Source organism: Nymphalis io, chromosome 16, assembly GCF_905147045.1.
Source record: "Nymphalis io chromosome 16, ilAglIoxx1.1, whole genome shotgun sequence".
Taxonomy (NCBI): domain Eukaryota; kingdom Metazoa; phylum Arthropoda; class Insecta; order Lepidoptera; family Nymphalidae; genus Nymphalis; species Nymphalis io.
The window spans coordinates 5583538-5655626 of NC_065903.1; the positions used below are offsets into that span (position 1 = coordinate 5583538).

The 72089-nt window shown below is 35.0% G+C and overlaps 2 protein-coding genes across 2 annotated transcripts; both read left to right on the top strand.

The window, feature by feature from the left end:
* The first annotated feature begins 6640 nt into the window (after positions 1-6640).
* On the top strand, positions 6641-19279 carry LOC126774426 (uncharacterized). Its single transcript, XM_050495952.1, has 5 exons — positions 6641-6720; positions 11869-11918; positions 12658-12840; positions 17843-17973; positions 18543-19279. The coding sequence occupies exons 1-5, from the start codon at positions 6696-6698 to the stop codon at positions 18919-18921; spliced, it is 768 nt and encodes a 255-aa protein (XP_050351909.1). The 5' UTR covers positions 6641-6695; the 3' UTR covers positions 18922-19279.
* Positions 19280-31330: 12051 nt separating this feature from the next.
* Positions 31331-37191, top strand: LOC126774425 (uncharacterized). Its single transcript, XM_050495951.1, has 5 exons — positions 31331-31410; positions 33734-33783; positions 34763-34945; positions 35824-35954; positions 36219-37191. The coding sequence occupies exons 1-5, from the start codon at positions 31386-31388 to the stop codon at positions 36595-36597; spliced, it is 768 nt and encodes a 255-aa protein (XP_050351908.1). The 5' UTR covers positions 31331-31385; the 3' UTR covers positions 36598-37191.
* The last annotated feature ends 34898 nt before the right edge of the window (positions 37192-72089 follow it).

The window sequence follows — 72089 nt, forward strand, 5'->3', positions numbered from 1 at the left end:
TAATAATTGTGTTTTGAATTTTGAATAATTTCGGTAACCAATTTCTTCTGCTTGTCCAAATCTTCATTTATAGTTTTATATCTGGGGTCAGATTTATTTTTTAGCTGCCATAATTTATTTCTTTTATTTATTGCATCTATGACATCCCGGTTGATCCAATCCTGTTTGGGTGGGTTTAATACCTTGATTTTTTCATTTTTCATTTCCATTTTTAACCAAATGTGGAGTGTGGTGTATAGGATATAGTGAAATAATCTTATTTGCTAAATTTAACCCAATCATAGAGAAATACAAATTAAACTGTTCACATACTTCCGTCTCATCACCAATAACGTTGGAATCAATTTGGAGTCTAAGTGGTGATAGTACGCTTTTGATGTTATTGATGGACAGACTTTTTATTAAATTCCACATCTTGGTAGTCTTATTTAAGCAGGTATTAAAGGTTTTAAGGTAATAATTGTGTTTTGAATTTTGAATAATTTCGGTAACCAATTTCTTCTGCTTGTCCAAATCTTCATTTATAGTTTTATATCTGGGGTCAGATTTATTTTTTAGCTGCCATAATTTATTTCTTTTATTTATTGCATCTATGACATCCCGGTTGATCCAATCCTGTTTGGGTGGGTTTAATACCTTGATTTTTTTAACTTTGCTTTTTGATAAACAGGTCAATATTTTCCTCTCCAAGCTTGTGTATGTGTTGTTAACGTTGTCTTTGCTCATCTCCTGGAAAGATCTAAAAAACCTATTGTAGTCAATTGCATTGTATTGTATTCGTTTAATTGGTACTTGTTGACATTTCTTTACTTCTAAGAAAATCTGTTTGTGGTCAGCCATTGCTGAATCTATGATTGCTAAGTGGAATTCATTTTGTTTAACACTTGAGCATACGTGATCCAATATAGTTGTCGTTGTATTAGTCTCACGAGTGCAGTAGTCACGATTGATTTTGTTTAAAATTTGGATAGCATTCTCTCTTAAAGTAAGCTTATAATTACGAGAGAAAATTAATATTTTCCTTGACAACACAAAAACTAAGTGTAGTCAAGGAAAATATTGATAATATAAAACGGAATTAAACCCGTAATACTCGGCCGATCAACGTTTTCAATCCCCGTGGGCTATTTCATTCTCGGCCCTCGTTATGTTACAAGCTATAACAATTTTTACATATCATATTGCGATTATCGAACAATATAGTAACATACAAAGTTTATATTTTTTACTAGTAAAGTTTAACAATGTTGCTTTTATCGCTTTAAGAAAATCTGTTTCAGTTATCACCTCGATATTACACTTTTGAAAATCTAGAATTTTAAAGATATTTCTTTATTATTATACTGTAAAATGTAGTATTTAAGAAATAAACAATAAGCTCGATGTAAAACGTTTTATTATTAGACACGAATATAATATTAAAAAAACACAATTTGAAATAAATCTTTCTAAAAACAATATACTTAAATAAAGACCCCGCCACAAACACTGTAAAAATATAAGTATGTAAGGTAATAATAAAGTTTTATTAAAATACGTAGTTATATTATTTTACTATTCTTAATGTACCATAAGCAACATAGTGTCCATGTGCTGAATTTTATAAATATATACATATATTATATTCGGTTGTTGTGGGTCGAAGGCTGAGTGAGCCAATGTAACTACAGGGAGATAGGATCTTAGTTCCCAAGGTTGGTCCCAGGTCCCAAGGCACATATTAGTAGCTGTTTATACAACTTACAGTGCCAATGTAAGAAACGAGCGATGGTGACCACTTACCTATTTTATAAAAAACAAATACTTTTAACGATTCTAGGGATTCTACATCTATGTATGTAAATCATAAATTATTATATATATATATATATATATATATATATATATATATATATATATATATATATATATATATAATCATTAATATGAAACCAAAAAATATATAAAGTCTATTTATATAATTTTTTATCTTGATATGGTGGATTTTACAATAGCTTTAACAGTTTTGGCAGCCAGTATCGCCGTTTAATAAAATGGAGTCGAATTTGGGGACTATTAAGAGACAATGCGATTAAGCCGCGGGCAGCAGCTGACAATAATACAATTTAGAGCGTTAAACCGAAGCTTGGATCTCAGGCTCATCACCAAGAGATTTCCAACGAGTATCCTATTTACGATTCCTTCTGTTGTGGATTGTTTACAGTAGGCAGACCACGACCATTTTCCTTTAAATAAACTTAAAAACTGTTTTATTTTTGCTGACACAAAAAAAGAGATTATTTAAATTAGGTAAACACAATTATCGTAATATAAAACAATATTATTATAACTTATCTTAACATGATTGCTTATCAAGAAACTTTGAATTGAAATGTGTACAGTATCCGTTTTGAATAACATTGATTTGATAAATTATCTTTTTAATTTTAAGTATAAGCAAGATTATAAGCATTTGCTAAAATTTTAAACATAATATTTTAAACAAGTTTATTGTCTCATTGGTTTAGTAGGTAGCTTAAAACGCTGCGGATCACAGTGGTTAAATAGTTTCTTTCATGTATCTGTCCAGGTTTAAAAGTTGGTTTTATAACATTAAAGTAAAGCTTTTTGATACCTGTGCTGTCCAGTTTACGTAATCGCTTACAGACTGTTGTATATCCTTTGTGACAGCTATAGTTTTTAAGCTTGACCGAGATTCGATAAGCGGATATTAGTAAAATAAATTTTATAAAAAAATTGTTTATCTTTATTTCATACAACAGGTAGGCGGACAGTTAAATCGGCTATCGAATGATAAGTGGTCACTAACGTCCATATACATTGGCGCTGTAAGAAATATTTACCATCTCAACCTTGGAAACTAAGATGTTATGTCCCTCATACCTGTAATTCACCCACACTTCAAATCGGAACACAGCAATACTATATATTGCTGTATGGCGGTAAAATATGTAATGAGTAGGTGGTACATACCCTAAAGAGGTAACACCTAACAACCTAACACCAATAAATAGTTACTTATAAAAATTACGAAGAGTAGCAATAGCGTGTAATTTATTAGAATTTTAAGTGTTATATGTTACTGGTGGTAGGGCTTTGTGCAAGCTCGTCTGGGTAGGTACCACCCACTCATCAGATATTCTACCGCAAAACAGCAATACTTGATATTGTTGTGTTCCGGTTTGAAGGGTGAGTGAGCCAGTGTAATTACAGGCACAAGGGACATAAAATCTTAGTTCCCAAGGTTGGTGGCGCATTGGATATGTAAGCGATGGTTGACATTTCTTACAATGCTAATGTCTAAGAGCGTTGGTGACCACTTACCATCAGGTGGCCCATATGCTCGTCCGCCTTCCTATTCTATAAAAAAAAAAAAAAATGTGTGGCAGCATTTTGTTTCTAAAATAATGAAAAAAATTTATATTCATCGAATTTACATAGTATCGAATACCGATCGTTAACTTGTTATTAACTTATTTGCATGAATATTGAAAAACAAACTGTAATATGGAAACTGAATTACGTCAATGAGTGCTTTTACATTGAGTCAATTAGTTTCTTTGTTTGTTCGCTCTATCTATGTAATGCGATTAATTAAAAAGTTTGTAAAATCATTACGGTCTCAGAAGTTATGATTGTGTAACACAAAAGGAAATTTATATTCATGTTAATAATAAAAATAGACTACATTAAAATATCACAGTATATTTATAAAAATGACAGAGGAATATTGTAAGCTGTATTTTATAGATATTTTTTGGAAAGACGCTCGGAGTTCACATTTTTTAAATTTAAAATAGGTTTGTAGGCTGGTAAATAGGCCACCTGTTGGTAAGTGGTGACCACCACTCATAGAAATTGACTCTGTAAGAAATAATAACCATCCCTTACGTCACTGAGATGATAGACACGGTTTTGATAATTTATAAATTAGCGAATGCCTTTTTACTAAATTAAATTAATGACTTAGAAAATGCTTAAAGCCACCAAAATTACAGATTTCACCCTATTTTCACACTCAGATTTTCATTAAATTCTATGTAGCTGACATTAGAATTTATTATTAATATATATATTATTTATTTCTAGATTATTTGTAAACATAATTAATAATTCAATATTTATTGTCTCAATAAATTGAAGAGTATAATTTAAAACTATGTAAAAATTAGAGGATATTTCGTGATGTTATTAATCAAACGCAACCTTTGAAATTATAATGTAGTTATACAAATAATATTTTATATTAGATTTTTAACTGGATTTACCCCTGCAATGTTTATGGATATAGACTAGCAATTTTGCTTAAGCTAAACTAAATATCGTTCACTGGTATACATTTGAAACGCATATCGTTAGGGGGATGATAAGAAAAGTATCGACTTCCTGCAATAAATTACTGGAGTGTCGTTTAAGTAAATCTGCGTTGGTGCAATTTGTAATATTATATCAATTGATTTAATCTGAAAAGGATGAGATCAACTAGATAGATGGATCGTTAATGCAAGCTTCATACGAGTTTTTACAACGCATGTGAGTTCTGTCATGAGTAGGCACTACACGTTAAACACAAAAAGCGGCTTTGTCACGCTAATTTCCGCTTATGCACCGACGTTTAGTTCAAAACCTGAGACCAAGGATCAATTCTACGGCCAGCTCGATGAGACAGTGCGCAGGGTGAATCCAACTGACAGATTGCACATTTTGGGTGAATTTAATGCCCGCGTCGCTCAGGGCACATCAGCCTGGTCTGAATGCCTCGGTGCACACGGCATAGGCAAGCTTAACGCCAATGGGCAACGATAGTTGGAGTTTTGCTCGAGGCACCAGCTGTGTGTCCAATGATGCGGAAAGTCTCGTGGCACCCCCGATCTAAACACTGACACCAATTAGACCTTGCTCTTACAAGAACGAGGGACCTACGGGAAACGCTCCACACGGGGGCGTTTCACAGTGCCGATTGCGACACCGATCACAGTCTCATTGCTACTAAAGTCCTACTTGTCCCTAAGAGAGTCCATTATTCCAAGCCACTCGGTCGAAAAAAGATAAATCTTTTCAAGACTCGTGACATGGAAGTAGTGGAGTCATTTGGGGAACTCGTCCGCGAAGAAGTTGCAACTTGGATAGTACGGCATCAGCGCAAGTCAAATGGGAAAAAGTGAAGTCTCTTCTCACTGACACTGCAGGCAAGGTTTTTGGGTATCAAAAGGCAAAATCTTACGACTGGTTTCAAGAAAACGAAGAGCACTTACTTCCCTTGATTGACTTAAAACGCCAAGCCGCTTTAAATTTTCGCCTTAACCCTTGCGATGCGACGCGTGAAGATCTCATGAAGGCAAAAGCCTCACTCCAGCGTAGCACGCGCTTCTTTGTAAACGCTTATTAGACAGAGACAGACGCGGGGGATATTAGCGGGGTGTACGCAAGCATCAAAAGAGATCTTGGACCTACTCCAAAAAAGACGACACCTCTCAAGGAAACCGACGGTTCTGTTATAACAGACAGCACCCGTCAGATGGCAAGATGGGTAGAACCCTACAAGGGGCTCTATTCGTGCCCAGTGGATTCAGCCAGAAGAAGTGGAGCTTGCCCGAATCTGGAAACTTGCCATGAGCTAGACGTTGTACCCACCGTAGAGGAACTTTATCTGGCCGTCAAGCAACTCAAACGCGGAAAGAGTCCTGGAAAAGACAATGTTGTCACCAAAGTCGTCAAGCTTGAGTGCCTCTTGCCCATCCTTCATAACCACCAGGCTAAGCGTTGGGAAGAAAACTACGTTCCTCAGGATATGCGAGATGCTAACATCGTCACTCTTTATAAAGGCAAAGGCGATTGCGGCGACTGCAACTGTTACCGCGGAATATCTCTTCTTAGCATTGTCGGTAAAGCCTTTGCTAGGGCCATTTTAGGCAAACTACAAAGGCTCGCCGACCGCGTATACCCTGAGGCACAATGTGGTTTTAGGTCCCAACGGTCAACTGTCGACATGATACTTTCACTCAGCAGCTACAAGAAAAGGGAAAAGTGTAGGGAGCAAGATACCCCCCTAGTCATTGCATTTGTAGACCTGAACAAGGCTTTTGACTCCGTGAGCAGAGTGGGGTTGTACTCAGTTCTTGTCAGAATTGAATGCCCCCCAAAACTCCTAAAGATAATGTAATTGCTTTTGGAGATGAACAGCAAGGCGTCCACTTACACACGCGAACCGTTGGTAGGCTGTACAACATCTTAATGCTCAAGTCCAAACGCCACAGGGAGGACCTAAATCTAAATCTATTTTTCCCTTTAAAATAATTATTACAATCAAAAACACAAAACAAAAAAATAGACTTTATAAAAACGTTTTTAGTCATTAAGTTAATAAGTGAATTTGGACTCATATTCACATTTTTCTACATAAAAATTACATAAATAATTTGACGAATTTAAATATAGGTATTCTCTTAATACTTTTGTCATAATTTTTTATTGATCAGTTTTTTTGGCATTTCAACAATTTATAACATTTACTAAAAACTAAGTCATTATACACGAATACTTCTAAAATAAATAAAACATAAGCGACTTTTGTGTATGTGTGTGTAGCCTGTAACTTTAATGTCCATATTCAATTCTAATCAGTTGGTCTCGTAGCGACGCGTGCGCAAGTACTGTCATATCGCATCATATTTCTGAGATCATATTTATTAGAAATGATTTGGCATATAACAGACAATGGTAAGTATTTGTTTTTAATTACGATATTAATATTACATATTACTGAAATAATCAGATTAAAAAAAAATCAGTTTATTGTTTGGTAATAATTTAATGAACCTTCACTTGGAAATGTTAATCAGGTCAGTAAACTTAACTTTTCTTGACAAAAGCTTAAATTGTTTAAAGTGATTATTTAAAAAGTAACTACAGCGTTCCATTTTTAAATACATTATTAAAGTGTGTATGTGTGTATGTGAAACGAACGGTCGGTTCCGTATAATATTAGGTTATGTTGAAAAATTGTGTATACTTTTACTTGGTGGTTGAGCTTCGTGCTAGCCCGCCTGGGTAGGTACCACCCATTTATCACATATTCTACCACCAAACATCAAAACTTACTTTTGTTATGTTCCGTACTGTACTGTACTCGTACGAGTGCGAGTTTTGTTCCGGTTGGAAGGGTATCACCTCTTAATTCTCTCGGTTGGTGGATGGTGATGTAAGGAATGGTTAATATTTCTTATTTACCATCACTACTTACTATCCGACTGATCTATATTAAATAAAAAAAAAACTATACTTACTACTTGGTACTGGAATATTATTAAAGAGGTTTTATAAACATGTCAATTCATTCAATAATGACATAACGCGACAGCATTTTCGTAAAAACCGTGTTTCCGAATAAACATTGGTCACGCGGATATTGAAATATAACCGGAATATGCTAAAAATCTAAGAACACAATTAAAAATATAACACCACAATATTATATATTCAATTTTCTAAAAATTGCTACCACGACAGTGTCCTCTCCCATAATGACAGTTAATGGCCAGATGTAATTTTATTACAAGTTATATCTAACCGACCGATACAGACAATCAATAAAGAGCTAACACTTCTGTATTTAAATATTAAGACTCAACAATTCCCCATTGATGGGCAAATGCTTTCTATCTATTTGTCCATTGATATGTATATATAATAATAATAGTAATAACCCCCCAGGGGACCAACTTGCCGCGGTGGGGGGCTTATGAGATGTCATGAAAAGTCTCTTGGACTTGACTTTACCCTGTTAAATAAGTAGAACAGGAGATACACAAAATTTAATAACCACTTAGAACCTTGGCTACGTACTTCTCAACTAACGGTCCCAAACCCAAATGGAGATGAATAAAAGAATCTACAATTTACGGCCACTTCCCGGGGTAGGCCGGGGCGCATCTGGAGCCGATACTGGATGCTACAGCATGCGTACCATCGGTGGCGAGGAACTGAGCAGGCGGGCACTCACCAGTAAAAGTGTTACAGCCGGTCGTTGTGAGCTGAACAGGCGGACTCACAGCCGCTCCCACGATGTGACCCTAGCAGAAGATAAAAATGACTCCGATTTGCTTAATGAAATAATTCCATCGACATCGTTACCATTCAATTCATATTAATCACCCATTTCATCTCCACTCTCATGCCATATTTCATCAAACACCATTTCACCTTCATCACAGGATGTTGTGCAGGAGGCATTTGCCATTGAACCTGCACAGACACAAGCCATGCGCGCAAAAGATGGTCGAAAGAGATAATGAATTCATCTGGCACACGTACCTCATTGCCACAAAATTATCTACAAGCAAAATATACCTTGATCATTTACACTATGAATTTTCAAGGAAATTCCCACCCAAGATGCAGGCATCCAGACAGAGATTAGGCGACCAATGCCGAGCTATTGTAAGAAATAAATTACTCTCCCAAGAAACATTAGACCTAATAAAAAAAGAAGATATTGTTTATCTACAACAAACCAACAACCAGGACACAGTACAAAACATACAAACTTATTCAAACATACAGACACACAAACACTGTCATCAAGGGGTACGGCAGAGAAGAAGATGGACTACTGAGTACAACGATACCATTATTAGAAACTACTATAAAATTACAGAGCTAGAAGAAAAAAAGCTTACCGTCAACCCCTTTGTCAAGCAGTAATTGCAGAACACCCAGAATTGTCAGAAGTAAGTGAACAGAGAATATCAGACCAGCTAAGAGTCAGCCTTAATAATAAAATGATTAGTGATGAAAAACTTATAGAAATCCGTGAAGGTATATCGAACGATCTTTGTTTGCGCCGTAACCATTTAGAACATACTTCACAACACGCAATGTTATTACAAAATACAACACCCGTACAAGCACCTAACAACGACGAAGAAAATAACAATCACACATATCTATTCACCCCATCAACACAAACACAAACTCTATTAGACATTGCTGGAAATAATGAACTGAACCAAACTGCTTACTATCCTGCCCTGGAAAAAATTTAGGAACAATACTACATTACAGTACAAAAATTTCAAATCACCAACCAAGTTGCCCGTCCCCACATACCAAAACAAAAAACCTCAAGAAAATTAGCTCAAATTGTTAAAATCATTAATACCGATATAATGCCGCAACAAATTTTAGCAGAACAAGATTTTCAGACCACTCATGATATAATCTATTGTGCAGCATACACAGCAGCTGTTTGCAATGGAACTAAGATTAAGGATACCACTCTTCAACTTAACAACCAACAGAAAAAAGAACCTGCATGGCAGAAAAGGTTACAGAAAAAGATACAAAATCTTAGAAGACATTGGAAGACTTACAGAATATAACAATGGCAATAGGAGCAATAGGCTTATCTTATTAGTGAAAAAGATAAAAAATAAACATCGGATACACTCACAGCATGAAGAGCCTAACACAAACAACGAACATTTCCTTGACACGCTCAAACAAAAACTAAATGCCGCATCTAGTAGGCTGAAAAGATATTTAAATTGCACTCTTAGAAAGTCAAAGCCTTTTCATCTGCCTCACAAAACAACAAACGCACAGATAATCAAGATTTACCATCACGTGTTGGTAGGTAACACAATACATAATTTCTGATCTAGCGTATGGGCAGATCCAGTAAATCACAATAAAGACGCTGCGTGGCTAGACCCGGAAGAAATTGATTCAATCAAACCTATGAATTTCAATTATATACCTTTTGACATATTCGTGCGGGTAATAAGACTAACTGGAAAGCACCTGGAAGTGACTGTATACGCAATTATTGGTACAAAAAATTTACATCAGTCCATACATTACAGTCCACAACCACAGCAACGACTTTATTCAAACACCTACAAATTGCCACACTTCGTCACACAGGGCCTCACGTATATGATACCGAAAGAGACTGACTATCAAAATCCAGCTAAATATCGTCCAATTACCTGCTGAAATCCTACACGAACACATTGCAACTAACAATATTCTTGCCGAAGAACAAAAAAGGATGCCGAAAAAGTAGACCAGGTTGCAAGGAACAGCTTGTAATAGACACAATAGCCATGAAACACGCTACGTCTAGGAAAAAAATATTAATACCATGTATATAGATTATAGAAAAGCTTTTGACTCCGTACCACATAGTTGGCTTCTTTACGTACTACAATACTATAAAGTTCACCCACAGCTTATTTACTTTCTTGAAAGCTCTATGCAAAACTGGAAAACAAAGCTTTAAATCGCAGTACAGGTTAAAACCGAAACGGCTGAAATCCCAATACGCCGAGGTAGCTTTCAAGGAGACGCCCTTAGCCCACTGTGGTTTTTTCTTGCGCCTAACCCTCTCTACCATATGCTGAACAAATCAAATCACGGTTACTCTATCACCACATTAAAATCAGAAACTACTCTTACACACCTCATGTATATGGATGACATCAAATTATACAGTAGCACAATAGCATCATTACATCATCTTACAGATATCACCCAAACTTTCTCAAGCGACATTCACATGGAGTTTGGGATTGACAAGACATTTTCGGTCAAAAATGGAAAATCACCCCAAATAGCTACATCTTAGAATCAGGAGAGATTATTGAACCTCTAGAACCGTGCACTACCTACAAATACTTAGGTTTTGAACAAGCTAGGAAGATTAATCAAAAAGGAACAAAAGATAGTCTTAAAACTAAATACAGACATCGTTTAAATATTCTATTCCAGTCTCAACTCAACTCCCGCAATTTGTTTAAAGCAATAAATAGTTACGCAATTTCGGTACTTACTTATTCTTTCGGCATAATTAAATGGTCTCAATGTAAAGTCCTCAACCTTTAACATATCATTAACACTTCTCTAACTGCCCACCGAAAACATCACCCTAGATCTTGCGTACAGAGAATGACCCTTCCCAGAGGTGAAGGTGGACGAGGCTTAATAGATGTAGTCAATCTACACAACAAACAAATAATATCTCTTGGACACTATTTTCATCAACGTTCGGAACACTCTCCATTGCATAAAACAGTAACACTCACAGACAAACACTTCAGTTTAGAGGGGCTAAACTTTAAAGATCAACACCTACAAAGAAATGAACGTATTACCGACATTAATGAAAAAACTACCTCATGGCAACAGAAATCTCTTCATGGAAGACATCGCCATGTTTTACAGCAATCATATGGTGACAAAGCAGCGTCAAACGCTTGGCTGAGCCTTTATGTTGGCAATTCAGGACCAGGTCATCGACACCCGGAACTAACAGAAACACATAATACGCACACTTTATATCCAGATACATGCCGGCACTGTCATTCTAATCGTGAAACCATTCAACACATAACTTTCGCCTGTAGAGCCCTTCCGCAAACTGACTATAAACATCAACACGACCAAGTGAGCGCCATCATACATCAACATCTCGCACATAAACATAATTTTATAGAAAAGAAAAATAATGTAAGTTCAAAATCGGGCAAGCACCACTGAATATTCAAGTGATTAATTTGCAGTTGTAGTAATTCCTCTCTAGCTCAGCGGTGAAAGAAAACATCGTGAGACAACCTGCATGAGTAATAAACACAATGTTTCTAAGAAGAAAATAGCGTGGCAGACGGTATAATGGGAATATTCTTTCTAGTTCAGATTAATGCAAAATTATGTACATATATTGAAATTTGTTAAAGAATAACTCAGTCTGTTTAACTCTGATGATATCATAACTAGATAGTATTATAAAAATAAAGTGCTTGTGTACAAAATAATTAACGAAGTATTATCGTAATTTTATTCCTAACACAATTTTTTTTTTCTTTACAGGATATAGAATAGAATCCCTGACACCAGCTACCTTTCCCGGTGCATTAAAGGTCAGTGTATATAAAGGAGCATTACCTAACGGCTTTGATCAGTTGTTATTATGAATTGAAAATAAGACAAAGATCCGTCGCAGCTAATTGCATTTTCTATTTATCGTTACATCAAACTATATACATTATTATTTATACTGAAACGAAATCAAAGTATTATTTTCTGTAGAATCAATATTGCGAACAGTCGCAACCTTTGCAATTAATTTGATTCTATGATTATTCTAAAGAGCCTTTTTAAGCTTAATTGAATAAATAATATTTAGATTTTGACTTTATGCAAGTCCATTTACGAAATTAATACCAACCAAAATATATAAAATCCGCAATTACGTTCTTAACAAATTCATTCCAAGCACCAAAAAAATAATAAAAAAATATAAAAATGCAAATAATAAAAAAATAATGCTTTAACGTATGGTTTATGTATAAAGATTAATTTAATTGTGACAACCCGTTGCCAGCGTGTTGCAGTAACGTCTTTAAAATTATCTTTGTCGTGGAAAATGATAAAGCAGTTACATTAAGCTGATCTCGTAATCTGTGTCCTTACTTAATTAGCACGTGGCATAATGTATAAGATTTACGTCCACAAAGACGTGATAGGATTATTATTATTTAACTATTATTATGTAACCACAATATATATATATATATATATATATATATATAAATCCATTGGCTAAATCAATAAGCTCTTTAGAAATTGTAGTACTAATAGTTTGTCGTCTTTATTCAGGTAATAAAGTTAGCATTATGTCAAGATGAAGCCGTATCAATTGGTTCAGAAGTCAATACGAATCCTAAAGCGGCCGAGGAACTACTTGAATTAGGCGCAGACGCAGCACTGGACGGCGTTTCGTTGGTTGCCGTGAATGTAAAGACAGAAGAAGTGGTAGCAGTTGCGTTTAACAAAATACAGGTAAATACACTTTGGTTTACTTCAATTTTATCTTTAAGAGGTATACGTCGTTGATCTTGCTCGTTTAAGCGTTCCCAATAAATATGCTTTGAGCAGACAACACAACCCCGTGCCTGTGTTCACGGGGACAAGTGTCACAGGTATTTTCAGCACAACGTCTCATTGAGATTTGTGCGATCAATTACATAAAAAAAATATGGATAAAAAATATTATGAAAAATATATTAATAAAAATATTGTGACACTATCTGTCACTGTTCCGGAGCAAAAATGTAAAAATGACGAAAACACTCTCTAAGTTGTTCGTAATTTTTACGTTTTTATTTCTATAAAATAGTCTCATTGTCCTACCAAAGATAAGAACGAACTATGGCAAAAAAATGATCACATTTGAAGAAGTGCAACTTTTTAACAAAATACCCTCAAATATAAGGAATTTAAACTCGCTTAACACATTTAAGACACGACTAGCCGCGTATCTTACAAAAGATCATTCGCTTCTAAGCAAGTAGGTACAATGTGTTAAAAGAGTACGAATTAATAAAATGTCGACTAAATGTAACAACGAACGACGAATGTAACATAAACGTTTTACATAAGAATAAAACGGTTATTATTTGCCGAAAGAAAACACAGCATCACATTATGAGGAAGCAATGTCGACTCACCTTTATTGTTGTTCTTAATCTCGTATGTCTTAAGCGGAATCCATAGATGTTCAATGATGGTGGTTTAGAATTGTTGATGGCCTTCAATCCTTGTTACACCATAAAGTTAGAAGATATAGTACTATTTTGCCCACAAAATGTTGCCACTGCTGATTTATGAACCAACATTGTACCATATGCTAAACCTTCCTTAAAAAAAGTATCTGCAAGAAATTGTTTCAGTTACATTAAATTTAATATTTCAGTTACATTAAATTGTAAATTACGAAAGACTTTTTATTTCATTTTGGTATAATTAATATGATTTGTATAACCAAAGAGTAGAAACAGTGATACAGAAATAAAGAACCACACATTTGTAACAATTAGCTTTCAAGTAGATCAATTAAATCGTCTCTATCTACCTCTCGGTCACTACTTGAACTATCATCCTCAGACAAAGTCGGTTTGTAAGGTCGGAGGGTCTCTCCACGAACTACTACACTAAACTTCCTATAGCCCTTCATACCCTTTATACTTGAGATAGTGAGATAGACCTGAGTTTAGCAATAATCCGTTAAGTTTTTTAGTAACACCAGTCACGGCATCTCTAGCTACACCTCCTTTCCAAAGAACCAATTGACCCACGGTATACTTAATATACTGTTTATGTTTTTTGTCGAATTATTTTTTCATGGTGGTCATATTTTTGTCAATACGAAGCTTTGCAGTTTTCCTATTAGCCTGTAGTTCATTAAGTTGATCTTCAGAGGTTGTAGGGAATGACGGATAACGAGTTTTTGTGGCCAAACAATAGATTAAAAGGTGAGAAGCCAGTTGTTGCATTAGGTGTGTTATTGATTCCCCACACAACGTCATCCAGCTTGTTGTCCCATGAGCATTCGCTTTCTGACATGGAATTGAGGCCGTTCAAGCAGAGTACGGTTAACGCGTTCAACTTGTCCATTAGAACAAGGGTTAGCTATTGCGTTTAAAATAATGTTTAAATTGGGTTTCTTCGGCAAATTGCTTAAAATACCTACTCGTAAAAGTTTTCCCCCTATCTGTTATTGTTCTTACTGGATAACCAAACTGAATAAATATTTCTTTTAGAAATCGAATAGACTCAAGTAAACTACAATTTTTAGCAGGTCGGGCGAATACAAATTTGGTAAAAGCGTCTATCACTACCAGAACATAAGTATTCCCTTTACGGGTTTTAGCAAAAGGACCCAAATGGTCAGCGTACAACGTATGCACCCTCCAACCTACCATGATTGCTTTGTTAAATGTACATTGCAAACAACTGTTTATATATTTTCTAATGAATCTCGTCATTCCTTCAAACCAGAACTGAGCCTTAATAGATCGTTCACATTTTTCGAACCCGATAAACCTCGATAATGTTAGTTGGTATCTTCTGGTCTGAACTTCGAAATTACTTCAGTATCACTGGGTGCAACGTGCCGTTTTTTACGCACGTTTTCCCTACGCATGTCGGTAGAGAAAAAAAAAGTCTCTATTTTCATCTTCAGACGAAATTGAATCGCTATTTTTCCGTTTACGTTGCCCCAAGCCGTTTACATATGGTCCAGACATTTTTAACACGATCCGACGAGAGATGTTAATACTTGTGGGCTTTTTGAAATGAAAAACAGTCCATTTATTACACTTAATTTATAATAGACAGCTTAACGTGGTGTCAGGAATTCTTAACACAAATATGTTCCTATGGCGCATCCTACCCACTTTATACAAAAATAATCGGAAGTCAGTTTATGAACTAATAAATTATGGTTTACAACGTAATTTAATAATATGATGATTAACGAAATTATTAATAATGAATTATAGACATAATAAGGTATAGGTATATATATATATGAAGTCGAGATGGCCCAGTGGTAAGAACGCGTGAATCTTAACCGATGAACGTGGGTTCAAATCCGGGCAAGCACCTCTGAATTTTCATGTGCTTAATTTCTGTTTATAATTCATCTCGTGCTTTTCGGTGAAGGAAAACATCGTGAGGAAACCTGCATGTGTCTAATTTCATCGAAATTCTGCCACATGTGTATTCCACCAATCCGCATTGGAGCAGCGTGGTGGAATAAGCTCCAAACCTTCTCCTCAAATAGGGAGAGGAGGCCTTAGCCCAGCAGTGGGACATTTACAGGCTGTTACTTTACTTTTTAAGGTATAGGTAAATAAACCACCGAGATAAATATCATTGGGAGTAGTTATTATATGCCACAACAGTTGGGCGCATATGTGGTACTTGTTAACAATCGCTTTTCTTTACTAGAAATACCTGGCAGAAGAAACCGGGAGTCAAAGAAACTGGTCTTTCTAATATACCAACTCTTTAACTCCTCGATTTGTAAGGTAATTTGTACAGATGGTTTTGTAGGATAATTTTGTGCTACCACTGGTGTAGGGTATTCTAAGTAAGGTAAGGTTCTAGGTAAGGGAGGTCTTTGAACAAAGGGTATCCGAGACCCCGATATTACTTCCAGGATAAAAGGTGTTGTTCCGAGTTCCTCCCACCTTTTTCTGAAATCTCTTAATTGCTTTAATTGCCCTCGGAACCCCTGCTTGGCTTCACCGTCTTGATTGATCAATGGTACGAAAGGAGAATTTTTTACCTCTACTTTACCTTTGCCTCTGGTGTTTTACATGAGTAAAACCTTACCTTGAAAATTAAAGTTCCTCCGAGGAGCCTCATATCTAGGTTTCTTTGGGACCGAGCTAGGAAATGAGCTTGGGGCTGGGAGCTGAAGGACCCTTTCTCTTAAATGCCGCTGTTGAAATTTTTTCTGTTAACACAACAGAATTGAACCATTGCTGCGAACCACCAAAATTCTGAATTAAAGTATGTAATTTAACTTGATCAAATAAACACGTTTCTGAAGAAGGAATATTTCTAAGTGCAAGCTGTATGCATACTTGTTAGGTACCTCTTTAATTAGCCTCTCCCTTCTAGTTTCTATACACTCAGCCCGCTTAGCACATACAATTTGTAATATGTCCTCAGAATTTTAAAAAAATGATGTTCCTTTACCAACTGCAGAGGCAATCTTCTCTAAAAGGGTTGATGCTTTTAATTCTTCCAGGGATTTAAAAGCCCAGTCAACTACTGACTGTAAACCACTACGAAGTAAATCATTACTCTCAAATATTGCATTTGATAAGGCAGCCATAACATTCTCAGTGCCTATTAAATAATCCTTCGTTTTACTGAGGTGGCTACTGACACAATTCATCATTTATTACTAAGCTAGTAAAGCCAGGTGTGGCAGCAAAAGATTGTAATGACTTAGAGTATCTAACATTACGCCAGGTTGGTAAGCCAAAATTTTGTAGTAGCTTTATTTTGTCAACTCTATCCGGAAGAGCTGGTTTTATTAACTTCGTTGCATCAATAACAATAGCAATCTGGCCTAAATTAAGAAATGTGTCCGTAGTCTGAGGAAGAATTAAAATGACTCATTTGAACACTGATTATTTGACACTTGTGATTGGTTTGAGATGATTATGAGAGCCGCCGAGACTCTGCATATAGATGTTAGATAAAAATCCTACCTGATTGATAAGAGCTTCCAAGCGAGGGTCGTCTTCGAAATCTCTTCTTTTAAAAGAAGACCTTTTACTCTCCGTCAGAGAAGAACTTGCAGACGAATCCGAGTCCGACCCGTCTTCATTAGTAATCACTACGTTCGGCTCGTTTTCGTTCATTTTATAACTTATTAAAAATTTAAGACCGTACACAACTTGGCGGCGAGTAACACACGCAATAACTTTGACAGGCCAATTTCCGCCTTGCGGTGACAGACCATAGATATTTCAAATAAGATAGAGGACGAACATCTATGGATTCTATTTAAGACATACGAGGGTAAGTACAACAATAAAGGTGAGTCGACACTGCTTCTTCATAATGTGACGCAGTGTTTTACAAGGCACATAATAACTAATTTTAAGTTTATCATTGTTCTCATATAAGTGACGTTAGTCTATATGGGAATAAATATTCTTTAAACTTAAAAAAAAACCTTAAGTAATAATCGGTAAATAAAAAAAATGAAGCAAAAGCAGCAAGCGAAAGAAAAATTAATGAGAAATAATCTTTTAATGCAACCCAAATAATCCCTTTTTCCGTGAATAACAAATACAATAAACGCCTTAACAATAATAAACTACAGATTGTAAGGACTTCGTTAAAAATTGTAACGGATGTACTTTCAATGTTTTTTAGAACGTGCGCTATCAAAATAATTGCTTTAACTTATTTTTATTTAAAAATAATACAGAACTTTATCGAGTAAACGACAAAAATGTAAAAATGTTTTTAACAGGTTAAAACGTCGGATGCATCAGAAAAGTCATTTTTTGAAATATTTGCCGACGAGCGCTGTACACAGGCTTCATCGCGATCGCTTATAAAATTTATGGCCGACGTTGACGGGAGGTGCAATTTATTTGAAAAGTGAGTATATTAATTTTTTTGTCACTATAATAAATTTCCAAAAAACTAACAACACAACACGCGGTAATTGAAGACACATAAAACTATTTTTTTTAATTTTTTTATATATAGAATAGGAAGGCGGACGAGCATATGGGACACCTGATGGTAAGTGGTCACCAACGCCCTTAGACATTGGCATTGTAAGAAATGTTGACCATCGCTTACATTGCCAATGCGCCACCAACCTTGGGAACTAAGATGTTATGTCCCTTGTGCCTGTAATTACACTGGCTCACTCACCCTTCAAACCGGAACACAACAATACCAAGTACTGCTATTTTGCGGTAGAATATCTGATGAGCGGCTTGTACCTGGGTCCAGACGAGCTTGCACAAAGCTCTACCACCAGTAAATGACCGTTGTATAGATTTAACAATTACGCAACTTAATTCTCACTAAATCTTTTAACTAAAAGTATATAATTGTGAAAAACTATTAAAAATACAATAATTTTATTACATAATTATTTATATTAAAGCCTTAAATTGATGTTGAAATAATATTAATTAGCAATTTACTAATTCCAGGTACAAAGTCGATTGCAGTTTTGAAATCATGTTTTTAGCAACATTTCGGGAACACAGAAGACAAAACCTGGGTACACAACTCTGCAAATGTTCAATAGATTTAGCGAGGAAAATAAAAGATGGCGCCATTACACCTATTAACGTTCATGATCTCGGTCCGGAATATTCTCATTTAAAAATGCGTAAACCAATAGACACATACCCAAAAATTTGTCAAGCAATATTGACAGTCGAAGCGTCCCGGAAAATTGGTAGAACTCTAAATTTTACAGTTCACTTGACAGTATCTCTGTCGGAATTCGTGTTTAATGGAAAAACTTATACAGAGCGGATTGGAGATGAAGCTGCATTTTGTGAAGTTGCGGCATTATATTTGTAATGACTTGTAAATTAAAAAGTGAAAATTACAGTCAGACAAAGCGTTTAAAACAATACAAGACTATTTTCTGTAAGCAAACAATTTCAAATTAAATTCAATTATAAGCATAATAGAATATGAAATCAACGGTAGATTATAATATTATTATTAGTATAAAGATTATTTTAGAAGCCTTTGTAAATCGAAATAGGCCGTTATTAAAGAATGATTTTGATTGCCTGTATTTTGATTCCAATTCAGAAGTCCTGTAAGTACAAGAGACAGCCAGATATCAATCGTTAATATCAATATTCAATATATCGTTTTCAATCACCGTAGGCTATTTCGTTTTCGGCCCTCGTTATGTTACAAGCTATAACTATTTTTACATATCATATTGCGATTATCGAACTATGTCGTAACATACAAAGCTTATATTCTTTACTAGTGAAGTTTAACAATGTTGCTTTTATCGCTTTAAGAAAATCTGTTTCAGTTATCACCTCAATATTACACTTTTGAAAATCTAGAATTTTTTAAATATTTCTTTATTATTATTCTGTAAAATGTAGTATTTGAGTATTAAACTGTGTTTTTATAAGTGTGCGTTTATATAGGTTTTTGGAAATTTACGATAATTTTTTTTTTATTTTATAGCTATATAGTTTGTATTGTTGAAACCTTGACTCTCTTAAATTATAAGTCAGTGTTACTGGCCTAGGCCAAGATTCCAATCCCAGATTGGGCCAACAAAAAGTCGGCAAAAAGTTGAGTATACATATATATATATATATATATATATATATATATATATAAGAAAACATTATAAAACTTTATTTGTATATATATAAGCCGATCAAACTGCGAAGCAGAGCTATAATAAATAGATGTTTATTTTATCTAAAAAAATATTATTTATTATTTATTAATTTTTAATAATGTTAAAGCATTTTTTTATTTTGATTATAACATTACTAATTTTATTACTTTTAGAGTTGGTGTTCGTATAATTATGTAGCCTAAGCCAATTAATTGAAGGAGTAAAGATAAACAAACCTTCAATTTACATATACCATGCGACTTGCATTAGCAAGCTATTAAGCTTTGCTATATAATGTACTACAAACATTAAATGTTTGTAAGTACATTATATAGCCAAGCTTTTCAAACAAATTTTGTCCTTGTGTGTACTTTATGATAATCTTAATGATAATAGAAGATTATTCAACTTATTTATCTAATTTATTTTATTTCCAAATTTCCATCTATTATAATAGATAATTTAAATTCTCGACCAATTATATCACGTTAATCCAATGTAAAAGACGTTTTATTTGTCTTCACTACTTCTTCGATTGGTACAGGCTATAATAGATTTACTAATCTTATAGTTATATAGGCTATAAGATTGTATAATGAATTAAATATGAAAAAGCTATTGTGAAACATAAAACGACAAAAAAGGGTCGATTTGATAACGTACTCTTTGGTTTTGAATAAAACTTGCTAAAGGTTGCTTAAGGTTGAATAAAGGTTATTGTGGAATTCATGTAATCGCATTTTTATTTTTACCTAAAAGAGAATACTTTTTATTTGATCTTAAAGCAATTTTACAATGTACTGAAACAAAAATGGATAAAAATAATAAAATAATAATAATTATATAATTAATATGTAATAATTTGAAAATATTAAAGAAAATATGAGTCATACTTTCATAATGCTAGACCAAGTCTTGCGACTAATATTCGTGTTATCGTATATTCGTGTATTCGTGTCAAAAATAATCGAAAAAGCACTACATAGCCGGCTCACTAAATTTCTCAATTACATTGAATATCTTTAAGAGAAACAGTATGGCTTCAGATCTAAATCAAATACTGTGTCAGCTGCTGTCGATCTAGTGACAAATATAAGACTAAACATCGATAAAAGGAAAATAGCCCTAGGAATATTTATAGATCTAAAAAAGGCATTCGACATAGTAAGCCATAAAATTCTCTTGATGAAGTTAGAGGCATTGGGTGTCAGAGACCAGGCATATCAAATGTTTAAGTCATACTTAACAAATAGGATGCAGATTGTTCACCTAGATAATCACCAAAGTAGGCCTAAAATGATCAATTACAGCGTTCCCCAGGGCTCAATTTTAGGCTCATTACTGTTCCTAATTTATATTAACAATGTACATGAAATGGGACTAAAAGGGGATTTTACCTTGTATGCTGATGATACTAGTCTGTTCTACTATGGTAATTCGATAGATGCTGTGGTTAATCAAGCTCAACAAGATCTAGACACTTTGAATGCCTGGCTCCAATCCAACTTACTGACTATCAATGCGTCTACAACAACTTACATAATTTTTGCTGCAAAAAAAAAGGCAACTTCAAACCCCTGACAATTAACGGGGAATTCATAAAAAGGGTCAATACACAAAAATATCTCGGCTTAGTCGGCTTAGACAAAACACGTAAAAAACTTCTCTCAAAAAACGGTGCTGTGCGAGGTATAATACGATGCCTTCCGAAAAGTGTATGTTATACTATTTATAATTCATTAGCTAAACCACATTTGGACTATCTAATTGAAGTTTTGGGTTCTGCAGCCAAATCAATCTACAAAAATTACAAACAACACAAAATAAACTCATAAAGACTCTATTTAAATACAACTACTTAACAGCTACTATAAAAATTTATAAGGAAACAAAACTAATGAACCTAACTCAAATCTATAGATATAGCACCTGCATTAATATTAGAAAAATCCTTACAAAAGGTATACACTCAAATTACTTTCACGAAAAAAAAAAATATTCATAATCGAATGATTAGAAATGCTAATAACATATGTTTAGGCCCATCAAGGACAAACCACGGCGAGAAAAGTATTTTGTTTGAATATTATATAAAATTAATCTAAATAAATAAAGTTGTTACTAATATGATATAATACCTAATAACACTACACTACTCCTAATTTAAAATAACATTATTTATGGATATATCTTATGTAAAATAACTACTAAAACTACTACTCAACTATGTATGTATACTAAGATAATAATATTGTACCAGAGAATACTGTTAATGTACACTTATTGTAATCAATTGTACATTTTACACATGACAATAATCATGTAATATTAAATTAGTTAATTTATATATGTATATTTATAAGCATTATCGTAAATAAAGACACACAGTATATATTGTGCATTGCCTGTCTATATAATGAACAATCGCACACCAAAATTTAAAAATATAAAATTTAAAAACATCAGATGAGTCTAATGTGTCACCTCATTACTTTGTATACGCACTATATTTATTCATTTTTTATGTTTTCTTTTTACTAGACTACCCTACTTCACGTCACAAACTACTCGTACTTGCTTGCACTGCACCGATATTATTATTATATTATTAGGTTATTGTAACATTCATTGTTTTACTGTGTACGCCTATTCGATTTAAAAAAAAAATTCTTATTGCTCAGTAATTTTCTCTGTAAGTGATTTGAATGTAAATCTTTTGAGAAAATAAATGTCTTTATCTGCCTCTCATTACAAACTTTTTCACGTCACGCTCCAAACATTACACTAAAAATTTAATGAAACATTCTTGACTAACAATGTGAAAATAATCGTCAACAATGTAAGAAAAATTAAGCAAAAATGTTCAAAGTTTCAATAATAAATTTACTTGTGATTACACTTTATTATTTTGTTGAATTATCAAGTATGATTTATGTTACAAAATATATTACATTATTAAGATTCGTTTACATCATTTTAGTTATATTATTCTTTTGAAGCTGAATGTTCGAATTGTTTACGAAGTAATTTATTACACGTGCATTGTAATTTTTGCAACAATACAATTTGTTGTATTCACTACATCAATCAACAGCCAATCATTGTCCACTGCTGAACATAGGCCTCTCCCAAGGTGCGCTAAAGCTCCCTGTCCTCCGCCTTCCGCATCCAGTTGGTGCCCGCCACCTTTTTAAGGTCATCGGTCCACCTGGCTAGAGGGCGCCCTACGCTGCGCTTGCCGATTCGCGGTCTCCACTCTAGGACTCGTCTGCTACAACGGCCATCGGTCCTACGACATACGTGACCAGCCCACTGCCACTTTAGCCTGCTAATTTTGCAAGCTATGTCGGTGACTCCGGTTCTTTTCCGAATAATCTCATTTCTGATCTTTCCTTCAAAGATACTTCGAGCATAGCTCGCTCCATATCACGCTGAGCGACTTTGAATTTGTGGACTAGTCCCGCAATTAGTGTCCACGTTTCGGCACCGTATGTCATGACAGGTAAGACGCATTGGTTGAAGACTTTCGTCTTCAAACATTGCGGTATAGACGACTTGAGGACTTGACGAAGGTTGCCAAATGCTGCCCATCCCAAGCAAATTCTTCGATCGGCTTCCTTCTCGAAGTTATTCCTACCGACTTGTATTATCTGTCCTAGGTAGGTATATTCACTAACAACTTCGAGAGGTTTCCCCTCGACGTATATCGGTCCCGGCACGACATGCCTATTGAACATGATCTTGGTCTTGTCCAAGTTCATACCGAGACCGACACACCGAGAAAACTCGCCTATGCTACGCAGCATTTCGGTGAGTTGTTCCAGCGAATCTGCTATGATGACGATATCGTCGGCAAATCGAAGGTGTGAGATGTACTCGCCGTTTACATTGACTCCATACCCAGTCCAATCCAGCGTCTTGAAAACATCTTCCAACGCATTGGTGAACAGTTTCGGGGATATAACATCCCCCTGTCTCACCCCTCTGCGCAGTTGGATCGCCTTCGTCTTACAGTCCTGGATGTGGACAGTCATTGTAGCGGCGTTGTACAGAGATCTCAGTACCTCGATATATCTCCAATCGATATGACATCTCTGCAATGAGTCGAGCAATGCCCAGGTTTCGATGGAGTCAATCAAAGGCTTTCTCGTAATCCACAAAAGCCATACACAGCGGCTGATAGTACTCTTCGGTCTTCTGCACAATCTGCCAAACAGTATGGATGTGGTCTACGGTGCTGTAGCCTGATCGAAAGCCGGCTTGCTCTGGGGGCTGGAACTCGTCAAGTCGTCTGGCGAGACGGTTCGTGACGACTCTTGAGAACAGCTTATACACGTGACTCAGGAGGGAGATTGGTCTGTAGTTTTTCAAGAGGATTTTATCACCTTTCTTGAAAAACAGTACCACCTCACTTCCGCTCCACGTTCCCGGGGTTTTGCCATGTTGGATGACGGAATTAAAGAGGCTTGCTACCTCTTTCAGGACCGGAGTCCCGCCTGCCTTAAGCAACTCTGTTGTGATTCCGTCATCTCCCGGAGCTTTGTTGTTTTTAAGCTATTCTAGAGCCGCCCTAATCTCGCCTTGGTCAACGACCGGGAGCTCCTCGGAGTATTGGCGCGTAAGAGGGGCGCGGTGGTCATCAATACTGATTCCCACGGGTTTATCCGATCTTGAAGAGAACAAACTGCCCATAAAACCTCTCTACTTCTCCGACAATCTCAGGCCTAGAGGTAACGACCCCACCATTTTCAGTTTTAAGTTTTGTCAGACGCGGTCTCCCAAACTTGCGAGCAAACACTTTCGATCCCCGATTTTGCTCTCCCGAATTTGCCTTGATGGCACGGGTATTGGAGCGTCAGAGATCGCGTCGCGTCAGCGTTTTTATTGTTCGGTTTAAGGCCTTATCTAACAAAAACGATGGTAGTTCTCGTCGTTTTCTCATGAGCTCGAGTGTCTCAGCAGAGAGTTTTGGTGCGTTGTCTCTTCTCTCTGGCGGAAAATACTTGCGGGATGTGTTTTGCAGTATTTTGACCAGCGTGTCGGTTTTCTCATCAACGCTGCTTACGGTTTCCAACGCGATGAATTGATTTTGAAGTTCCATTTGGAACTTTTCAGAGCCTTGAGCAGCTTGGAGCATGGTAGGTCGAAGAGTAGACCTCATCATTCTCGATCTTTCGGCTTTGAAGTCGATATTTAGAGTGCCTCGAACCAAGCAGTGATCACTTCCGGTATTAAACCAATTGATCACTGAATCATCTCTAAACATGTGCCTTTTATTCGAAATGATAAAGTCTATCTCGTTCCTTGTCACGTTATCGGGGCTTCGCCAGGTCCACCTCCTCTGAGGCTTCTTTTGATAGAAAGAATTCATCAAAAAGAGACGCTTCCCCTGCGCTTCGAGAAAGTTTACTAGCATTTGCCCCTTGTGATTTCTACAGCCCAAGCCGTAAGGTCTAGGTCTAGGTACTCCCACTTTAGCATTAAAGTCTCCCATAACAACATTGTAGTGGGCCTTCGAGGTGTCGTTGCGGGTCTTTGCGATGTCCTCGTACATCGCTTCGACCACATCATCAGAGTATGTCGAAGTTGGCGCATATACCTGTACGACCTTCAGGGAGTACCTATCGGAAAATTTTAGGACAAGGTACGCTACCCGGTTCGACACACTACTGATTTCCACAATGCTGCTAATGAGATCCTTTTTGACTAGAAAACCAACACCACCCTGAGAGAGGTTATCACCTTCGCGGAAGTAGAGTAAGTTACCGGACTCTAGAGTTATCGTGTCCTCCCCCTGTCTTCGGACTTCAGATAACCCCAGTATATGCCAGTTTATATGACTTAACTCTACTTCTAATTCGGCGAGGTGATGGTCCAGCCCCATCGAGCGTCCATTGTACGTTGCCATGTGAAGTCGTTTTATATGGTAGCCTGCCGTGAACCAGTGATTCTTAGCACCCCCTGACCTCCCGATACCGCGACCGCTACCTTGGTCGGGCCTAGCGGGCTTGCCGGTAACTGGGGGCCTTTTTTTGGGCGCATCTGCCATTAAAGAGGGTTTGCCCATACTCGCCGCGCTGGGCAGGCGTGTTGGCGAGCGCAGTAGGGGGGGTAAGATGTTTATGGGGGGGACGTTGCTGCCCATCCCCCCTTTTACCCGTCCCTCAGTCGCCTCTTACGACACCCACGGGATGAGATTGGGGGAGTACTATTCTAAGCCGGTACTCCACTACATATTTATTCATTATTTCACTACATATTATATATATAATATAACGTTATAAGCTCAGAAACTACTGGACGGATTTCCAAACGGTTATTTAGATTTAGATGTATAATTTAAATTGAAAAAAGGTTCCATAAAATTCCAAAAAATCGCGTTGTTGTGGATTTTTATTGGTTTGGAACTTATTCATCCTCGATGCGTGGAGTTAGTGCCTACTCATGACAGAACTCACATGCATTGTAAAAACTCGTATGAAGCTTGCATTAACGATCAATCTATCTAGTTGATCTCGTCCTTTTCAGATTAAATCAATTGATATAATATTACAAATTGCACTAACGCAGATTTACTTAAACGACACTCCAGCATTTTAATGCAGGAAGACGATTCTTATTGATACCCTTACGATATGCGTTTCAAATGTTTACTAGTGTATGATATTTAGTTTTATAGCTTAAGCAAAATTGTTAATCTATATATATATATATATATATATATATATATATATATATATATATATATATATATATATAAGTATTTCAGAGCAAATCCAGTTAAAAATCAAATATGAAATATCGGATCGCTCGCGCATACTACCGTAACGCCCCAACGTTTGGCCCGCCTCTGCAGGCCTCCAAATCCTAGGGGGTTCTCAGGGTACAAAGACTCCCTAACCCCGGCAACACTTACGACGGGAGGAGAAGATGCGCATAGCGCCGACGCCTTCTCCCCGTTCTTATTCGGCGAAGCGAGTCAGCGGAGACCCTCTCCTCACGCTCCCGCTCCGCTGCCTCCTTCTGTGACATGACATTTTCACAGAAGGAGACCGTCTCCAACCAGCACCTCTCGCTACCAAGCATGGCGTTTATCACACTCGGCAGCGAGAGGTCTTCACCGACTAAGGCCGCCAGGGACAGGCGCTGAGGTCCCCAAGTGGCACACTCCATCAGAGTGTGGCACGCTGTGTCCGAAGGCGCACCACACTCATGGCAGGAGGGTGTCACCTCCCGCCTCGCTATCCAGTGCAGGTACTTACCGAAACAACCGTGTCCGGTAAGTACCTGCGTCAGCCTGAATGTGAGTGTGCCGTGTCTCCGTTCCACCCAGCGGCTCAAGTGGGGGCGGACCGCCTCCACTGTCACTAGGCCTGCCGAGGGGGACCTCAGGTCCTCCTCCCACCTACGAATCAAGGCTCGCTGGGCTAGGGCCCTGACTCGCTCGGGGATCGCTCGCGAGAAGTGTCGCTGCCGTCCATGACACCGTACGGTACCCACGTATCGCTCTCACCGCTATGACTCTTTGCGGCCTCCGCAGAAGAGCTCTGTTACGAGCGGTGAGAGCATCCACCCAAATAGGTGCACCGTACAACGCCATGGAGTGTACCACGCCAGCATATAAACGCCGACATGGTGTTTCCGGCCCTTCTACATTGGATAGGAGGCGGCCCAGGGCGGCAGCAGCGCTTATAAGCTTCGGGCCGAGTTGGATAAAATGCTGTCTGAAGCTCCATCTTCCGACCAGGATCAGGCCAGATACCTCATCTGGGCTTGCACCTTAATCCCACGTCCCTTGGACGGTGATAGACACCCCTCGAGAGGGACCCCGACGTGGACCGTGGAATAGGAGGGCCTCTGTTTTTTGGCAGAGACCCTCAAGCCCAGCATCCTAATCCGGTCCATTGTGAGTGACACTCCGAACTCGGCCAGGCGGGCCGTATCCTGAAAGGTCCGAACCGTCGCCGTGATGAGGGTGTCATCCGCGTAGCACAACACCCTCATTCCGGGAAGGATGGGGGCCCTAAGGAGCCAATCGAATCCGACGTTCCACAGGATTGGGCCGAGTACCGACCCCTGTGGAACGCCGCAGCCTACCCAACGCCGGACAAGTCACCCATCGCCCCCTTCCCAGACGACCACTCGGTCCCGGAGGTATGCCCCCAACAGCCTTCTGAGATAGAAAGGCACCCCGTGGTATCGGAGTGATTCCCTTATAGTGTCGAAGGGAAGACTGTTGAAGGCGTTCGCTACGTCCAGCGATACCGCCAGGATTACATCCCCTCGGGCCACCGCCTCCGTGGTCCAGGTCTTTAGGGCGTCAATGGTTGATCGATCCTCCCTGAACCCGTACTGAGTCTCTTAAAGACCCGGCCCCACCTCGTTGAGGTGCTGAATAAGACGGGCAGCGAGGATCTTCTCGAAGAGCTTGCCCGTCTCATTCAGCAGCACAATTGGCCTATATGCCGAAGGAGAATCGAGTGGACGTTCCTCCTTCGGCAACAGAACCAACTTTCCTTCCTTCCACAGCTTCAGAAACTGCCCACTGGAAAGACATTCATCAAACAGTTTCCGAAGCCTCCCACCTAGATGTTCCAAGGCGTCACGCAGAACACGCCCTGGAACACCGTCCGGACCCGGCGCTGTGGTTTTGGCCCTCAATCGTTCGAGGGCCATTTCCATCTCTCGCTCCGTAACGTGTGGTGGAGCCGCACTGTCATCTATTACAGAGCGAGGGGGCATACTTGGTGGGACGTGTTCGCCTGGTTGGGGAAATAATTCACCAACCAGTCGCAGGAGGAGATCCGGCGGCAACGTTTCCGTCGCAGGTGCGCCATGTGTGCGGAACTTTCCTCGCACACCACGGTACGGGCGTCCCCACGGGTCCCTGTTCAGGCCCACCAGAAGCTCCTCCCTTGCTCTCTCCTTAGCTTGACTTATCTCCTGCTGCAGCTCCTTATTCAGCTGGCGATAAGTGGCCCACAGACGTCCGCGTCGAGGCCATTGTGCCTGCGACAGCGGACGTATGCCCTCCGCGCCCGGTTACATGTCGCTCGAAGCTCCGCTATTTCGGGCGACCACCAGTATATCTGGTGGCGTGGTACCCTGCGCCGGGTCCTCGGCATGGCCGCATCGCACAACTCCTTTAGAGCGCTGCGCATGCGGTCCGCCAGCTCGTCGACACTGGCACCCTCCCTCCTTCCCGCGGAACCCCACCGCTGCACGATAGCAGCTTCCCTGACCAGCTCATGATCCAGCTGGCCAAGGGACCACCTGGGGAGCGTGGTTGGCACCCTCAGAGGTTCCGCTGGCCTGCAAGAGGTGGAGATCTCAAACCGGATGTATCTATGGTCCGACAGAGTCTCCACCTCCTCCTCTACTCTCCAATTTCTCACTCTGTGCGCCGCGACAGGCGTAGCGAACGATAACTCCACCACGGACCCTCCCTGCTGCCTCACGCAGGTGTGCACCTGCCCCCTGTTAAGTAGGGACAGGCTGGAGTGTAGTGCCAACACCTGGACAGCCCTCCCTCGCGGATTCGTGACAGGATTTCCCCAGGCACGTGATTTCGCGTTGAAGTCACCGAGAACCACTATCGGTTTCGGAGACTGCCTGGACACCGCAGCTCTGACAGAACTGAGGTAGCTCTCGAACTCCGCCAGGCCGCGGTTGGGGGAGAAGTACGTTCATACTACTACGTACTCTCCCCACCCCGCCACTACGTAGCCCGAGCCCCTCTTAATGAGTGAGAGGGAAGGACCCGTACCGTTCCGAGTGAGGACTGCCACGGTGCCGTCCAAGTCCCCTACCCAGTGAGATAAGGGAGGGACGAAATAGGGCTCGCAGGCCACAGCCAGGTCGTTTTGCCACTCCGCCATGGATTGCAGTAGCAGGTCCTGAGCCCCGGCGCGGTGGTTGACGTTCGCCTGGAGGAAGTTGAGTTTGTTTCTCATGTTGAAATGGCTGCTTCCTCTACGGCCTGGCGCCGTCCGACGTTTGTGATGGTGTGATTGCCTAATACCATCTTTCCTTTTGTGATGGGAGGGTTACACTCTCCCGAGCCCATAACGTACCCAGAAAGTCTTCCAGCGTCCGCACATACTGCACAGTGCAGCCTTCCAGTGCAGCTCGAAGACTTGTGGCCCTCGACACCACACCGGAAGCAAAGCCCACCTCGTTTCGCCTTGGATGGGCAGAGTATCTTCGTGTGTCATGTGCCTCCAACTCTGATAACTAAAAAGACCCTTGTGCCTGTGCTCACTGACTCTTCCTTCAAACCGGAACGAAGACAAAGTAAAAATTACTACTGCTTCAGAAAAGAAAATACCAAACTATAAAAGAACCAGGGCAATAAAGAACAGGTTTCTTATTAGGTTTTTAATTTTCTTTATCGACGGCTTAATACTAACTTACATATCTATTTATAAATGATTAATTTAAATTGTGTATCCAAAATCTGAAAAGAAGTCTAGACAAAACAAACGTATACGTTTTGATTTTTTTACGTACCCGCCATTAGAACTTATAACGCGTTGATAAATAGAAGTAGTATAAATCGGTGCATTAAAACCGGTTGGTTGACCAGACGTCGCGTCCCGCCTCACACCCTCGCGCCCTCTTATTTGTCATAAGACGTTGAGGACACATCCATATGACAATAGTGTGTGGTAGTGTTAAATGGCTGTGAAATTCGAATCGCGTAAGATTTAAAAAAATTACAATTTCTATTTGGCTAGAGTATAATTTTCTACATTGTTGGTTACACATTAAAGAAAAACCTTGTATATCATACATGGTTATACCACTGATGTTATGGAGTCCCGAAACCGTAAATGAATATTGTGGTAGTGTATTATATTGTAAAATTGTTATTACCATACCATGTTATAATGTAGTTTGTATTTAGCTTTTACAGTTACTTAGTAATCCTCACTCTTTACCCGGTCAGACGAGAATTACATGTTAGTATATGTATGTATGTGTTCTTATTAAAGGCACTCGCTCGGTTACTATAAGGCTTATCTTGAATGAATAATGACGTTTCACACGCTTACAATGTTATAACATAAAACAAACTCATAAGATTTATATCTATGTATGCTAAATATATTTTCCCTTTAAAATAATTATTATAATCAAAAACTCAAAACCAAAATCCAATCAACAGCCTATCATTGTCCGCTGCTCATACATAGGCCTCTCCCAAGGTGCGCCAAAGCTCCCTGTCCTCCGCATTTCGCATCCAGTCGGTGCCCGCCACCTTCTTAAGGTCATACACCTTAAGAAACCAAAATAAAACCAAAATAGACCTTATAAAAACGTTTTTAATCATTAAGTTAATAGGTGAGCTTGGACTCATATTTACATTTTTCTAAATAAAAATTACATAAATAAATTGACGAATTTAAATATAAGTATTCTCTTAATACCTTTGTCATGATTTTTTATTTATCAGTTATTTTGGCATTTCAACAATTTATAACATTTACTAAAAACTTAGTCATTATAAACGAATACTTCTAAGATAAAACATAAGCGACTTATTGTGTATGTGTGTGTAACCAGCTTTACCGTCCATATTCAATCCTAATCAGTTGTTCTCGTAGCGACGCGTGCGCAAGTGCTGCCATATTGTATCGTGTTTCTGTGATAATATTTACTAGAAATGATTTGTCATATAACAGACAATGGTAAGTATTCGTTTTTAATTACGATATTAATATTACTTATTACTGAAATAATCGGATTCAAAAGAAAATTCAGTTTATTGTTTGGTAATAATTTAATGAACCTTTACCTGGAAATGTTAATCAGGTCAGTAAACTAAACTTTTCTTGATAAGAGATTAAATTGATTAAAGTGATTATTTAAAAATTAACAACAGCGTTCCATTTTAAATACATTATTAAAGTAATGTGTATGTGAAACGAACGGTCGGTTGTGTATATGTATATTAGGTTATGTTGAAAAATTGTGTATACTTTTACTTGTTGGTTGAGCTTTGTGCAAGCCCGCCTGGGTAGGTTCCATCCATTTATCATAATATATTCTACCACCAAACATCCATATTTACTATTGATGTGTTCCATACCGTACTGTACTCGTACGAGTGCAAGCTGTGTTCCGGTTGGAAGAGTGTTACCTCTTAATTCTCTAGGTTGGTAGATCATTGGTGATGTAACGACTGACCTATATAATATTAAAAAAAAACTATATTTACTACATGTTATTGGAATATTATTAAAGCTGTTTTCATAAACATGTCAATTCATTCAATAATGACATAACGCGACAACATTTTCGTAAAACCGTGTTTCCGAATAAACATTGGTCACGCCGATATTAAAAGATAACCGGAAAATGTTAAAAATCTTCGAACACAATTAAAAATATAACACCACACTATTATATATTCACCAATAACACGAACAATTTTGATATAATATAATCAATTATGATATCATTTACGATTTATATATAAAATACATTGGTCCTATATTGTTAAAAGTATTTATTTAATAAGATTTTTCTGATTCTACTCGATGGTTTACGAACATATAATTAATAATATAAAAATATCTTCAAGAGATTTACAGTAAAAAATCTCGGTTTATAGATACTAGTTTAAGCTGGTCAGAAATAAGACACCTTTGTCGATGTTACGTTATTTATTGTTCGATTAATAATTTTAATACAAAAATATAATTGGTAATTCCTCCAATTTTCTAAAAATTGCTACCACGACAGTTGTCCTCTCCCATAATGACAGTTAATGGCCATATGTAATTTTATTACAAGTTATATCTAACCGACAGACAATTAATAAGGAGCTAACACTTCTGTATTTAAATATTAAGACTCAACAATTCCCCACTGATGGGAAAATAACGTAGATCGTTTTGAATAAAACTTAATGCAATTGTCGTCTAAATGTTTATATGTATGAACTCGCAGTAGAGCAGTTTTCAATACAAGACAATGCGGTATTGTTCGGTGTAGCTTCAAGTCTTGTCCAAAGTGCTTTTTAAAACAGATGTCCGAAAAATACGTCGTATGAATTCTAAACAGCCAGTCTGTCATTCAAATAAACATATTTCAAGCGTTAGCTTAAACAATTGTTTTGTCTGAATTAATGAAACATGAATAATCCTTTAAGCTATGTAAAATATATTTTATAGATATCTTATATAAATATGATTATGTTTCTTTATGTTTTATATAAATATGATCATTTTTTGTGTATAGATTAACTTTAACTTACACGAATATTAAGTTGGTTGTATTTTTATCGCTTATATTCTTTATTTTTGTATGTTCACCTTAACCGATTAATCGGAAATTCTTTGATAATTTGAGCTTTGTTCTATTGAGTTAGGTCCCCAAATTGCACCATAGTATATTTTTATTGTCATACAGATTGCTAGAACATCTGGAAAAATATGTTTGTTAGATCCATTTATTGATAACATTGTAAATATTGTATTTGATTCGTTATAAATTAAGTTTTGCGATAATATGACAACCGATTTCATTGTATTAAACTGTGTTATATGAGATTTGAACTCAATACATATTTTTTCTATTGATGGAAACCAATGGAGCCGAGATGGTCCAGAGGTTATTAAACCAAAGATTCAAAGAATCAATGAAATCAAGTCGGGCAAGTGCTACTGAATATTCAAGTGATTAATTTGCAATTATAGTAATTCATCTCCAGCTCAGCGGTGAAAGAAAACATCGTGAGACAACCTGCATGAGTAATAAACACAATGTATCTAAGAAAAAATTGCGTGGCAGACGGTATAATGGGAATATTCTTTCTAAATTCTAGTTCAGATTAATGCAAAATTATGTACATATATTGAAATTTATTTGTTAAAGAATAACTCAGTCTGTTTAACTCTGCTGATATCATAACTAGATAGTATTATAAAAATAAAGTGCTTGTGTACAATATAATTAACGAAGTATTATCGTAATTTTATTCCAAACACAATTTTTTTTTCTTTACAGGATATAGAATAGAATCCCTGACACCAACTACCTTTCCCGGTGCATTAAAGGTCAGTGTATATAAAGGAGCATTAGCTAACTGCTTTGTACAGTTGTTATTATGAATTGAAAATAAGACAAAGATCCGTCGCAGCTAATTGCATTTTCTATTTATCGTTACATAAAACCAAACATTATTATTTATTCTAAAACAAAATCAAAGTATTATTTTCTGTAGAATCTATATATTGCGAACAGTCGCACCTTTTCAATTAATTTGATTTTGTGATTTTAAAGAGCCTTTTTAAGCTTAATTGAATAAATAATATTTAGATTTTGACTTTATACAATTCCATTTATTAAAATTATACCAACCAAAATATATAAAATCCGCAATTACTTTCTTAAGAAATTCATTCCAAGCACCAAAAAAATAATTCATTTCTGCAAATAATAAAAAAATTAATGCTTTAACGTCTGGTTTATGTATAAAGATTAATTTAATTGTGACAACCCGTCGCCAGTGTGTTGCAGTAACTTCTTTAAAATTCTGTTTGTCGTGGAAGATGATTAAGGAGTTACTGATCTCGTAATCTGTGTCCTTACTTAATTAGCACGTGGCATAATGTATGAGATTTACGTCCACAAAGACGTGATAGGATTATTATTATTTAACTATTATTATGTAACCACAATATGTATATGTATTTGAGACCATTATTTTACATCAAAGAGGTCTTTATAGAACACGTAAAGACTATGAGAGTAAGTGAATTGAGAATATGTCTGTTGAGAATGTTCTATAAAAATAGGTTTGAAGAATAATTATTACTATACAGAATACGCCAGCAAAGATAAATAATTATTATCAATAATCATAATTATAATCAATATAATAAAATCAATATAAATCAATATAATAAATATAATAATATAATAATTATAATAATAATCATAATCAATAAGCATAATTTATAATATTGCTAAAAAAGATTTAACTGATATACTTTTTAGAAATTGTAGTACTAATAGTTTTTCGTTTAAATTCAGGTAATAAAGGAAGCATTCTGTCAAGATGAAGCCATATCAATTGGTTCAGAAGTGAATACGAATCCTAAAGCGGCCGAGGAACTTCTCGAATTATGCGCAGATGCAGCACTGGACGGCGTTTCGTTGGTTGCCGTGAATGTAAAGACAGAAGAAGTGGTAGCAGTTGCGTTTAACAAAATACAGGTAGATACACCTTTGTTAACTTCAATTTTATCTTTATGCGTTACCAATAAATATGCACTGAGCAGAAAACACAACCCCGTGCCCTGTGTTCGCGGGGACAAGTGTCACAGGTAGGTTCAGCACAACGTCTCATTTTGATTTGTGCGATCAATTACATTAAAAAAATATGGATAAAAAATATTATGAAAAATATATTAATAAAAATATTGTGACAGATAGTTCCGGAGCAAAACTATAAAAATTACAAAAACACTCTCTCTCACTTGTTCGTAATTTTTACGTTTTTATTTATATAAAATAGTCTCATTGTCCTACCAAAGATAAGAACGAACTATGGCAAAAAAATGATCACATTTAAAGGAGTCCAACTTTTTAACAAAATACCCTCAAATAAACGAAATGTAAACTCGCTTAACACATTTATGACACGACTGCCGCGTATCTTACAAAAGACCATTCGGTTCTAAGCTAGTAGTTACAATGTGTGTAACGACGAATGTAATAACTAATTTTAAGTTTATCATTGTTCTCATGTAAGTGACGTTAGTCTTTATGGTAATAAATATTCTTTAAGCCTTAAAAAAATCTTATAACTAAAAATTGGTAAATAAAAAATGAAGCAAAAGAACAATTACCGAGAAATATTATTTTAATGCAACTCAAATAATCCCTTTTTCCGTGAATAACAAATACAATAAACGTCTTTACAATAATAAACTACAGATTGTAAGTAATTCGTTAAAAATTGTAACGGATGTACTTTCAATGTTTTTTTACAACGTGCGCTATCAAAATAATTGCTTTCACTTTATTTTTATTTAAAAATAAAACAGAACTTTATCGTGTAAACGACAAAAATGTAAACATGTTTTTAACAGGTTAAAACGTCGGATGCATCAGAAAAGCCATTCTTTGAAATATTTGCCGACGAGCGCTGTACACAAGCTTCATCGCGCTCGCTTATACAATTTATGGCCGACGTTGACGGGAGGTGCAATTTATTTGAAAAGTGAGTATATTAATTTTTTTGTCACTATGATAAATTCCCAAAAAAAAAACATAAACGCGGTAATTGGTGACACATAAAACTAAATGAACATTGTATAGATTTAACAATTACCAACTACGCAACTTTGTCTCACTAAGTCTCTCAACTAAAAGTATATAATTGTAAAAAACTGTTAAAAATAAAATCATTTTATTACATAATTATTTATATTAAAGCCTTAAATTGATGTTGAAATAATATTAATTAGCTTTTAACTAATTCCAGGTACAAAGTCGATTGCAGTCTTGAAATCATGTTTTTAGCAACATTTCGGGAACACAGAAGACAAAACCTGGGTACACAACTCTGCAAATGTTCGATAGATTTAGGGAGGAAAATTAAAGATGGCGCCATTACACCTATTAACGTTGATGATCTCGGTCCGGAATATTCTCATTTAAAAATGCGTAAACCAATAGACACATACCCAAAAATTTGTCAAGCGATATGGACAGCCGAAGGTTCCCGGAAAATTGGTAGAACTCTAAATTTTACAGTTCACTTGGCAGTATCTCTGTCGGAATTCGTGTTTAATGGAAAAACTTATGCAGAGCGGATTGGAGATGAAGCTGCATTTTGTGAAGTTGCGGCATTATCTTTGTAATGACTTGTAAATTAAAATCTGCAACTAGTAAACTGAAAATTACAGTCAAACAAAGCGTTTAAAACAATACAAGACTATTTTCTGTAAGCAAACACTTTCAAATTAAATTAAATTATAAGCATAATAGAATATAAAATCAACGGTAGATTATAATATTATTATTAGAATAAAAATTATTTTAGAAGCCATTGTAAATCCAAATAGGCAGTTATTAAAGAATAATTTTGATTGCCTGTATTTTGATTCCAATTCACAAGTCCTGATAACGGTACAAGAGACAGCCAGATATCGACGGATTTAATTGCATTTGGTAACTTGGAGCAAATTGGTTCTGGTAATTGATTTGGTCTCGACATTGACTTTCCCAGACCATCTCACGGCCCTTATTCCATTAATCCTCGATTGTTGTCCCAGTGCTTATTGAAGTTTAAAAAAATCATTAATTATTTTCTTAATCGATGTTCAGGGAACGGATTTTTAAAATTTTATAATAATAATAATAATAATAATAATAATATCCTGGGACATTTTTCACACACGGCCATCTGATCCTAAATTAAGTATTAAAATTTATTTGTTGTATTATATTACTTTACTTTGAAAAAATATGAGTTTTCATTTGTATTTCTTCGTACCTACACCATACTAAAATATCATAAAGTATGATACTAGTTTAACTGATGAGATATTACGATAGTTTTAAGTCAACCATAAGCTATATATAGTATAGTACAGTTGCACAATTTTTCAGATAAAGATAAAGGACATTGTCGGTTTGCCAAAATTGACAAATATTCGAAAACTTTGCATTTGTTTTGATATTAAGATCATTAAAAAACATATAAAAAGTCGGCAGCATCTATCTTATGTAGATAATTTATAGAAACCTCTTTTACTATAATCAAATAAAAGATTATCACTATTATTTATCACACAATATTAACGTAAATAAAAGCTACTATTTATATTTACCAATAGATCAGAGGTTCTAGAGATATTACTACATAATATTTGATAAAACTTTGATGAGAAAAGTACGTCACAGATATCGCTTTGGCCTATTGCAAAATACGACTTCCTTTTTCATTATTCATAAAAATATCGCCGAGAAAAATAATAATTTCTAATTATATATTTCACCATTTTGATGGTTAACTGGTGCATTAATTGAATAAGTATGTATGTAGTGTATATACACATGTATATATGTAATAATAAGTATAATAGTGAACAATCACTATCGAGCTATAAAAAACTAAAGAATTATAATTAATTGTTTTGTTTTAATAATAATGCGTATGTAGTAATACTGTTTTATTTATTATTTATTCATAATAATTATATATTTTTATTTAGGATCAACTATCAAAGAAAATCAATGTCAAGATCATAAATAAAGTATAATGCTTATATACAAATAAAAAAATGAGTATCACCGTTTCTTAAAAGTATAATCAGCCGTGAAATTTACAGAGTAACAGGCTATTTTATAATTAATTTAATAAATTAAATATTTCTCGCAGATTTCAATTACTGTCAAGGTACTCTGAAAATAAATCTTGACTTTTGATTTATCTTAGTTCTCTTTGTATAGGTTGTAAGGTGAAAGAAACGACATAAAATAATCAATAGTGTTTTGTAACATTAAAATCTTCTATCTATATAACAGCCAATATCGTGGTGCAAATCGATACTGCCACTGCTACTATTGGTAATTTTATAACCAAAAACCATTCTGCTCAGAGGTGGACTGAGGGTTACGAGCACCGAGATGATCTAGCAGGTACTCTTAAATTTTAAGAATGTAAGACGCGGGACGCTAAGTATGATTGATGACTTATACAAAGAAAATATTATAAATTCTATATAAAACTATGAATCTTCCATCATGATTATGATTAATTAAAATAGTTTTATAAATTGTTTACCGTTACCGTAACCGTAACAGCCTGTGAATGTCCCACTGCTGGGCTAAAGGCCTCCTCTCCTCTTTTTGAGGAGAAGGTTTGGAGCTTATTCCACCACGCTGCTCCAATGCGGGTTGGTAGAATTCACATGTGGCAGAATTTCAGTGAAATTAGACACATGTAGGTTTCCTCACGATGTTTTCCTTCACCGTAAAGCACTAGATGAATTATAATCACAAATTAAGCACATGAAAATTCAGTGGTGCTTGCCCGGGTTTGAACCCACGATCATCGGTTAAGATTAACGCGTTCTTACCACAGGGCCATCACGGCTTTTAAAAAAAAAATATTGCTTAAGATATTCAAATTCATAATAATTAAGATTTTCAAAAGAATTGTTTATATTATGATGAAGTGTTCGAGGCCGATTTCAGAACTCACTCTCATAATCCAAAGGGATGGTAATCTAATACGTTCGGAAACAGATCTTGTGCAGAAACAAATGCTTTATGTTCTTTCTGAGGCACGCAGTGTACACACTTCCAACTATATAATTAATACAACAAGGAATATACATCTATATATGAAGAAAATAATAGCAGACAAAACATATCTCTATTTGTGTATTAAATCCTTAATCTGTATTTCATATTTGTTGTCAAATACGTTATTTCATACTTCAACGGTCCATAAAATAAGAGATAAAAGTATAGAAATATATTCACATTATGTATAAATATTATTTTCTTATAGAAAACTATGTTGTTATCGAAACAAGATTTTATTTTATATAGTATTTCTATATCAAAAACTTTTTTAAGGATAAAATTGGATTACAAACTCGTGGAAAGGATTATATATATATATATATATATATATATATATATATATAATATATATATATATATATAATATATATATATATATATATATATATGTAATATATTATATATATATATATATATATATATATATATATATAAAAGAGTTAACTATCAGTCGTTTTCAATTTTATATTTAAATATCGTGGGAAACTACACTTCGTTCGAATATTTAAAAAAATTTTAAAATAAATTCAGAGATATGAGGGCCAGATTAAGATAATAGCATAAGCTCATAGGAATAATCTATACAAGAAATAAACTATATCGGTCCGAAGACGATATAAATATAATCCATGATAACATCCCTGGAAAAAATAAGTAGTTCATAAGGTGTGACTGATTATTGAATATTGCGGAGTTTATTTTAAATACAATATTATATACATAATATGCACAAAAAATATTTAATTTTCTTTTCAAATAAGCAAAGCTATAAAATAACGATATCATAGTCATTAAAAGCAAGAGTCCAAAGTGTGCACTTTTTAGCATGTTTATTTTTTTTAATTTTTTTTATTGTAGTTAGTATTTTAAAAATCGAAAGTTAAAACGAGGCAAAACAAAAACGATTGAGTATTTTTTGGATTTCAGTCTAATAATTTGTAGTGCTCGTTTCAATCTTTAAAAGTGATTTCATGTATTTTCAACATAGATAACGTATCGTTGTATACTTTGCTTTAAAATTTTATTTTCTATAGAATTCATGAACTTTGATGGTGTTTTCAATTTCAAATATATTTCTATGCTGTACATTGTCACCGTATAAATACGCGCGCTACTTCAAGAATAACATCGCTGGTGCTGGTGAAACTCACGCGCGAGGACGCTTGCTATACCTATCTAGATACGCCATACAGTTTATTTTTGAGAACTCACCCTTGGCGCCTTTGTATCAGTCAGTAAGGCCTATATCACTCTTAAAAGGGTAAGAGTGATATAGGCCTTACTCGACGTCGACGCACTTTTTTTCTTCGTCTATTTTTTTAAGTTTTCACTGTCTTTGTTTTTAGTATCATACTGCGAACACTACACTAGCACAGTCATAGCGCGAAAGTTTATCCAAGCACTTATTTTCTTAAATGTATGCAAACCAGCCGGTAATTGTTGAAGTATTAAAGAATTAGTCACGATTAAAATTTTTCTTTCTTAATTTCTTCGCGTACTAACTGAACGGCTAGTTTTATTTTAGACCGTCGAGTTAAGCTTTGGGTCATGAAGCTTAAAAGGTTTCAACTACTGCGGATTTGTTTGCTTCTATATTTTTAAGTGTTTATATGTACGTGTTCATTATCTCGTTTCACTATCGTACGGTTTGACCAATATAAAAACTACAACAGCTCCAATTATTTTATATTAATACTAATTTTATTACATAAATAATCGCTTCGAAAGAGAACGTCATTCATTCACCTTTCCTGTTTCTGTGAATGCCAATTGTTGTGGATATTGAGTTTAAATCAAAGTTTTTAGGTCCAGTTGTTCCAGAAGACGATTAGAACATTGGTGGGTGATTTACAAGAAAATAATCGTAACTTACTTAGAATCGTATAGTTGGAACATTGACTAAAGCAAAATACTTTGTTATGGTATCAGCTGTTACCTTTTACTGTTACCTTTTCGACGTCGTTGTTACTTTGTTACGTTTTGTTTTACTCTTTTAAAAATTTAAATATTTACAGTAATATACGTTATTTGAGACATAAAATTAGACAGTATTTAAATTGCTAATATAAAAGTTTAAGGAGGTATTACATACGACGCGGACGTTTTATTTTTCCAACCATATTTTTCCAGAAAGGTATTCAGATCGACCACTTTCTTCACATTAAATTATTAAAAGAAAGTTGTTCTAATCGATTTCCTTTTTTAAAACTTAAAAGTACTTACTATCAGTAATATATGTCATTTCAGATATTACTTTAGACATAGTACTTAAATGTTAAATATATTTTTAAATACTTTATACGACTTTTAACTTTTCTAGCGTCTGCAAGAAAGGTATTCAAATCGACGACTTCCTTCCATTTAGGTATTGAAATAAAGTCATTGTAATGGATCTAACCCAGCATATCTAGATCGGAAATGGATATGATATGCAGTGAAGTGTCTAAATCCTAATACTTAGTCACGACCAATAATGTTTGATTGTAGATTAGGGAATAGTTTTTATTTATAATTAGCATTTTATAAGTGTTTATAACCTACTGGTTAAAATAACTATTTTGTGTGCCTTTGCTTTTAAATAATAAAAGTTTTAAGTAATACAATTCTTAGCTTAGTAACGATGTGACAACTCAACGTTTTTATTGGAACGTAGAATGAAGATCGATTCTATGGTCAATTCAAATCTTGTAGATTTCAACCAAATTTTTCACAAATGCGCGTACTCTGCGCACGTGGTAATTAAACTATGAAACGTGAAGGGACCTTGAAATTTAATTCTCAACGTTAAGTATCACTTGAAATAATTGTGCCAAATACTTATGTGAAATAAAAAGAAAATTAACGTATTGTGAAGCGACTTTTAACAAAGGTCAAAATTGCTCTAGACGTGTCATTTACAGAATCGTTGGCCTTTATTATGTGAATACATTTAGTTTTAAAGGCTTTTGTTCAAAACGAAGTTTGGAATTGCGTTTCTAATTAGAAGCGATTGTCCACTCCCCAACGATAAATATATATATAATATCAATTGTTTTTACTTTGTGTGGCTTAAACTCAATATATCTATTATGTACCGAATATGTATATATTTTCCGGAAAAGATTTATATTATAATCTTACATCCAATCCAATCTAAAATGTTAGAAGATAATGGAGAAACAGACGAGAAAAGACATATTTCAGACACTAATAATACCGTAATCCGTATCCGTAACAGCCTGTGAATGTCCCACTGCTGGGCTAAAGGCCTCCTCTCCTCTTTTTGAGGATGGAGGAGGATCTCCAATGCAGGTTGGTAGAATTCACATGTGGCAGAATTTCAGTGAAATTAGACACATGCAGGTTTCCTCACGATGTTTTCCTTCACCGTAAAGCACGAGATGAATTATAATCACAAATTAAGCACATGAAAATTCAGTGGTGCTTGCCCGGGTTTGAACCCACGATCATCGGTTAAGATTCACGCGTTCCACAGGGCCATCTCGGCTTTTTTGCATAAATACTACCATTAAAGACTAATAATACCATTTAAGAATAATATTCGAACGCTGTACTGATGATGTTTGGTAAATTATGATTATAATTTACAAATTTTCACGTTAATTTATAATTTTCACCACTTAATTTTAATAGTTTTATAATAAAAACTTTTGAAACAACTCTTGATATTTTCTTATTCTTAACATTAAAGTAAAACCTGTTAAAAAAACTGTAAGTTTTATATATATACATCTATTGTTATACAGATAAATACTTTCTAGTAACATAATTTCATATCATTTGAGCACGTCTACGTAAGTCTAAACGGATTATATTTGCAATTTTAATTTAAATAGATATCGTTTGAGATTACATAGGTGTTCGTTATATGTCTCATATGAAATATGTAAAATGCTGAAGGTTGAAAATTATTCCTATCAAACATTACTGATTAAAGGTCCATATTAAAAAACAATTACTAGCAACTTGATAATTATTATTTATTAATTGTTAAAGTTAGATGAGACATTTCATTGTTTCGAACCTCCAAGTTAATGTCGTCAATATGGTCATGTATGGCTTTGCTTGCAATCGTCCCAGAGGATGGCAGCAATCAGGGTGGTCTCGCACTGCCATACGCATCTATGATCTAGTTATTTGGGAGAATTGAGATCATTCTTTACCAGTTAAACAAGCTTGAGTTGTCGTCGAGTCGCGTGTGTCGTGCCGGTCGGGATCGGGATGAGTTAACTCCCCTGAGGCAAAATCTGCTCAGCACCCATAGAACACATTACGCAATCGTCCCACTGCTGGGCTATGGCCTCAATTTTGAGGAGAAGGTTTAGAGTTCATTTCACATCGCAGTTCTAATGTAGGTAGGTGAATGGTTGGTGGGGTTGAAATCAGCTGTGTGGTGTCAGCTGTTATCGATAATGTTTTTTTTATAAAATAATAAAGTGGGCTATGCAGATGAGCTACCTGGTAGTAAATGATAACCATCGACCACAGATATTGGCGCTATATAATATTTCTTATTAACATTCTTACACTGTCAATGCGCCACCAACCTTCAAATCTAAGATGTAATGTGTCTTGTGCCTGTAGTTACACTGATTTACTCACTCTTCAAATCGGAACACAAAAAAAACAAGTACTGCTGTTCCGCGGTTGAATATGTGATGAATGGGTGGTACCTACCCCGACGAGCTTGCACAAAGCCCTACCACCAGAAAAAGATATTTTAAATCTGTAATTTCTTGGTAGAATCGATGTTTACTTTATAAAATGGATTTCAAGAAGTCGAGCATTCGTTTATCATGGGTCGAATTAAGCCTTCGATTATTGAAACAAGAGATATTTTATGTTAGTACAATAGTAATTCGTATTTATTTTAGGGCACTTCATTTTATATTTTTTTAGCATTTTATTGGAAATTTTTAGAAAGGGGACACCTTTGTGATGTGATGGCCGTCTTCGTCATGAATCAGAGAGGATGCGAAATCGTGCATGATAAGCCGCTTTCGCGGCTTTTCTCATGTTGCGCTACGCTCGTGGGTCGACCGGGCTCTCCTCAGGGAGCGAAAGTGATTTTTTTTTTTTATATGCCTCGGGATGGCAAATGACTCTACTCCACCTGATGGTAAGTGGTAGTAGAGTCCAAACGCGACGACTTTATGACTTTACTTTTACTTTTTACCCCTTCCCCCCCTCGTGCTACTGCTTACGTGCGTGCGTCGCTCTTCAGGACCGTTTCAAAACATGGTTACCAACTCACACGCCAACGTTACGCCCTATATTTTAACTTTACTGTTGTTTAGTAAGCGCAAAATTTAAATACGCTTTAACCAACGCGATCATGGAAATGGTCGGTCGCCGAACAGAAGTGTCGAGGCATCTTCTAGATCGGACGTATCGTAAGCATAACTTGAATTTATAATTTTTCGTAACGTAATATTTTTGCTTCGAAATAGTTAAACGTTAGATTTGATATGAGATCTGTTTCGTATTTTTATCGTTTTTTCTTTTTTTTAGTTCTAATGAAGAATAGAAGTAAAAACTTAAAATTGTAACATATATTTGTTATTACTACAAATTTCCACATCTATTGGCACTCCAAGTATCTATCCCTTTTTAATATTTAATTTTATATTCATCAAAATGCAAACTCGGTACAAAATATTAATACAGGTTCATTTAAATAAATAATAGTTAAAATACACTTATATTATTTGTATATTCTGTAAGTATTTACATAAATTTCAATCATTATTATCCTAATTAATTTCCAGAATACTTAAGTTATTTGTATATTATGTATATAGTAGTATAGTATGTGGGTTAAGCGAAGCCACGAATCTATCCCCCATAATAAACTAGCGCAACGCGCCTAAAGAAGTTTTCACATCAAAATCAGTCTTTTGAAATACGCTTGTTCCTGTGGTGGATCTTAGAGAGCCTTCTGTCCGTCTCTTTGACCCAATATTCACAATTGAATTTATTTGTTCGTGAGCTAACTCATGCACCGTTATCGCTCCTCTCACACCATCACGAGGTGCCAACGTTGCGGCAACACCACGCCCACTGATATATTATTTATCAGTTAAGTATATTCTATTATATATAAACATTAAAACTTAGCAGTTAGTATTAATATTATGTACATATATCACTTTTAATACATAATTATTTTCATTAAAACCTTAAATATGTGATATGACTGCCTCGTTGGTTTAGTGGCTTGATATAAGGCCGCAGACCCGGAGGTCCTGGGTTCAATTCCTAGGTTGGGCCAATAAAAAGTTATTGGGTTTTTCTCTCAAAAAATTCTCAGTAGCAGCCCGGAGTCTGGAAGTTGGAAGTGTGTACACTCCCGTGCCTCGGAAAGCACGTAAAGCCGTTGGTTCTGCACCTGATTTCTTTCCGGTCGTGTCGGATTGTCGTCCCATCGGATTATGAGAGTTAGGGAATAGAGAGTGCACCTGTGTTTGCGCACACACTTGTGCACTATAATATCTCCTGCTCAGTTGGCTAATCTCTCTTGAGATGGGCCGCCGTGGCCGAAATCGATCTGGAGAACATTTTTTTCATTTCATGATGATGACGATATGAATCGTGTCCTCGTGCAATGGTGGCAAGAAAATACTAGCAGCGTTTTTCCTGTGAATCGAAAAAAACAGGTTTAATGGAATATTTTTTTATAACAGTATAGATTTATCTATAACCAAGTTTTCAAATTATTTAAAAAATAGATCCAGTTCACAGTATCACAAATTATTAGTTATTATATATGTTAGTAATATATTAATGTTAGTTATTAGTATGATATTGGTATTATATTTTATCTCTCCCGAAGAAAATTTAAATTAATATGTAAGAAAATTGTTATACCATGAAAAATATATATATAAAAATAGTATTTTGAATTGTTTTATTATTTTTCTTATACACAACGATTCAATAAATTGTCTGCTTGGACTGAGAATAATTATTAATGAAATGTTATTGTCTTGTAATGTTTGTGAATTATTTATAATTGGAAACTGATTTTGTTTATGAATTATTTAATGTTGTTTTATGTTATAATACCATAAAGATCGGACGTCTGCAATGGGCAGGGCACGTGGCACGGCACAATGGACGAGGCTAGAGTACCCAAACGCCTCCTCAGATGGTTAGATGGCGTCGAACAGGAAACCAAGATCTTAGGGGTGACAAGTTGGAGGAGGAAAGCTACGAATAGATCGGACTGGAGAGTTCTACTGGATCAAGCTAAGGCCCACCCGCGGCAGTAACGCCTCAGATGCTTATTTATGTTATAATAATTCTGCGAACAAAGCCGCGCCGCCAAGCGATCTGTCGCGAGGCTAGATTTACCTAGTCATGTGGCACGTCGTGTTCCGGTGCGATGTTAGCAGTAGCTTATCTTGGGGGATTGGGGTCTGTATAGTTGTGCTCTGCATTTGTCGACAAGCTCTGACCGTAGTCGTAATGACGCCAGCCGGCTCAATCTAGAGGGCAGCGGGATCCGAAGCACGGTGCACCGCTGTCCGACCGCAGTTAGTAGGGGGCCCAATTAGTAGGCTCGCCATCTACGAAAGGCTGCCCCGCCAACTTGCGAAAAATCCTGGGATGGCTTCCATCGTGCTGGTTGGCGACCAGAGAGAGGTCCCGGTGGCGATTTCCAGGGGGGTTCGGGCGTCCCCGCGGTCTCCAGTTGAGTCTACCATTCCCGTAATTGCGGTGAAAGTCACGGTGTCTAAAATGTAGCACTTCGTACAACTTCCATTTCCCCATACCTAATCACACCCACACTTTTATGATTTGTGTAAAAAGAAAGAAAAAAGTCTCACAGCGGCTGCACCACCTCTCTTTTTCAGTGCATCTCTCAAATATACGAGGTTTGCACTCCAATCTCTTTGCGGTCCACCTCTACCTCGAGACCACCAAGCCGCACTTACTCTTTCTCACGGAGACACAAATCACAAGTCCAGCAGATGTAGCGTATTTACCGTAAGTACCCCGGATATTCACTTGAGCACAACTTTAAACCTCGTGCAGGAGTCTGTATGTACGCTCGTAATGACGTCTGCTGCCGACGTCTCCGTAACTTGGAGGTACCCGACTTTTCAGTAATGTGGTGGTTATCAGATACAGGTTTGGAGCAGATCATATACGCCTGCGTCTATAGGTTGCACAGTGGTGACCAGGAGACGACTCGGATGTTCGAGTATCTTAGCGAGACGGCTGATATCGTCCAACGTCGGTATCCGACTGCTCAAATGATGTTTCTGGGGGATTTCAACGTTCACCACCAAGATTGGCTATTCCCATACCAGAACACCGACCATGCCGGGAGAGAGGCACTCAAATTCGCACTATTGCTAGATCTCTCTCAGCTGGTACATGAAGCAACTCTACCGGACGTGGACGGTCACACACCTAATTGTCTGGATCTTCTGCTGACTACCGACCCTGACCGGTTTTCAGTGTCAGTTGCAGCTCCCTTGAGCACTTCTGATCATTGCGTGATCAGGTTGGTCTACCACTTCCACCCTCTGGACTCTGGTCCCACTGGAACCAGACGGGTGTGGCGATACAAGTCGGCAGACTGGGACGAGATGCGATACTTTTTTGCATCCTACCCTTGGCGGCAGATATGCTTCTCTTCCAATGATCCGTCGAGCTGCGAACAAGCCATATCTGCACTGATATGCCAGGCTATGGATTTTTTTATTCCATATTCGGACGTATCACTGGATGGCAAGACTCCAAGGTGGTACAACGCTGAGTGCGCCGAAGCTGAGGCCCGTAAAAACTCAGCGTTTGTAGCGTGGGTAGTAGCCCGCTCCGGACATTACATCTAAGAAGAGAGCCTTTAACTCTGCTGCCAAGTCCTACAAGAAGGCTCGTTTCAATCGAACCAGACTTCTCGGGACTAGATTAGCTTCCTATCCCCGTGGTAGTAAAGCATTTTGGTCCCTATCCAAGTCGGTTGAGACGAATTTCTGTCGTCCATCGCTGCCTCCACTACTGAAGCCCGACGGATCGCTGGCCTTCACGGCACCAGAAAAGGCTAACTTGCTAGCGGCTCTGTTTGCCGAAAATTCACGTCTCGATGCGGGAAGTGCCTCACCGCCAAACATACCACCTTGCGACGCTATTACGCCAGAGATACGAATTCGCCAAAGAGAGGTTCTAAAAATTCTCAGCACCTTGAACGTGAATAAGGCCAGTGGCTCTGACGGGATTCCAGCAATAGTCCTGAGGAATTGTGCACCTGAGTTGTCTCCTATTCTAACACGCTTGTACCGCCTCTCTCTTAAATCCGCTCAAGTTCCTAAGGCTTGGAAGATTGCCAACGTACAACCTGTACCCAAGAAGAATAGTTGTGCCGACCCAGCCAATTACAGGCCCATAGCAATCAGCTCCATACTTTGCAAAGGTTTGGAACGTGTATTGAAAAACAAGCTCCTGGCGTACCTCGAAGAAAACGATCTCCTATCGGACCAGCAGTACGGTTTTCGTCGGAATCGGTCAACAGGAGATCTTTTAGTGTACGCTACCCACATCTGGGGCGAGGCCATGGACAATTACGGTGAAGCATTAGCCGTTTCACTTGACGTGTCCAAGGCTTTTGACCGGGTCTGGCATGAGGGCCTTCTGAGCAAGCTTCCTAACTATGGGATACCTGTTGGCCTTTGCAACTGGATATCTGATTTCCTGAGAGGACGATCGTTTCGAGTTGTCCTAGATGGTTTCTCATCTGATCTAATGGGGATTAATGCCAGTGTTCCTCAATCTCTCCTCTCCTCTCATCCAGCCTCTCATCTCTCAAGGGATCAATTCTCTCCGCTACACTCTTCCTGCTGCATATAAACGATCTGCTGAAACCCGGTATCTTTGGGTACGCAGACGACAGCACTGTAACGGAGAGATACATATCCGGTCCTCGAGCGAATGCAACAGAAACTCTTGAGCACAGAGAGGCCTTGGTAGAACGCATCAATTTGATATTGGAAGAGGTATCAGATTGGGGTGACGATAATCAAGTCAAATTTAATCCTGCCAAGACTCAAACGTGTTTGCTCACCGCCAAGAGGAGTCCATTCCCCCTGACTCCGACTTTCCGAAATGTATCTGTACCCATCACCGACACTATTGACCTTCTAGGAGTTACCTTAACATCGAAACTCAACTTTGGACAATGCTTCAATTTAATTCAAACTTGGATTCAATATCCAAAGCTAAAACTGCTGGCAAAAAACTTGGTATCCTCAATAAGGTCAAACAGTACTTCACACCAGAACAGTTTCTGACCATATATCAAGCTCAAGTCAGATCGTGCATGGAGTACTGTAGCCATTTATGGGACGGCTTTGCTAAGTACCAGCTTGAGGCTTTGGATTCAGTGGATCGTCGTGCTAGAAGGCTCATTGGCGACCAGACACTGGTTGCAAAACTCCAGACCTTGGAACACCGTCGTAAGGTTGCCTGTCTGTCGGTTTTCTACGGAATATATTTCGGAGAGTGTGCCCAGGAACTATTTAATTTGGTTCCTCCATCATCTTTTTACCATAGAACTGCGCGGCATCGTAAAGATCTGCACCCGTACGTTGTTGATGTATCTAAGACACGTACGAAACGATTTGCTTCCTCGTTTCTGATACGCACCGCTAAGATCTGGAATACTCTCCCGACCTCCGTTTTTCCCACCACCTACAATATGGGTACCTTCAAGTCTAGAGTGAATAGGCATCTTCTAGGCAAGCGCGCTCCATCATTGACTGTATCATCACTTTCCATCAGGTGTGATAACAGTCAAGCGCTAGCTTATATAATTAAATAAAAAATAAAAAAATATCTAAATAATATTGTCTATTTCTGTAATGAAATAAACATAGGTACCACATATTATTATGCTAAGGCAAAATAAAATCGTTATAAAGGAAATAGCAATTTATCAAAATTATTTGAAATTGTTTGATGACAAACCGGTTGAAAGACGAGAGGAATTCAATAATTTAACAATGACCACATTGGATTTCGTGAAACTTCAATGCAGAACTAAGGCCACTCGAAGGCAAGTCGATTATAGGAAGGAATATCGAAGTAATGATCAATTAACGAGCTTTCGTATTGTAGGAACTTATTTAAGTATTCTTCAGATTTCTTTTCATTTTTCATTTCGTTACAATTAAAATAACAATTTGTACTTGTTTTTTTTCCACAATTATTAATAATTAATGTCTATATTTTTTAATATTATGGTTTTTAATTTACTTCCTTATTAATAAACATAATTATAATTATACATTTAATTGACGACGCCATGTCATAAAGATTTAAAATGATTGGATTCGATTCCGATTTTATTTTATAAAATATATAAAAAAGAATAACTAACCGAATGAGATTGCACTAATCCCTAAAATCATTTAATGAGATATGGCATCAATTATAATTTAAAACTTTTTAAATAAGATGTGAAATATTTTCCAAAAATGTATAATATAAATTGTTATCAATATTGAAAATGAAATTCGAAGATATTAATTTTTCTTATTTTATTTTAATTAACAAATTAAGAAGCTTTGTTATCGCAACGTAGGTAATATTTTTTTTTTATCATTTATTTACCTTCTACTTAAAGACTACCCCTGCGGCAATTCCTCTAGTATTATAGGCCGGGACCTTTATCTTTTGAATACTAAATGTGAAAATTAAATTTGATCATGACTCATAAGGGAATATATGTATATATTATATAAGCGCTTGTCACAAGCCTGAGCTTGTCTCGAAATTTCCTATTCCGTTTGTGGTTGGAAGATACACATATATAATTTCATCTATGTATAATGTACATGTCTCAAAAACCTTAAATAGCGTTGCTTCGGAGTAACTCGAAACTTTTATTCACATACTGAAGATATATGTATATACTATTATATAAATATTATTTTGTGTCATTATTGTTTCGAAAATAAAGCAGAATAACATCTGAAATTGTTTCAACTATTTCATACTATTCCATTATTAGTATTTACTGTGTTAATTTTATGTTTTACAAAAAAAAAAATACGTATATGACCTTTTACGCATATTTATTCCGTACGTATGTATATGTGTATGTCACTGAATTTTTTCTGTGGTTGGGCCGATTTCGATGAATTTGTTTGCGTGTTTGAGTTGATCCTTATATGGTTTAAATTGGAATCGGTAAGTGCCGCTTCGATTGATGACGAAGTCGGAACGGGCACTAGTTGTACCTTTATAAAATACTAGGTATCTTTAATATATTCATAGTAACAGATATTTCTCTAGTTAGTAAAGCATTGTCAGTGTAAGTAACTTATACGTATGGGTCAATGTGACCACGTACTTTAAATGTCGTAGTTTCACGTCTGCACTCGTCTACTTTATAACCCTAAAAGGGGTTTAGCACTGAATTACTCTTAATGAAGAATAACTTCTAGTTCTATGATTGAAACTCTATGAAATATATGATATGGTTATCACTTAATCGACACCATTTAGAGTCGACGAGTGCGAAGACGACGCTTGAAAACGGAAATCCTCTTAAGGACTCATATTTTACGCCTGAACGCCTTTACGGGTGCCTGCTGTGGCCCTCGGGTTAGTCGTGCCATTGTTGAGTCGTATTACACTATAACATGAGTAAACTTTTGACGATATCTTTTGCTATTTCGAATACTCAATATTTAAACCATTTTGTATATAACATTCATACAAATGCAAGTAGATAAGACCTGGTATGATTTGTTATAGTGAATATATTCTGACTGTCTCGTTTTCTTGTGGCTATCTTATAAGACTGCAGATCCAGAGGTCCTGGATTTAAACCTTGATTGGGCCAATAAAACGGTATCGGGTGTTTTCCCTCAAAAAATTCTCAGTAGCTGAACACAGTTGGCAGTGTTACCTCGAAATGTACAATCCGATGTATGCAAAGCCATTAGTCGTTTGCCTGAACTCTTTCCGGTAGTGAGTGTTTGAGCACATGCTTGTGAACTTTAATATGTATAGCGCCATTGGCGAATCTCTCTTGGGAATGGAAGGACTTATTCTTCATAGTTGGTACAATAATAGGAATAATTTCTCATCTCATTTATCTAATAAAATGAAAACGTACAACCTTGTCACTTTTGTATAATTTGTGCAGTCGTTATAAAACTCGTTAAGAGCATAGAAAAAATCAAAGCACGTCCTTTACGATCGTCTCGTAAAGTAAACATCACTGATCCCGTGAGATGTTCTCAGCGAAATGGTGTGCTTATTAAACCGCTTTATAGCTTATTTTGGTTTTATGTGATTGCAAAAATTTTTGTGTGTGATTTTTTTTTTAAATAACATTCTGAATAAAAACAACTTTTACTTGAATTGAATATTTTTTATTATTATATTGATAAAAATTATTTGATCAACGGGCTATATTATAAAAGTGCAGTTCTTGAAATTCTCAGGTCATATCCCAAATCGAGCTCGTACTTAGTTACTGGATATTTCTTTCGAGGAATTATCACTAGCAGTCACAGCAACAGGAAATTTTTCTTATAAAAATATAAATCTTCTAACGTGATTTAAATAAATAAAAATAAAAGCTTTTTTGTTATATATATAATAATAGATTAAAACAAACATATGGACAATTTTTGTAAGATTTAATATCGAATTTCAGTATATTAACAGTTATTTGAAGAGGCTTATAAATGTAATGAGTTTTTTACTGTCTCGGGGTATAAAGATCAAATTGACTTTTCTCTGTTAATATTTTGTACAAATTCTAATAAGACTTCCATTGCCAAACGTCCCAAACTTTGTCCTATATGATATAAATATCCATTATATCTTATGATGTAAAGGTTTGAAGGCAATATTAGAGTACATTCTTTGAAAGTGCTTCATTGTTGAAGGGTTATTGGAGATACCGTGGAATAGGTGACGGGCGAAGGCATCGCTTTATGACCGAAAAGATTTTCCGTTTGAAAATGATACCAAAATAAGAAGTTGGCCCTTTTATGCTTCACACAGTTCTACTCCATTAATATTTTTTGTTTACAAACAGACGTATTGACTCTTTTTTCTCTTACAATATTAGGAATCTTAAGAAAGTCATAGCTTGTTTTTTTTTAAATAAATAATATTAAACATATAAAGACAACAATAGTTCAGCCGTACGAAATTATTTAGCAAGACGTTGCGCCCTATTTACTTTTCTCTCATGAATTTCAAATGATGTCCAACCAAAACAAAGGTGGGGTACGTTGTCCGAATCCACTGGGAAAGCTCACGGCTTAGAGAACCGGACATAACTATACGATGCTGTAAAATATACTGTGTAATGTGTAACAAACTTTATTGCTGTGTTCTAGTAACGTATCTCAAGAATAAGTAATGAATGATTGTTTTCTTTTCTTACATAATTTCAATTATATACTAGAATAAAAAAAATATATTTATTATTTACGTATGGTAAATATATATTGCCCTGATGTACTTTTCGGTTACTTAATGAACTATGTTTAAGTTCTTAATTTTAGTGCATGCTAAATTTAGTTTTTCAGTTTGAAATTTAAACTTCCATATAACTGTCGATATTATTCAGAAAAATAAAATGTGTTCATTGGCACTAGCATAGGACACTATCCCACAGCTGGGCAAAGGTGTTTCTTAAGTAGAAGGGTCGGAGCTTAATCCACTTTGGTCCAGTGTGGGATACTCGTGGCAAAATTTTATGTGACACATAAAAGTTTTCATCTCGATGTTTTCCTTCACCACCGATCACGAGATGAATTTTAAACACAAAATTTTATGCTCGCCAGTTATTGAACCGGCGACCTTCGGTGAAAACCCAGGCATTCTATCCATTTAGCCTTCTCGACTCTATATTTATATTATACAATACGAAGAATATCATTATATAAAGATGATTTGGTATAGAGGTATCTCTTGAAGATATTTCCGAGAAGTTCTTTAAGTAAATAGAAAAAGGTAGACACGAACACTTGTACAAAAGAAAAATACAGGATAAAAAGTTCTATTCATATTTTCTATGCTATTGTCATTTTATATACAAACACATATATACTCGTATACACACGCGCACACGCGTTGATCACGCTTGCACCAATTGCATACATAATAATATACTACGCATATCACACTGCTTCTCACATGATATCCTGTTTTTTAAATGCTTTATTCCAGGTGAATGTTATCACTTATCACTTGCCATATTGTAATTTATAACAATATAAAATTAATGAACTTTAATACATAAGTTATACACATAATGCATGAATATGAATATATTCGGATCAACCAATTCGTACAGACTTTGTCGAATAAATAAATAATAATTGATGACGATGTCCTCCACAGCGGCTATTCGCAGGGGATATTAGCCTACTGCGCAAGATATATTACAGTATACAATAGGCATGAGAATGTAAACACTGAACGACCAAACACCGGACTGCTACACAGAATTTCTTAATATAAAAACCGAATTGAAACTAGAATGTAGTTATCTTTCTTATTTACAACATTTCCATTTTTGTGTATCATTTTACATTTCCAAATATTTTTCGTTAGAGCTTAGAACCATAAGGTTGGCTCAGTTTATTAGATTTTCATATTATGACTTATAAAGGTTTACTTAAGATTGTTTTTCCTTAAGCGCATGATATAAATACAAATAAGTCTCGTGAAAAGTTAATGAGTGATCAGAGTTAAAGCGTCAATAGCGCAATGGTTTACGGGACGCTTGGTATGTAAAAGTCACTTAATATTTAATGAAAACTAATATTTGTTTATAGATTTACAGAAATATGTTAGGGACAGATTAAATAAAAAGACGGAGCGTGGTTAAAAGGACAGACATTTTTCTTATTATACAGAGAGAGACACTAAAAAGGTTTAGTTTAGGCGTCATTAAGTTCGCACTACGTTCATATTTTTATGTTATTAAGTAGTCGCAGGTTCAATCCAAACCCTTCGTGCTATTGTGTTACGTACGCTTAATTAGAAGTGTAATTAGGAAGATTATAAATTCCTTAAAAAGGGCTTTATTAGTAATATTTTAGAAAATAAGTATATAATTATGATAAAAACCTTACTATTTTCAGTTAAAAGTCTTTCTTACGCCCAAGTTAACTTAACTTAGCATAAGAAAATATCACATAAAATGTTTATCTTATAAAAAAAATATATTAAGTGTGATGTTTGAGATAAGATCAAATTTTCACATGTTTCTACGTAATATAAAATAAAATAAGCTTACGTTATACAAGCCTCCTGTAAACAACTAACATAAGCCTATAGTAACATGAAATACAAAACTAACAATACCATCAAGGTATATGTGATTTCTAAGAAGCCTTATAGATATAAACAATGTATGTATTTATGTATATTAGAATCAAATAGATATACAATCACAAAAAGAATACTAGTAGAATATTAAATTAATATTCGAGTAGAATATTATGTATTAAAAAATCTAGATCCAATATGGTATAAACTAGTGCCATTTTCCTCAAAAGCTAGAAGTATTTTAATTTTATTTCATCAACACAATGTGGAAATAATGGTTAGGACAAGTGAATTAACTCGGGATTTAGGGTTCAAGCCTGGGCGAGGCAAGACTGAGTTTTCATTTTATTTTCATCATTAATTTGTTTTTAAAATTTACCTCGTTATTGACTTTCAAAGAAAACATCGTGAAGAATCTTATATGTGTTGAATGTAAATCAGCGGTATGAGTAGAGTATCGTATACCGCAGTAGCGCAGAGTGGTAAAATGAGCTCAAAATCTTCTTCTCAATCGGAGAGGACGGTTTAACCCAGCTGTGAAATATATGCAAGATTTTACTTTTATTATGAATAATTACTTAGGGCAATTATTTGTTCCAATGCTTCATCAATTGTAATTTTAAAACAAAATATAATGAAGTTTTAGAAATATTAAACGTTATATGAGTATAAGCTCAAGAAAACTGATTTTTTTATCAGACAGATTAATTCTTTCAATGTCTTTCCTCATCTAGCATCGATGAATGCAGGTCTCAGTTTTCACGATACATAAATAATGAGGTATAATAATTGATAGTTTTATTTGACATCTGACAGATGGCGTTAGTAGTAGCATGGTGCTATTGTATTAGTGTTTCTAATACTTGAAAGACCAACACAGACAGCTATCTAGGTACCAATATTATACATCATATAAGGTACGAAATACGTATAGTAGAAAACTCAAAGAAACGATGCGAGCTTTGTCCAGTAGTACACAAGTGACACACTGGCTCTTACTTTACTTTTGTTAAATTCCTCTAAAGTAACTCGGCAATATTGCCATAGAACGGAAATCCGCACCATCAGGGGCTAACTTTCATCCAATCCCCCTTTTAAGAGGTAATTATTCTACTCCCCTATTTCGACCGCTCTGCGTCAGGTCGATGCCGCTGCTTGACAGTAAATTAATTCACTTAAAATAAACAAACACTTCTAACAATGCTATAAAAATGAACTTTTTGGTAAGAATAGATTGTATATTATCTGGTGTATTGGCAAGGTGGGCTTGTATTGTTATGTTATTTTTAATTTTAAATTAATAATTTAATGTTTTCGACCGCATTCAATTTACGAGAGTGCTGCCAAATGCATCGCTTTCCGCAATCTGAGTATAAATTCAACGGGCTCGTAGAGCATCAAACAACATTTTGACCGAGAGACGAATCGTCTGTACCTGACATTTAACCTCCAGTTTCTGAAAATTTAGTAAAAGACAACTGATTGAATTTGATTTTATTCTTAAAAGTCATTGGTCAATGGCAGACGATGACATGATTGACGGTATAAGTAATTCTGAATTTAAATAGTGTTACAGTAACTGTTGGTAAGTGAAATTCACATGCTGCTGTATTTATAAATAATGATACTTTCGTTTCGGCGTACTTTCACCTTCAATTTGAGTTATTAGGTCTTCTTTATAAAATACTTCGTATATTAATATTATATAATAGTGTTTCATACGAGCAAAGAAAATATTGGTACCTCAAAAGTATCGTAATTAACGTTGTAAGAAAAAAATATCATTGTATGTACATGTAAGCATACACACGCGTTTATTAAATAAATTACACACCGACATTATGTGCTTAGTTATTCAAATAGGTATCATATTTTAAATATATAAATTCCTTTTAGATTGCGCTTATAAATTATGCTGTGTTTCTAAGTATGGACGAATGAGTTATATATATATAACAGAAAAAAATACACAAAAATATTCTAAGAACGTTATCCTTAGTAGAAATATTCGAATATTTCTAAATATTTAAACATTTTTTATTATGAAAGCTTTACATGAAAGGTATTTTATTTCTAAGGGGATGATCAACCCTTTGGTAAGTGAGCGAAATGAATAATTTATAACTCAATTTTAAGCAGAAACGTAAATATCGAAGTTTATTGCCCTAAAATTTTAAAACAATCACAAAGTTAGTATTTCCATTTACATGTGTTTTGTATATTAATAATTAATTTGCAACTTCAAAAAGTTAGATGTAGATAGAAATGTAATTTATACAGGTAATTAAGAAATATTATTTATTAATAATTATATTTCATATTTTAATAGTGAAAAATAAAAAATATAATTCCGTGGCTGAGGCGAAATTGTTTATGTCCTTAAAGCAAGCTCGTGAACCCATAACGATCATTATAGTTTTAATATGAGAATATAAAAAGATGGGATTAATTGCAGTCAATTATTTTTCTATACTGACATTATTTTTCATTTGCCACTTCGTAAGAAGTCATCGGTATCTATTTTTTTAAATGTGGAGATAAATAATAATTTAATTGTATTTAATTAACATACCTATTTTATATAATGAGTACAAAAGGATTTCACATGTCCGGAAACTAGATAAAGTGATACCTTGATATTTAATTCAATTCAAAAGTGCCTATAAATACCTTCTTGAAAAATAAATATTTCGAGTTTGATCATAAAATAAATATTTTAATAAAATCTATTACAAATATCTCCGTTCGTTCCGTTCAGCTTAAAGTAGCGTTACATATTAAATAAATCTTTAACCACATACAGAAAAAGGCGTGGTGCCTTTTTCTTCTGCGTTCGTTAAAACATCTAATATCTAATATCTGTCAGTTTTGTTTTAAATCGTTAAAATCACGATATTATAACTAAATTTAAAGTATTAATACATTTTTGGTTTGTCTATATTGCAAGCGTAAATTCTTCTCAGAATACAATCGCATAGTGAAATTTCTCCTACAATGTACATAATATCAGCTTTGAAACTATAAAGTACCATATAGTTTTATGTCAATTTAAAAGAGTTTTTATAAACCAGACACATTAAACCCTCTACAGAATTACATAGACGATAAAAAAGTTAGTATTCGTTGATTTTCATACGGGATTTATTTTATTTTTATTTAATTTTACGTGATTATTACATGTACATACATATATGATTGACGGAAAAGTATAAATCCTTGCCTGTTCTTTTCGCATGATCTATACTTCGAGCCAATGGACTTACAATAAATTTAACCTTGTGAAATCATAACAACAGTGCTTGTTTTTTTTATAAAATAGTTAAGTGGACGAGCAAATCAGCCTCCTAATGGTAGGTGGCTACCACCGCCCATAGGAAATAGGGTATAGGTATTAGTAACGTAAGAAATATTAGCGACAACAACAACCAACCTTGGGAACTAAGATGCTCGAATGTCCCTAGTACCTGTAGTTACACTGACTCGCTCACTATTCAAATCGGAGCACAATAAAACCAGTGCCACACTCACCTTTCAAACTTGAACGCAACAATACTAACATTGCTATTTAGCGGTAGAATATCTGAAGGGTGGGTGCTACCTACCCAGATGGCTTGCGCACAGCCCTACTACTAAGTAGGAGTAAGAGTCAAATAAAATATATTTTGATTTTAATATAGACTACTAGTTTCGCAAAAATATACAATTAAAACTTAGCTCATAATAGTAAGCCGATACGAAATGTGATGAATGAATTATATATAATTTTATTAACAATTTTAATGAACATACCTATTTCAATACAGAACCGAAATTCCTCGACCCGTTCGATATTAAAATCGGTATTTATATTTCACTCAAAAGAATGGTAAATAAAAAATTCAAGAGAAAAAATTCGAGCAGTCATTTCATTGTCCCCGAATATATTTTCTGGAAAATCGTGAACGAATCTCCGATACGTAGCTTTCGTTTCATTATATTGACTTTCCTCTAAATAAAGGGTAGGAATTTTAATCTCGAATTTTCGAGAGCTCTTCTCTTATGTACTTTACAAGGGAACTCGGCTTGTAATAATTTTATAAGCATTCTTAAGTGTCTCGACTCTCAAATGACATTGGATGCGAAGGTTAAGATTGGCTTAAAGAAGTTGAGCTTAATAAAAACACTAAGCTTTGAGAAATATTTACCTTGTTAATGTTATTTATCAAAAGAACTGTATTCAAATTCTTTAAAGAAATGGTTCTTTAAAGGGGTTATATTTTATAAGATTACATAAACGTTACCTATTCGAAATGTAGTTTCTATCAATTAAAGTCGGCAAATACTATTTAAATATATACCTATTTATTATATGACTTGGAATTTTTATAAATTATTAACAATAAATTGTACACGAATATATTTAACACCGTATATAATTTTTTTTTAATTCTAACACCGAGTTATGAATTATTTAAATTAGTAAAAAAGAAAAAACCTGTAAACGTCCCACGGCTGGGCTAAGAACTCCTCTTCTTCTATGTGGGTTACTTTTCGATTACCAAAAGCAATAGGAACATAAAACTCTAGTGATGGTTGGTTTAAACTCGCAAAATCAGTTAAGAGTCAAGTGTTTTAACCACTAAGCCATCACGCTTTTGAATTATATATTTTGTATTAAAATATAAAAACCGAGATGCCCCAGTGGTAAGAAAGCTGAATCTTAACCGATGATCGTGGACGCACCACTGAATTTTCATGTGCTTAATTTGTGATTATTATTCATCTCGTGCTTTACGGTGAAGGAAAACATCGTGAGGAAACCTGTATGTGTCTAATTAGGAAGATGTAAATTTAAAAAAATATTATTTTTTTTGTACTAAAATAAGATTATTATCTTTACACGATTATAATAACATGTGTGAAAAAATTATGATTATATCATGTAAACTTTTTTTTTATAAGCAAATCAATTTGGGCGCTCTCGTATAATTCTTGCTCCGTCCGAATTTTGACTGTGACGTCACATCGCCGGTTCGTTATTGCGGGCGACTCTTTTGCGATACGCGCGTTGATAATTTTGTATTTATTTTATTATTCTTTGTGATTTGACGCCGCACATTTGTTCTTTTACTTAGAATAATAGAACGATTATAATTATATTATTTTACGCTAAAATAAAAGCAGTATTTTCACGTAGACTAACAAATAATCTACCGAAAGTCTATCTTATGATTGCAGATTCTTTCACAAATCACTCGAAATATATTAGTGGGCTTATTATTATTGTTTATTTTAATATTTTGTTAATGCAGTTGATCATAACTGTGATCGGAAATAAGTCCGTATTCTTCATGTAGACACTAGCGCTTTCCGCTTTCGATAGAAATTAATATCGATATAGAATATAACATTTCTTATATTTTAATTTTACGTACACAGTTCGGGGTGCGATAGTTACGATATAGTGCCACGGCATATTATTGTAAATTTTCCTCTAATGAAAAGTGCAAATAAAATTAACACTCTTGAATGTGAAGAATGCAAACATACTATGTCATTGGTCACATAGCAGGAGGCTTTCCTAATGGAAAGTGATTACCACTGTCCAAGGCTAGCAACACTGGAGTGCTTGCAGGTGCGTTGTCGGCCTTAAAGGAATGAGGCTTTTCTTGAAGGTTTCTATGTCATAACGGTTCGGAAAAGTCGCCTGGTAATATGGTTCCGCAGAAATGGTAGGAAATGCTTTAAAAATAGCGCTGTAGTAGTGGATTTCCAGACATCGAGATTTAGAAAATAGGCGCGATATATGGTGGTGAAATTCAGCGCAATCTCATGTGCGCTAAACAGTTCCTCAGAGCATTTTCAGATGCAGAGTGATAACATCTCTCCCACCCAGAGCAGTACTTTATGTGGGGCCGAGTTTTGGCCTTGTAGAATTTTAGGCGAGGAGCTGACGTGAAGTACTGACTTACCTTGTTGAGCATACAAAGGCTTTAGAGGCTTTAGAGGCTAATTTGGCTTCACCTTCCAATAGACCGCGGAACCTAACGTCCTGATACTGGATTTGGTAGCGAGGTGGTATCTTAAAATGAGGGGATGGTCATTTTAGAAGTCATTATGACATTTGTACCATATGTACTATATTAGACTACGTATTTGACTTTCAAAGAAACATAATATGGTAAAAATCAATTTCAATGGGTCACAGTCATTAATGATTTTTTCAACTTATATCATTGCCGATACTGCGTTGTTCACAAATCATCTTCAAGATTAACAATAAACCTAAGATTAACATTGAAATACATTTTTCATCGATACAAACTTTTGTGACAGCACTATCGGTATTCCATGTATCAAGGCCGTTATTACGATTCTGAAATTCTGAATTATGTTTATATTAAACGAATACCTATAACTAACCTGTAAAAATTAAATCTTTGATCCTAAAACTAAAAACTTTTTAATATTACAAATTTCACTACTAAGGTACTCATATTAAAATGCTCATCACGAAAATATCTACTTGTTTTTGTTGATAATATATATAGAAAAAGTATTGTTCTTGAGTTCTATTTGTTAAATTAGTATGCTATGGTACTGTATAATAAATATATGAAAGTTTTTTTTTACGCAAACCGTATAATATAAATAAAATCAAGAATAACGCGAAAATTTAGGCGAAATTGTATGGGCGAGCGAGCGACGTTGGGCGATGTGAGGTCACGCGTCGATCGGTTAAAAAAAGAATTTAAGAATTCGTAACTTTAAAAATTCAATGAAAAAAAAACTGAACTTTAAAAAGTGATGGAATAAGCTCCAAATCTTCTCCTCAAAAAAAAGGGAGAGGAGGCCTTTAGCCTAGCAGTGGGACATCCACAGGCTGCAACTTTACTTTTATTAAAATAATGTTAATAATTAATCATGTAAGTGATGTTTTATTTTATAAAAATCTTATATTTAAATTAGGTTAAAGTACAGGTATGTATGGTTTTATGAAGACTGTAAACTGAAGACCTTTTTGGATCTCTACCGCTCATTCGTTATCCTACACCACAAAACATCTAAATCAATAATAACATACTTATGGATTTCATTATTGCAGTTTTTATATTAATAGATAAGCAGATATTATGATATTAATTAAGCCTCAAATACAAATATTATTCACAAGCCCTTACTTAGGTATTAATATAACAATTTCATTTCCCTTTTAAATAGTACTGTATTATTTAAGAGTTAATTATGTACACAGTACTCACGAAGATAATTAATTAAATAAACGACTTTGATGATCATCTAATATGCGATCGTTAAAATTTAATTAATTCGAAACGCGAAACGGAATTTTAAACAAGTTACCTCCTGTCAGTAGCACATTGTACGGAATTCCAAAACGTATTCAACCCGTTATATAATATTCACATTTATTATTCAATATAAAAAAAAACTATGATTTTTTATAGATGGTCAAAGAAGGAAGGGTCGGAAAAAACAACACCCGAAATTTGAGACAAACCAGTCTCCGCGAATTTACTTTTGTTGCTTAAAAAATATTTTACGGTAAAATTGGTAATATGAAAATACGCAATATGCATCCGATAATTTTGGAAAGTTGCCAGTTCTTCTTTGATTTCTTTTTTTTTATTTTCTTTTCTTTGAATAATAAAAAGAGTTCAAAGAAAAAAATTGATTTTTTCTTTGAACTCTTTTTTATGTTATATGTAGTCGGACGAGCAAATAGGCCACCTGATGGTAAGTGGTCGCCAATGCCCATAGACATTGGCAATGTAAGAAATGTTAACCATCGCTTACATCGCCAATGCGCCACCAACCTTGGGAACTAAGATATTATTTCCCTTGTGCCTGTAATTACACTTGCTCTCTCACTCTTTAAACCGGAACACAACAATACCAAGTACTGCTGTTTTGCGGTGGAAAATCTGATGAGTGATTTACTTTCCATCAAGTGATCCACCTGCCGGCTTGCTCCCTCTTAGTTAAAAAAAAATTGAAACTTCATAGTCTAAGCGTCCGTGTCCTTGTTTAACATAATAATATATAAATGCATTAAAATTTAATAACAATGGATGTAATTACGTTGCGAGCATTAAATAAAACTTAACTTGTTCCGAGTAAATAGTCAGGAAACTAGTGAAAAATCTTAAATGAAACCCATCAAAACATTGTATCCATCATTCATTCATCTACCATTCGCTCATTGTTCAGTTTCTGGTTCAGGCTCTGAATGGGGTACGGGGTCTGATTGTTCTAATTTTCTATGGTTTTGACGAAATTGCATAAAAATAACAAAATTAAATATAAGCCTATGAAATCGTTTAAATAAATATAACTGCGTTAATATAAATTATCAATTCAAGTTAAATTTAACAGCTGGATCCGGTAACGAAACTAATGAAATATTTTTTTCCACTGCGGTTATTTCAAAATGCTCGTCATTTTCATGTTTTCAGTTTTTTAATTAAACGTGCTCGTTGAGACCTTGTTTTTAAAATTCATTAAAATCTCTTCGCAGACACAAAATTTAAGTGTTACTAGTTTGGCTACAAATTGAAAGAATAATTTTATTGTGACTTCATTTTCATTTTTTTATTAAGACTCATAATTACTGCAAATTATTTATTGTAATTGAAAACATGTATCTTTCAAGATATGAACACATTTCATGGAAGAAAGAGGAATTTCATTTGATTATAATAATTATAGTAATTGATCTTGGAAAAAGATTACGAGGCTGCAAAATACTTCGATTTTTTTTGTCGATGGAAACACGCATTTACGCGTTTTCCCCATATCAAGTGGGGACGGGGGGTAACATATAAGTAAAACACAGAGTACATTTTGACGCAATGAAAAAAATAATATTCTTATTTAAAATGTAATTTGATCTACTGTTAATGTATATTATTTTAAATGAACAAGCTCTTCTTAAATGCTTCATATTAATTATTTTTAATTATAATCTATAAGATTATTTTTAATGAGATGTATTTGAAAGCGCGTTAATTATTACATTTCAGCGTAGTAATTTACTATTTACTTTATTGAAATATATTTAATAATCCTTTATTTATATCCACTGTGTTATTAAAAATAATTGTTTTAAATAATTTAAAAGTTAGACTTAAAACAAATAAAATCAAAGCAAATCTTTAATAGTATCAAAGTAGAGTAACATGCTAACTTGGTGTAATTTATATTTTTGTTACATATTATATACATGCTAACGAATTCCACGTTCATTTTTCACCAAAACTAGTCTCACTTTTGACGTAATTTTTTCCTCACAGTTTTGTTTTTGTAAAAAGTCGTATATGCTGTTAAAACTTGTAAATAGTAAAAATTACATGTATTATTTATAAATAACTAAGCAGTTTCTATAGCTATGTTTTCTTTTCGAAATAATTCCATATCAAATTCATGTATTCCGCCCGACCACACGTTCGCCGTAATCTTGTCGGTTCTATCGCAGCTTCTATTTTATGGAAGCTATGTCTACGATGTAAATGAAACCTTTATTCGACTAAACAGTTGTGCTCCGGAAGCCGCAATGGGTCGAATATTAAATAGACATGGGATACGGTCGATGTGAAAATTGAAATTAAGATAACCGCGGGTTAGCGGAGTTTGGTTAAGATTATTTCATGCATATTTATTATTTGTGCGTTAGATAGGCATAGCAAATTAATAAATAAAACCTTGACTAAAATGTTCACTGTATTACGAAATAATATGTGAAACGTAGGCTGTGACGGCGAAGAATATTACATTCTCTCATGCCGCCATGATCACTCACACTAGGATTAAATTCGCTTGCAGTCGGTTTTATCTTTTTTTCTCACAAAAAGCGAAGACAGAGACAGCAATACCATGTGTGTATATGTACCTATACAGTGTTATCAGACATCCGATTAAAAATCACACGATTTTTTAATTAGGTCTCCACTGCCACACATTATTTATCACAATTTTCTATATCACAATTATCTATATTTATACTATCACAATTTTCAATAAAAAAAAATACGGATTAAGTTTTTAGAATATATTTAAAATATTTTAATTAAATGTGCGAAATATACTAACGTATAATACAGTAATATATTGGAATCATATATATGTTGGTCAAAGGGTAGCTTAGACTAATATTCCCGAAGTGATCTTTGATTAACGTTACTCCGGATTATGGTGACGATTAGATATGCAAAATCAACAGACAGACAAGGAACGGATACGACGCATATGAATAATAGATTCGAATTAAGTGATATCATTATTTATTTACTGTGCGAATTAGCTGCTAATGCATACTGTCAGCAATGTAATCCATCAAATATCGCCGGGTTGTGTCTCCAGTGACATATCTTTAAAAAAATCAAGATAAAGTCCAAACTTGTATGAATCATAGTGCGTTCGATTGAACCACAACAACTTAACAAATCTCATTCACAGAATATTTAATCGACTATTTTAAGTATTGCAATCCCTGTAACTATTTTGTTAGTTAATTATAAATATAGTAATATATAATATAAAGTATTTTGTAAATTGGACGTATTCTTTGAAAATAATACTTGTACCGATCATGAAGCTGAGCGCATCAAACGATCAACTATTACGTAACGTGTTCTTTAACGGGTATACAGATAAATGAATAAAAATTTTCATTTTATTAAATTACTTCTAAAACCAACTCTCTCAAATATATCAGATAATTTTTTCTTTAATGTTTTAGGATTCATTCATTCTTTAGGATTTCTTTATCCTAGATTGCGGCTTCAATTATTAAGTGTATATTATTGCTTTAGATGAATGCGTGACACGTTTTGAGAAGACAAATCTTATTACTATGTAGGTTAGGATTTATATTCACATTTGATGGTACACTCAACTTTCCTTATACATATTGTCAGTGTGACGGGATCATATGTCTTCTATATTGAATAAAACCCAAACTATAAAAAAATACAATGAAATAAAAATATTTTTTTTTAAATAATATTATAATATAAATATTTATTAATCATAAAAGCACAATCGTATTGAGCAATCCGGCAGTATCGTGTATATTTTTCTTATGTTATTTTGTTTATTCAAAATTCTAGAAATATTTTATAATTGCAAGATCAAATTTTAAAGTTTAAACGAGAATTTATATAAAGAGCAAGCTCCTATTATCAAATTATTATTTATTATGATAAGTAATAAAGCTGTATGATAACTATATTTTAATTGAAATTGTAACTGTAATTTATTTAATCAAGATAAATAATATGTTGTCGGCTTTTTTTTCGTAGAGAAGGAATCTGTCACATAATGTATTCATGTATCTGGTATAGCATTGGCAGCGTTCTATTCGCGGAATGCGTCCGGAATGAGAATTTCTCTCTAACTTAAATGTATCTTGATATGTCAATGTATGACATACATGACATACATTTAAAAATATACGCAACATATAAACCTGCCTGACTATATTGCCGTCTTGAAGCTATAAATAATAAAACTATGAAAAACTGAAGGATAAATAATACTTTATATATAAGTATATTTTTAAAATAAATATTGAATAAAGAATATATTGTATAAGAAGATATCTGACTTCATGATGTCAAGAATGGCCGCTGTCTTTTTCATCGCAAGACAGTTGAAGTAACATAGGTCTTATCTACTCAACCTAAATTTTGTATTTGTCTTTTATTTCATATTTTTGTATATTCTTAATTAATTTTCGAGTAAATTTAATTAAATTTTTGCTACCACTGTACTTTGTTTAAAGTAGTTTTTGTTCAATTATACCAGAATATAATACCGTAACTGGAATGTTATTAAAGTCCTCTTGCGTATTTATCACGAAGCAAATTTCCTCATTTAGCATTACATTGTCATCAAATTACGAAACTCGTGTCACGCCGAGACCATATTGAGGGGCGAATAGGGTGCGTTGTTATTTCAAATATGTAAGTAAACAAATTGTACGAATGTTCATTTTCGAGAATTACATTCAAAGAAAAAGATTAGTCTATGCTTCTTTGTTAATATTATATCGTTCATTACAATTGCATATTCATTAAAAAAATGTGACGTGAATCCTGATTGGTTCATAACATTAAGAGGCAGCCAATTGTTAATAAACAAAATTGCTTTTCAAAATATAAGCAATAATCGTATTCAGGTAATAAAAAGATTTGTAAAATTTTATTTTGATCGTAAATGAAAAGTTCAACTATGCAGCTATTAAATTTTATATACTTTATATTCCAGTTTAAAGCTGGACATTAAATCCATTGAAATTTTATACACTCAAATACTAGTTCGTTGGCCAATAATTGTCTTTCTTTGACTAAAATATTTGGTAAAATAAGCTATTTTTTGATAATAAATTAATAACGAATATACATTTATATATATATATATATATATATATATATATATGAATTTAACTATTATATAAATACTACTTGTTATCATACTAGTAATACTTTTAGTTCGGCGATTACTGTCTCTTTGATCTAGCCGCAAATCCCAAGTAGATCAAATCTCAGATGAGGTCAATAAGGATAGAAATCAGGAGACATTACTAGAAGTAATTATATCGATGGAACCTTCCAACTATTTCCTTTATACGTTGAGAAATTACAAAGACTATAATTTATTAGATAAATGAGTGGAGGCAGAGTCAGTTTTATATATGGGAAGCCTCATGCAAAATCATCCATATCTATTGTGAGTGAGAATTACTTGGATGAATAAAAATTGCTAAATTGTGGGTGCAATTTGGACTGCTCACTATATCAAGTTCCCATTTTACGTTCTTAGACACGACATTTATTTACTTTGTCCGAAGTTTTTATGCGAAACTAAAACAAGAAGACACGTCTTTGCTAGCGGATATTTAATAAAATATATTAGCGTGGTTTAAGTGAGCTTTGTTTGGCAACTCGCTGAAATGCATATGAATATGTTTTGTGCTAAAATCAATACTGTAAGGGTAGGGTAGGGTTTGAAAATCTGCCATAATTCATTACGAAACTTATTTTTGTTATGCAAGCTTCATGTTATTTTTTTTTTTTTTTATAGAATAGGAAGGCGGATGAGCATATGGGCCACCTGATGGTAAGTGGTCACCAACGCTCTTAGACATTGGCATTGTAAGAAATGTCGCATCGCTTACATATCCAATGCGCCACCAACCTTGGGAACTAAGATTTTATGTCCCTTGTGCCTGTAATTACACTGGCTCACTCACCCTTCAAACCGGAACACAACAATCAAGTATTGCTGTTTTGCGGTAGAATATCTGATGAGTGGGTGGTACCTACCCAGACGAGCTTGCACAAAGCCCTACCACCAGTTATGGAAGGAACTAATAATGTCCTCCAGACCGATTTCGGCCACGGCGGCCAATCTCAAGAGAGATTAGCCAACTACGCAGGATATATTATAGTGCACAAGTGTGTGCGCAAACACAGGTGCACTCTCTATTCCCTTACTCTCAAAATCCGATGGGACGGCAATCAGACACGACCGGAAAGAGTTCAGGCGCAGGACCAACGGCTTTACGTGCTTTCCGAGGCACGGGAGTGTACACACTTCCAACTTCCAGACTCCGGGCTGCTACTGAGAATTTTCTGACAGAATAACCCAACAACTTTTTATTGGCACGACCTAGGAATTGAACCCAGGACCTCCGGATCTATGGCCTTACATCAAGCCACTAGACCAACGAGGCAGTTAAAGGAAGGAATTTAATGAAGGAAGGAACTATACATATTGGATAAAAACATTTAAATCGGAAATACTTTTATGTAAGCTTATATGTGAAGCTAATATGTAAAAACTCTTGATCTCATTGTTTCATAAGCAATCAATTTTAAGCAAAATAATTTATGATATGTTTTTAAATGGGCGTTCCACTCGAAACAATTATATTCGGTATTAATTTTGGTAAAAATAAATGATATTCCTTTTTATGTTAAGAGTATTTATATGATATTGTTATGTTTGTTGTATATTTTAACAATGATTTTGTTTTAATTTTAACGATGTATTTTCGTTTTAATTTTTTGATTTTCTACTTTGACTTTTGATGTATTATCACTGATACACGAATACACATACTAAGCTACAAATACTTTTAATTTAAATGCCAAGAAAAAAAAATGCGTTTTGGTTGTACTCAATATAGAAAGAAAAAAATTAAACTACAATTAATAAGCAGTGATCTTAAAGTAACGATGGGATGATACAGTATTATATTTTTTTGAAATTCACTTTAGATTTTAAGCTTTAGTTTGATCTTTATAATCGTCTCTAACAAGAGGACCTTGCTCCGCAAAATTTAGACAACTAACTGATCGCTGATTTGACCGATGTACTGCTCGTTATACTAAAAAAAAATTATATTTTATAATAACTTTTATAATAGGGCTTCAAATTTGCACGTTTCGTAGACAAAAGTTCAAAGTTTAAAAAAAAAAAGAAGAAATTTTTGTTTCATGTATAAACATTAAATTATAATAATGTCGATGACTTGTAACAAAATTAACGTCTATAATATTTTTAATAGATTAAAGACATCAAAAGGTAAGAATCATGAAACTGCTCTTTTTGATAGAGAATGTAAACAGTCGGGTAAGGGTAAGGGTTTAAAAGCAATTGAGGGGTATTTTCTTTTGAAACCAACACAATAGCGATTGTTGTAGGCTATTGCCACCATCAAAGAATAGGTATAGCCATTGCTTTGCGGTATTGAACGTTTCCATTCATAGCTATGATAAGGAAAAATGGTTTGCCGTTTCACATAATATTTTATCGCGTATTTTCGTACGTTTATATCTGTGAACTTGAGATTGGAAATATTTATAAATTAACTACAAGACTGTAAATAATCTGGTTTGAATTAGTAACATTCGGCCTTATTGATAAACGTTGCTTAGCGGATGTTTAGTTAAACACTGATGTCGCTCTTTCTAACGTTATAGATTTGATATTAGAAAGAAAAAGATGCAGAATTGTTAATCTATCATGTCTAATCACTTGTTAACTACGCTTATAAGTAATGCCGATTATAATTAAAAATTTGAATTTTTGCATAATAAATATTATTAATGAATAAACTAATATACTTAATATTTTATAAGTATGGAGAAGAGTAATAACAATAATAATGTTCTGCAGACCGATTTCGGCCACGTCGATCCAACTCAAGAGAGATTAGCCAACTACGCAGGAGATATTATAGTGCACAAGTGTGTGCGCAAACACAGGTGTACCCTCTATTCCCTAACTCTCATAATCTAATGGGACGGCAATCCGAAACGACCGGAAAGAGTTTAGGCGCAAGACCAACACACACACTTTTAATTCCAGACTCCGGGCTGCTACTGAGAATTTTCTGACAGAAAAACCCAATAACTTTTTACTGGCCCGACCTGCAAATTGAACCCAGGACCTCCGGGTCTGCGGGCCAACGAGGCAGTTTGGAGAAGAGTATATAATATAAAAGTGTTGTTCTATTGTACTACTGGATAATACACTCATATGTATTTTTATATATATTATTACATCAAAGAACAAGTCCAGCTGACTTGTTCTTATACATAATACAATTTGTTACGGTACAAGCAATTTTTACCTTTTATTTTTATTCACGCATCACTGCCCATTCACTGGTAGCTCTTAGTATGGTTTATTTGTTTCGAATATTTGTAAATCCATACAAATATGCCTTTCTGCAAATATTTCTGTTTACTTTCAGAAATTCTTTAGCAAGGGCCATTTATCGTACGCACTTTTCCTGCTATTCTATTTATGTATCTGTTATTTACTTATATTATAGGTATATTTATCAATTATTGTTGTCGTAATTAAATTAGGAGTAGCTTAAAGATAGAGTTAAATAGTTTATCGTTAGACGACTCGTACATATCATACTATTACATAATATAGGAAAAAAATAGTAAATCGCTCACAGCTGGTCAAAATTTCCGTTTAAAATTAAATTTGAATATTGTTTAAGCACGCTGTGCAGATTGTGTTTTTTTCTTAATGTTATAAGATATATAAATAATAATATTAATAAAGATATATAAATAATAATATTAAAAACAGTACTTAATATGATTATGTAAAACATTTTGACATTTTTTCTAGACAATTTTATTGCGATTACAAATGCGAAAGTTGGTTTGTTTAGTTCTTTGTATGTTACGCTTCCAAATCTTAACTATTCAATCGATCATCGTGACATATTGCATACACGTTCTCAAGAGTACCCATGCCATATCCATTCAGTATGAATAGAAAAAATAACTTATCAAATGTGAAATGTATCTGAGACCTTAGAGAATTGCCTAAAATAAACAAGACATGTGTAGTGATCTGCTTACTCACTATCATGAAATTCTAATAAAATTCAACTACACAAATCAATGTACAATAGGATTCGTTATGCTATGTACGGCCGATGACCACGGACAGCTATAGCGCACCGCACTCGGTCCGCGTGCCGGTCTGTGTCAAACTTGAGATTAGAATTGCAGCTGCGGATATTCTGGTAATATTTATTAATAATAAGTTAAACTTGCAGCGGATCCAACGCACCGCTACGCTTGTCTATGCTTCCACTGACGATGCTTTTCCAAAGGTCCGTCAATGCGGGCTGGTCCGCTACCATTTGAAATAACACGCACTGTGGGAATATGGTCGTAGTGTTATGTTATAA

Coding starts and splice junctions, on each gene's coding strand:
- LOC126774426 (XM_050495952.1), top strand. CDS start 6,696: ATGATTTGGCATATAACAGACAATG. Junction 12,841..17,842: donor TTGCGTTTAACAAAATACAG/GTAAATACACTT, acceptor TGTTTTTAACAG/GTTAAAACGTCGGATGCATC. Junction 17,974..18,542: donor AGGTGCAATTTATTTGAAAA/GTGAGTATATTA, acceptor TACTAATTCCAG/GTACAAAGTCGATTGCAGTT.
- LOC126774425 (XM_050495951.1), top strand. CDS start 31,386: ATGATTTGTCATATAACAGACAATG. Junction 31,411..33,733: donor TTGTCATATAACAGACAATG/GTAAGTATTCGT, acceptor TTTTCTTTACAG/GATATAGAATAGAATCCCTG. Junction 35,955..36,218: donor AGGTGCAATTTATTTGAAAA/GTGAGTATATTA, acceptor AACTAATTCCAG/GTACAAAGTCGATTGCAGTC.